Source organism: Drosophila virilis, chromosome 3 (genome assembly GCF_030788295.1).
Source record: "Drosophila virilis strain 15010-1051.87 chromosome 3, Dvir_AGI_RSII-ME, whole genome shotgun sequence".
NCBI lineage: Eukaryota > Metazoa > Arthropoda > Insecta > Diptera > Drosophilidae > Drosophila > Drosophila virilis.
The window spans coordinates 18,523,267-18,587,739 of NC_091545.1; the positions used below are offsets into that span (position 1 = coordinate 18,523,267).

General features: G+C 42.5%; 15 protein-coding genes and 1 non-coding gene across 33 annotated transcripts; 7 read left to right on the forward strand and 9 right to left on the reverse strand.

Annotated features, from left to right (window-relative positions):
• Positions 1–3,899: 3,899 nt before the first annotated feature.
• Positions 3,900–5,354, reverse strand: LOC26530642 (uncharacterized). Of its 5 annotated transcripts, none has more exons than XR_011416523.1 (5): positions 5,340–5,354; positions 5,060–5,168; positions 4,704–4,991; positions 4,546–4,650; positions 3,900–4,478 (listed from the first exon to the last, which is right to left on the reverse strand). It is a non-coding gene; the product is annotated as an uncharacterized protein (transcript). The 5 variants fall into 5 exon arrangements; XR_011416521.1 differs by having other exon boundaries at positions 5,060–5,178; XR_011416522.1 differs by having other exon boundaries at positions 5,060–5,187.
• Positions 5,355–6,276: 922 nt separating this feature from the next.
• Positions 6,277–7,068, forward strand: LOC6624020 (uncharacterized). The gene is made up of 3 exons (XM_002047812.4): positions 6,277–6,492; positions 6,548–6,631; positions 6,695–7,068. Exons 1-3 carry the CDS (start codon positions 6,388–6,390, stop codon positions 6,986–6,988), a joined length of 483 nt encoding a protein of 160 aa, XP_002047848.1. The 5' UTR covers positions 6,277–6,387; the 3' UTR covers positions 6,989–7,068.
• Positions 7,004–7,909, reverse strand: LOC6623908 (uncharacterized). Of its 2 annotated transcripts, XM_070208659.1 has the most exons (4): positions 7,602–7,909; positions 7,434–7,537; positions 7,226–7,376; positions 7,004–7,161 (listed from the first exon to the last, which is right to left on the reverse strand). In XM_070208659.1, exons 1-4 carry the CDS (start codon positions 7,759–7,761, stop codon positions 7,043–7,045), a joined length of 534 nt encoding a protein of 177 aa, XP_070064760.1. In that variant the 5' UTR covers positions 7,762–7,909; the 3' UTR covers positions 7,004–7,042. The 2 variants fall into 2 exon arrangements, with proteins under 2 accessions (XP_070064760.1, XP_032290838.1); XM_032434947.2 differs by lacking the exon at positions 7,004–7,161 and having other exon boundaries at positions 7,176–7,376.
• Positions 7,910–8,500: 591 nt separating this feature from the next.
• Positions 8,501–9,430, reverse strand: LOC6623953 (uncharacterized). Its single transcript, XM_002047814.4, has 4 exons — positions 9,296–9,430; positions 9,160–9,243; positions 8,955–9,102; positions 8,501–8,890 (listed from the first exon to the last, which is right to left on the reverse strand). The coding sequence occupies exons 1-4, from the start codon at positions 9,404–9,406 to the stop codon at positions 8,589–8,591; spliced, it is 645 nt and encodes a 214-aa protein (XP_002047850.2). The 5' UTR covers positions 9,407–9,430; the 3' UTR covers positions 8,501–8,588.
• A 77-nt stretch (positions 9,431–9,507) lies between these two features.
• Positions 9,508–10,378, reverse strand: LOC26530955 (uncharacterized). Its single transcript, XM_015176185.3, has 3 exons — positions 10,102–10,378; positions 9,814–10,045; positions 9,508–9,752 (listed from the first exon to the last, which is right to left on the reverse strand). Exons 1-3 carry the CDS (start codon positions 10,219–10,221, stop codon positions 9,508–9,510), a joined length of 597 nt encoding a protein of 198 aa, XP_015031671.1. The 5' UTR covers positions 10,222–10,378.
• Positions 10,379–10,736: 358 nt separating this feature from the next.
• Positions 10,737–12,157, reverse strand: LOC26531569 (uncharacterized). 6 transcript variants are annotated; one of them, XR_011416518.1, is made up of 6 exons: positions 11,994–12,157; positions 11,853–11,936; positions 11,642–11,789; positions 11,413–11,584; positions 11,034–11,357; positions 10,737–10,947 (listed from the first exon to the last, which is right to left on the reverse strand). XR_011416518.1 is itself a non-coding variant. In XM_015176278.3 (5 exons), the coding sequence occupies exons 1-5, from the start codon at positions 12,147–12,149 to the stop codon at positions 11,192–11,194; spliced, it is 717 nt and encodes a 238-aa protein (XP_015031764.1). In that variant the 5' UTR covers positions 12,150–12,157; the 3' UTR covers positions 10,737–11,191. The 6 variants fall into 6 exon arrangements, 5 of the variants coding, with proteins under 5 accessions (XP_015031764.1, XP_015031763.1, XP_032290168.1 ...); XM_015176278.3 differs by having other exon boundaries at positions 10,737–11,357; positions 12,003–12,157; XM_015176277.3 differs by having other exon boundaries at positions 10,737–11,357; positions 11,648–11,789.
• A 70-nt stretch (positions 12,158–12,227) lies between these two features.
• Positions 12,228–13,437, reverse strand: LOC26530686 (uncharacterized). Of its 3 annotated transcripts, XM_015176151.3 has the most exons (6): positions 13,302–13,422; positions 13,002–13,241; positions 12,859–12,942; positions 12,637–12,784; positions 12,451–12,582; positions 12,228–12,370 (listed from the first exon to the last, which is right to left on the reverse strand). In XM_015176151.3, exons 2-6 carry the CDS (start codon positions 13,170–13,172, stop codon positions 12,315–12,317), a joined length of 591 nt encoding a protein of 196 aa, XP_015031637.1. In that variant the 5' UTR covers positions 13,173–13,241; positions 13,302–13,422; the 3' UTR covers positions 12,228–12,314. The 3 variants fall into 3 exon arrangements, with proteins under 3 accessions (XP_015031637.1, XP_070064759.1, XP_032290169.1); XM_070208658.1 differs by lacking the exon at positions 12,637–12,784 and having other exon boundaries at positions 12,998–13,241; positions 13,302–13,437; XM_032434278.2 differs by lacking the exon at positions 13,302–13,422 and having other exon boundaries at positions 12,998–13,122.
• Positions 13,438–13,519: 82 nt separating this feature from the next.
• LOC138911157 (general transcription and DNA repair factor IIH helicase/translocase subunit XPB-like) lies at positions 13,520–14,978 on the forward strand. The gene is made up of 3 exons (XM_070208660.1): positions 13,520–14,250; positions 14,304–14,363; positions 14,438–14,978. The coding sequence occupies exons 1-2, from the start codon at positions 13,946–13,948 to the stop codon at positions 14,308–14,310; spliced, it is 312 nt and encodes a 103-aa protein (XP_070064761.1). The 5' UTR covers positions 13,520–13,945; the 3' UTR covers positions 14,311–14,363; positions 14,438–14,978.
• Positions 14,979–15,061: 83 nt separating this feature from the next.
• LOC6622186 (chromosome transmission fidelity protein 8 homolog) lies at positions 15,062–18,610 on the forward strand. Its single transcript, XM_002047817.4, has 3 exons — positions 15,062–15,199; positions 18,071–18,194; positions 18,276–18,610. Exons 1-3 carry the CDS (start codon positions 15,180–15,182, stop codon positions 18,579–18,581), a joined length of 450 nt encoding a protein of 149 aa, XP_002047853.2. The 5' UTR covers positions 15,062–15,179; the 3' UTR covers positions 18,582–18,610.
• LOC6624107 (ATP-dependent DNA helicase hay) lies at positions 15,193–17,985 on the forward strand. The gene is made up of 3 exons (XM_002047816.4): positions 15,193–15,442; positions 15,499–17,330; positions 17,397–17,985. Exons 1-3 carry the CDS (start codon positions 15,391–15,393, stop codon positions 17,940–17,942), a joined length of 2,430 nt encoding a protein of 809 aa, XP_002047852.1. The 5' UTR covers positions 15,193–15,390; the 3' UTR covers positions 17,943–17,985.
• Positions 18,583–21,770, reverse strand: E(z) (histone-lysine N-methyltransferase E(z)). Of its 2 annotated transcripts, XM_015175101.3 has the most exons (8): positions 21,583–21,770; positions 20,814–21,512; positions 20,596–20,756; positions 20,417–20,431; positions 20,003–20,100; positions 19,762–19,942; positions 19,122–19,688; positions 18,583–19,062 (listed from the first exon to the last, which is right to left on the reverse strand). In XM_015175101.3, exons 1-8 carry the CDS (start codon positions 21,690–21,692, stop codon positions 18,653–18,655), a joined length of 2,241 nt encoding a protein of 746 aa, XP_015030587.1. In that variant the 5' UTR covers positions 21,693–21,770; the 3' UTR covers positions 18,583–18,652. The 2 variants fall into 2 exon arrangements, with proteins under 2 accessions (XP_015030587.1, XP_002047854.1); XM_002047818.4 differs by lacking the exon at positions 20,417–20,431 and having other exon boundaries at positions 21,583–21,769.
• Positions 21,771–21,891: 121 nt separating this feature from the next.
• On the forward strand, positions 21,892–23,999 carry Cnep1r2 (CTD nuclear envelope phosphatase 1 regulatory subunit 2). 2 transcript variants are annotated; one of them, XM_002047819.4, is made up of 4 exons: positions 21,892–22,122; positions 22,189–22,838; positions 22,915–23,723; positions 23,785–23,999. In XM_002047819.4, exons 1-2 carry the CDS (start codon positions 22,029–22,031, stop codon positions 22,482–22,484), a joined length of 390 nt encoding a protein of 129 aa, XP_002047855.1. In that variant the 5' UTR covers positions 21,892–22,028; the 3' UTR covers positions 22,485–22,838; positions 22,915–23,723; positions 23,785–23,999. The 2 variants fall into 2 exon arrangements, with proteins under 2 accessions (XP_002047855.1, XP_032290171.1); XM_032434280.2 differs by having other exon boundaries at positions 22,919–23,723.
• A 2,510-nt stretch (positions 24,000–26,509) lies between these two features.
• Positions 26,510–43,547, reverse strand: LOC6624065 (CYFIP-related Rac1 interactor B). 4 transcript variants are annotated; one of them, XM_002047821.4, is made up of 5 exons: positions 43,458–43,547; positions 41,883–42,197; positions 30,406–30,669; positions 26,939–27,201; positions 26,510–26,870 (listed from the first exon to the last, which is right to left on the reverse strand). In XM_002047821.4, the coding sequence occupies exons 2-5, from the start codon at positions 42,063–42,065 to the stop codon at positions 26,606–26,608; spliced, it is 975 nt and encodes a 324-aa protein (XP_002047857.1). In that variant the 5' UTR covers positions 42,066–42,197; positions 43,458–43,547; the 3' UTR covers positions 26,510–26,605. The 4 variants fall into 4 exon arrangements, with proteins under 4 accessions (XP_002047857.1, XP_015030586.1, XP_015030585.1 ...); XM_015175100.3 differs by having other exon boundaries at positions 43,308–43,543; XM_015175099.3 differs by having other exon boundaries at positions 43,281–43,543.
• LOC6623101 (uncharacterized) lies at positions 27,647–28,723 on the forward strand. The gene is made up of 2 exons (XM_002047822.4): positions 27,647–27,911; positions 27,994–28,723. The coding sequence occupies exons 1-2, from the start codon at positions 27,855–27,857 to the stop codon at positions 28,663–28,665; spliced, it is 729 nt and encodes a 242-aa protein (XP_002047858.1). The 5' UTR covers positions 27,647–27,854; the 3' UTR covers positions 28,666–28,723.
• Positions 43,548–43,806: 259 nt separating the features above from the next.
• On the forward strand, positions 43,807–45,280 carry LOC6624110 (ankyrin repeat and MYND domain-containing protein 2). Its single transcript, XM_002047823.4, has 3 exons — positions 43,807–44,091; positions 44,155–44,922; positions 44,983–45,280. Exons 1-3 carry the CDS (start codon positions 43,885–43,887, stop codon positions 45,211–45,213), a joined length of 1,206 nt encoding a protein of 401 aa, XP_002047859.1. The 5' UTR covers positions 43,807–43,884; the 3' UTR covers positions 45,214–45,280.
• Positions 45,281–46,920: 1,640 nt separating this feature from the next.
• Positions 46,921–50,218, reverse strand: Doc1 (Dorsocross1). Its single transcript, XM_002047824.4, has 5 exons — positions 49,981–50,218; positions 49,287–49,452; positions 48,053–48,320; positions 47,849–47,986; positions 46,921–47,551 (listed from the first exon to the last, which is right to left on the reverse strand). Exons 1-5 carry the CDS (start codon positions 50,069–50,071, stop codon positions 47,054–47,056), a joined length of 1,161 nt encoding a protein of 386 aa, XP_002047860.1. The 5' UTR covers positions 50,072–50,218; the 3' UTR covers positions 46,921–47,053.
• Positions 50,219–64,473: the final 14,255 nt, after the last annotated feature.

A 64,473-nucleotide genomic window follows, 5' to 3' on the forward strand; every position in this document is an offset into this window, starting at 1 on the left:
AAAACAACAACACTGAAGAGGCAAACATGATGACGAAGACGGAGGCAGTGTGACGTGTTGTTGTGTATGTGTGTGTGTGTGTGTGTGCGAGGGTGTCCGAGGTTGTGTATTAGTATGTGTGTTTGCACTCTGCCGTTGTCCAGTTAGTAAATCCGCAGCACAAAGCGCTGGAGCCTGCAAAAACTGATTACGAATGGAAAGCAACGCAGTGCCACGATGCGAACGATGCCAGCCATGGGCTGACATAGAACAACAGGAGCTGCGCGTAGAGGAAGTGCGCCTTATGCCATGAGCACTAATTACGCCTGGCGCACAAATATCAACGACAAGAGCAACGGCAATAGGAATAAAGCCAGAGGCAGAGGCAGGGGCAGGGGCACTGGCTGAGGTAGAGGTAGAGGCAGAGGTAGAGACGGTCGGAATGGTAACTGTTGCGACATTAACAGCGACTCGAGCCACGGAAGCTACCGCAGACTTGACTTGCCTAACAATGCAACAATGCAGCATCAGCAACAGCAACACGAACAGCTTTGAAAAACAAACTTACACATACACACACACAAACAAATGATTAAAGAATTGCTCGCTGCGATTTTGCTTTTCTTGCCAATTTCTGTGCTGTTCTATAAGCCGGAAACCATAAAAAAGCAATTCGTTATTAAAACTGCAGTGCAGAGAACAGAGCACTGAGGAAGTGTAAATAAGCAAATATATATATATATATATATATCGTAATGCAGAATTGTGTACATTCTTTTAAGCAATATTCCATGCGATTTCTTAGCAAGAATAATCTCTTAAAGTTTTACGCCCATGCCGGCTTCAAAATCGGAAGACAGGCATTTGCGATCTTGATCGTTCTTGATCAGCCTGCATCCATTTACCTTTTCCGTCGGAAAAAGTACCCTTAACTAAATTTTTAATACGAAAATAAATGTGAAAATATCAAAGATTCAGGCATAAAGACCTCCACTAGTTATAAAAATGTATGTATTATTAAAGTAGTTGAATGCTCTCGTCGTTTTTAAACTAGCTAATAACTTATAATTTCCTTTTAAACCAAATCAAGTATCAAACTAATGAGAGTTTTTGATATTATTTATCGTTATTTATGTATACCTTAAGAAACTCAAAGTATCCGTGGGTGAGGTAGTATAACATTGATAAAATATAAAGCCTAGAGCGTTGCCGTACAATGCATATTGGTAATGCACAGAACAGCCATAAGTAACTGGCGTCCTGGCAAACGTGACTGAAGAAACAACCAGCACACACACAATCATACATGCCAACCACACACCAACACATACAAAAAAAGCGAAGGAGCCAAACAAATGACATGCAAATAAATGAGAACAAAAGGATAAACGAATGGCCCGGCTACAGAGCCAGAACCAGTCCCTGTCCCAGTTCCTTTCCTTGGCCATGGGCTGTAGCTACAAACGTGGCAATGGCAAACGAGCCGCATAATTTTTGCTGGCTGCACTTTGCGGCCAAGTCGGTCGCCAGGATGCACGACTCGGACGCCCAGCTCCTGCTTTAATGAACTATGAAGCGGCCAAATGAATGGCATATTAATAAGATGTCGGCTTTCAGTACCATTGCAGCAATGCATTGATATCAGAGGATAAATCAAGGTAGTTGGGCCAATTTGTAAATCGGATGTGAATGCATTTGTGTGTGTCTGTGTGCCTGTTTGTGGAATAATGTGTGCGTGTGCTCTTAAGTAGTCTACACAATGCTTTTTTTTCTGCTGCCCTACATATATACATAATATATATGTCTACAATTAAATGGCTAGACAACAAGCATAAATAACAAAAAAGCTCCTACAACATGCAGAAGAATTCGTTGGACACGTCCAGATGATTTTTTTCTCTCTCTCTCTCTTTCACTCACGCGTCCTGCGCTGATTAACGCTCATTTGTTAACATGAACCGAATATCCACTAATGGAATTCACATGTTGCGACATGACTGATTATGTACACATTAGACGACTGATTTGCAATTCTGGGTGTGTGCCCTCGTATTTACCTGTGTGTGTATGTAAGAGAGTGAGTGTCATGTCCTTCACTTCGTCACCTTAAGCTTCAAGCCGAAATACCAGTTTTCTCCACAGGAATTTTCTAGAAAACAATGTCAGCCTTTTTGCACCCTTGGCAAACCAGCTAAAGGCCTTGTGCATGTGTGTATTGCACGTGTCCTGGGCCACACTGCCAAAGGACTTGGCCTGACTAAGCATATTAGCGAGCCTGCCACATGCCGAGCTGCGCTAATTGCCAGTCGCTTTGTCCTGCTCGACTTGGCAAAGTAATTTTGCGTACTCGATAATTTACTTACGGCAAAAGGATGCGGCCGTAATTATGGTGGCACATTTTTAAATTGTTTAATAGCAATGAAACATAGTTTAAAGCAAAATTAGGCAGCTCAGTATAAAAATACGTGTGCTTTCGAAAAGCTTTGAAAATTTCATTTCCAAAAATCAATCAAAATCAATAAAACAAAATACAATGCTAGTCAATTACCAAACTCTTCTCAAAATACCTATTCATAAGCGGATTGCTGAAGTTTGTTAGACCTAAACAATATTAGTCTGCATCTCAATTTTTCATTTAAACGAGTTTAACAAGAATATAAATTTAAATTTTCTGAGAAAGTAAATACAAAAGATAAAGTGTAAGGCCCTGCGCTATTTTTTGCATAAGCTTTACAGAAACTACACAATTGACAGTCTATATAAACTCTTGAGCATTATACCAAACATATTATATCTATTTTAAGATCAAAAGCAGACACGCAAATTGAAAGCACACTATTTTTCTATTAAATATTTGTATGATGGCTGGCTCTTTGCCATGCCATTCGCACATATGTATATTGGTGTGAGTGTGTGTGTGTGTTCAGCTTAGCGCTAAATTAAAAGCTATACAAAGCGTGACTTTAGTTGGCTCTGGTGTCATTTCTGGCTTAATTGAGCGTGTAACAAGTGAGTCTTGTGCTTTTAGCAGCACACATACGCACCGTATGCCAATGCCAATTACTGAGAGAAAGATATGCAAACATATCCAGATAGCAACCCGGGAAGCTGGCAGCTCTTGCCACGGCTTGCACACATGTTCTGTCACCCGTTGGCTGCATTTGCCAAAAACATGTGCTCTCCGTTATATGTTTTGTCAAAGTTTATGTTGGCTGGGCAGACTTCAACCCACACATAGTACCATAGACAACATTTGGTTGCAAGTGCAACAAAGTGCCCAGCCTCATAAACGGCTAATTGTAAGCCAAAATTATGGACCCATAATGGTGTGAATGTGTCTACTTTAAGCCCTGCAGGATTATTCACTGAGTGGTTACCACAGCTCGCCAGAATCTCGAACGACTCGAGCGAATCGCTAGCGCTGATTCCATTCGTTTCTTTGCTCTTCCCTTTCATTTTTCACTGAGCAGAACGGAAATCAATCAATTTCCTGCGTAGACATTGCAATTTAGATTCTCTTTCGGTGCACCTTTTGTATTGTAAAGAAAATAAAAAAGATGCCGCATAAAGTCCGAACAAAAACAACTGAAAAAGAATCTTAAACTTAAATATTACATCGTGCGGTCAATTAGTCACCGCAAAAAAAGCAATTAATGCCAGCGTAAGTAGTTAATGTTAACTAGACTCGTTAATAAAAATACATTTACAAGTAAGAGTACCGAGTAAACTGATGACTCATGTGGCCTAATAAATGCACACCTGCGGATTACGACATCAGCAATACCTAGAAACAATTAAAATTATCACTCTCAGCCAAAAGCCAATTTTGAGTGTTCAGTTTGGAAATAACCTGTACCTAGGTCTGAAGAATTTTAACTGAAAATCAAGGAGAATTTTCGCTGTTGAAATGAAAGTTAAAATTATTTAGTTATGCCTTTTATTGCTCATTTTAGAAAGGGTATACAAATTATTTAAACAAAAATATATTAGTTATGAATTGTTTACGACGGCTTTTCACGGGTTGACGTATTGACAACATAATTAGATGTCGCACTATTATTAAATTCGCCTTCTAATAGGCCATTTCTCACGCGGCCAGATTATGGGTTGGGTTTTCTTGGTTTCCTCTTCAGTAACGCCGCCAGCTCTGTGTTCAGTTCATTTATTTCTTATACTTTCTGTGGGACCATTTCGACTGCGCCTTCTCGTACCTGAAAAAACATCACGATTGCTACCCCTATCTTCGTGAAGTGCACTGCCAGCTTTTCTATTATCCTGTCTGTGACTATCTCTGCTGATAGATCTAATGCGACTTTCAACACGTTTGCCATTTGTTCGACGTAGCCCATAATTTCTATTATTAACATGATGCGGCCCTTGGAGAACATGTATGGTACTACCTCCACCAGCCGGCCGATGTGACTTCTTAGAAGCATGTCTAGCCTTTAATCCCACTTCTTTGGACTCGGTTTCACTCTTTTTCCTCACATTGCTTTCGCCTGAAAAAAAAGTAAATAATCAAAACCAAAGTCCTAGCATTAATCCTTATACATGCTGTTTGCATACCGATTGAATAAGGAGCAGGCAACATTGCTTTCCCCGCCGCTTGTTTGTCCCCTAAAGCATGTTGGTGTGATACTCCGCTAGACATGTGCTCATCATTATATTGGCCTAAATAATTGGATAATACATCACATCGATACAAAAACACACATTTTACTTGCCATTAGTAGCCAGAACAATGCATGAAATAAACAACAGCGAAAACAGCAACAGTAGACCCATCATGGACGCGTTTCAAATGACTCCCAATCGGAGTGCTCAGCTCTATTTATGGCAACCGATCGATACGGTTTACCATAATAAGATTTATGGCAAACGAATTTCGCCAGCTGCGCGCTCTCTCTAGTAACAATTGTGCACTACGAACTCACCCACACAGCTCCACATGGGAGTATTTACCTTATTTTCATAGAGTACCTCCACAGCAAAATATTCAATCAGTCCAACAACTAGAAGTGAGAGTAATATGTCTTTTAAGTAAAGGAATTCTTCGTGTCGTCAAAAGAGCGATCCTTACAATCTATTTATACCATCGCCAATAATCCAAAAATCAGTCATTGCACGGCTGGATAGTCCGGCGATATAGTCCCAATATAACAAATATTGTTGTGTTCAACGTTCTTCATCTGCGAATGACTAGATCAGCTCAGGAGCAGAAGAAAGTGATTAAAGTTAATTTGTGTTTGGATGTTGGTGAGAATTCAAGGATTTATAAAAACCCAAACGTTGGAAGCACGCATCTTACCTTCATTTCAGCCAGTTTGGATCCTATACACACCCTTTGGTATAGATCTTACCTGTATAGAGCTTAATTTTAACGCAGTCAAGCGTCGAAGTCCACTTTCCCTAGAACATATTTAGCTGCTGGTTCATTTCCCTTGGGACTTTGTTAACGCTGCTATAAAATATTTGTTTATTTTATTTTCGAAATATGTTTCATGGCACATCAAAATCTTAATAAATGCTAAGAAGTCATGATGAGCTGCCCATCCACGGGGCTATCAAAGTCGTTGCTCGAGTTGACAAGCTTCGAGCAGCTAGAAGGAGCTGCCTTTTGCCCGGCATTCCCAATGGATTTTGCAGTTGCTCGTGCGTGTCGACAAGAATTTCAATTTGCAAACAATAAATTTGAACAGCCAGTGGCTCCTTAGAGAGCGGAATGGAGTGGAGTCGAGTCGTTGCCAGTCAAGATGCGGTCCAGGCACTCTTTATTAAAGAATAAATATATTTTTATTTTTGCTTTCCTGCGAGTTGCAAGTGACAGTTTGGCAGCTTGGTAAGCAGTGACAATGCCATTGATTTGAATGTGCCTTGGCACAAGAATTTGATTTGAACTAAGCCGACATTTTAATATTGGATTACCCACTGTTAGCTTTAAGCTGATTTCGTGTCTGCTTCATAAGCGCCAGACCTCGAGCGGAAGTGCTGAGCAAAAAACGGAAATGAATCAATTTCCCCACGGCAGACTATAAAAAACTACAAAGCACTTGAATACGAAACACAACGCAACTATAAAGTTTCCAATTAAAAATGGCGCCGAGTTAACAATTGCAGTAGTTCCTTATTCTTCTAGCTTTTCCTCATAGGAGTCACGAACCTCTAAGACTTCTCTTTTGGCTTCAAGACAATTAGAACAAATAGATATATAATTCTGTCTGCACAGATGAAAATAATTATGCAACCTTAAAATTTGGTTTACTTACGGCAAAGTAGTATTTCAAATAGGTTGTCATCAGCAGGCTGAATATTTGAAAACAATAAAAAAAGTTGTAAAAAATATTATGTGCTTTTTAAGCAATAGTTTATAAAACAACAGTGTTTTCAAGTCGAGCTCGAAAAATTAAAATGTCGGTAATTATAAACTGCGCTGGCTACATGGCGCTTGTTTATGAGGCATCCGCCGCATTCCTTACCATGGTTCAGATGGTAAACTTATCCAAAATCATGAAGGTAAGCAAGTCTAGGCCATAACCAAGCGCTTCTCAATGATCTTTACGCTCAATAGTTCGATATGGTGGATGTTATGATATTGTTTGGGGGCATGTGCAAGATTTTCTGCTTCGGAGTCTTGGCAGTTGGCATCATTAGCGTAAGCAGTTAATTTGGTATACTGATGAAGTTCTTAGTTCTTAAAAAGATCTTCAATAAACAGCGTCACAGATTGATGGTGAAAATCTGGTTACTTATGGCCTATGCCCAGATACAATGGGGAGACGTTGGGAAAATGTTTTACAATATGTACGAATATGTGTTCAGCGATAAATACAAAAGCAAGCAGGAATTTATGCAGGAGATATCTGATGTATATGGTTCACTCATTGGTCAAGTACTGGCTCGTATCGGCATCATATTGATCGTCTATAGATTCTTCAAGTCCCTGGAAGTCCCCATTAAAATTGTCAAGGTACAGCTTGACCCGAAAGCAGCCGAATTGAAGGCCAAGTGATGAATTAAATGTTCGAAGCAAGATTTTTATTGTTTGTAATAAGTATTTGTTAAATTAAAATAAGAAGTATGAAAAGCGCAGCAAGGGATTGCCTTTGATTTCTTGCTCCTTGGGCGAATTTGTTAAATTCCCATAAATATTGTAAATAACGTAAATGAAAGAAAATTCAATTGCTTAAAAAGTCAACAAAAATGGGTTAGATAGAGAGTGGCATGCATGAAGGTGGATGTTACTTGCCCATTGTTAGTAATGAAATCAAAATGTTGGTCAGGGCCTCAATGGCATCGCCTGATAGCAGTTCCACGATCCAAAGACCGACAAAGACCACATCGAATATAAGTCCGCCAAAGCACCAGAGCAGCCAGAACAGCAGCAGCTGCGGCTTATGCTGTGAAAGCCGCTATCAATCGATGCCGCATTATAAACAAGTTTGAGCACTACGCACCAATATAATGCCAGTAACCATGAGCATTGAAACGACTATCCACACATTCAATAGGAGCAGATAAATCCACAGCATCCAAGGGCGTACCCTGTTGCCATAGAGCGCTGGAAATGTTTGAGGAACAGTGAGAAATCGCAGGCCACAACGCGCCTCCCTTAAACCGCGTACTTGCCACATGTCCCCGCTGCTGTTCCTTCGAGTCGTCAGCTGTTGTCCTGCCGCCGTTTCTTCGACACAGCATGTAAATAATCATCAGCTCAAAGAAGATGGCTCCAGTGATGTCCATGCAGCCAATGGCCATGCCGAAGCCGTTCAATGCGCTAACCATTTTCGCTTTGCATAGATTTGTTTAATTTCTTTTGCCTATTGTTCGCTTCACTCTTGACAAGAAAAACTTAAGCTTTAAACTGCTGGAACTGCAAGATTTTGTGCCAGCCAGGGGAGTTATCCATACAGCCTAGCCTGGCTGCGTGCAAAATGAACGCGAAAAAAGAAAATTATATATGACATCAGGGAAGTCACACGTGTGTGTGCGTACGTGTGTACGTGTGTGCTTGTGTGTGCTTACCCACCGCACGTATTTCATCAGCCTGGCATTATAAGTATAAATGTATATGTAAATATGCGCGCATTTTTTGCATAAATAGACAAGAGTTCGCTGACTGCCAAGTCAGCCCCTAGACTTGCGGCAGCTTCGAGTTGTGAGTTTCTGTTTCCGTTTCCGTTCTTTTATTTTATTTTTTTTTTTTTTGTTTTTCGTTTTTGCCACTGTGCAAATTATTTTAAAAGGATTTTGTTTTTAACATTGCCAAGTGGATATGCGAGTGTTGCGTGCGTGTTGTGTGCATATTAAATGGTATAATTTTAAAGTTGCTCGCTGGCTAGTCAAAGCCAAGATGCTAAGTGTTATCCATGCTATCGAAACAGAAATACTTATTTAAGTTGACTTTTAAGCAGATCGTTTATAGGCTGTCCATAAATAGCATTGACTGTCCACGTATGCTTTATTACCGATATTTTAATATCTGTTATTAATTTAATAAAATATGCAATTTATAGAATCGTACTCTATTTTATACTCCCTCTATTTACAATGCACTTGTATAAAAAAATATAACTCAACTCAAAACAATTTAATGGACATTCGCATGCTTTCTATCGCTGGCTGCGCCGTTCGTCTAGCTTGAAAGGCTTATAAACGGCCCGCTTTGGTCCGCAGGTGTAGGGACTATTGTAGTCCCTAGTTTGCAATATGTGGCATCTGTAGGAATGGGAACTTTTGTGGGTCGATGCGGGACAAGGTTGTGGCTCTGGTTTTGGCTTCGGCTTTGGCTTTGGTGATGGTGGTGGCTGTGGGTGCGGACATTCACAAGGAGGCGTTTGCTGAGCACAGGGATTACATTTCGCTACCACCTGATAGAACTGATAGATAATGAACGCAAAAATGGTTTCAACAACTGTAGGACAAAGGCAGGATAAACAGAGAGCCGGCAGAGCATTTCATATATAGATGTTCCTTACATAAACCAAGGCATAGAACCAGACTATTGCTTGCAAGGCCTATCTGAAATGTGCTCTCGCTCAGAAAAGCATAAATGATCAGACAGGTCTCCACAAAAATGCCCCCGCATGAGAAGATAAGCCAATACCGGACCAGATCCGATTTACGCTGCAAAGCAATATATTAATAGGGTCTTGAAATGATGAGAATTTGATATTAACTTACCCTATAGATGCCTGTGAAAAGCAGACCAATCAATGTCAGCCAAAACAGACCAAAGCAGACCGCAAATATGGTTAGCCAGCTCAACTGTTAAGCGAAATCTATAAAATACCCGCATACTATGTCAAATGGGGCTTACATGGGTGAAGAACTTGCAGAGACTGAGCGCAGCAAAGAGAACACCGCAGAGCAGATCGAAAACGGCTATGGCATAGGCACAATATAGGAGCGAGTCTTTCTCCAGCTGCATGACGACATTTGTGAGGCTATCTGAGAATAGAGCACCAAAAATGCTTGGCCTACTTTTCAACGGATTTGACAGAAGGGCATGTTATAGTTGTGGAAGGGTCATTAGACTTGACCCCTACGGAGCTTGCGTTGCAGCTCCTTAAAGGCAGCTTTCTCCTCTCTCTTGTACATCTTCCTAAGACGCTTGCGCTCCCTGCGTTGTGTGTCATTGCTACGGGATGTGTCTTTTTTGTTCTTAGGATTGCAACCGCCTTTAAATCTGGGACTACACAATGGTATCCACTGTTCATGCTCTATCATATCCAAATAGAATATATAGATAATATACACAAAAGTCATTTCCACAGCTGTAACAGGATATAGCTGTATAGCATATAACTTTGAAAAGCGGTTGGAAAACGGTCTCACCCAAGCCTATAAACGGCATTAGGGTAATCCGGACGCCCTCCCAATTTATTGAGACGGCCAGTGTTAATCCATAAAGTAACAGAATCGCATCCAGCATAATGCCGAAGCAGGTGAAGACCAGCCAGTAGCGCACATAGTTCAACTGACGCCGGTAAATGCCCAGTAACAAAATCAAAATAATGCACATCCAAGCAATGGAAAAGATGAGCGCAGCCAGCGACGTCCAGTGACTCTATAGATTGGTGGCACTTACTTGGCTGAGCCCCATACTAAAGCCACATGACTTACGTGTTGTGCATATAGCATACCCGAGATACTCGCAAAGAGCACCGCGGAGATGAGATCCAGTACTGCAATTGTATAGCTGCAAACTACCAAATAGCCATCAGAGGAGCCGTCCATTCTCATCCAGCAAACATTTCAGCTGTAGTTGAAACGTACGGCAAAACTGTGCACTAAATCAAAGCTGTAATGATTATAAGCACGTAGTTTCAATAAGGGGGAAGGCGAGAAGGATTCCATTGCCAACCCTGCTTCTTAATCAATGCCATTTGATTGCCAAGAGCTGAGGATTCGCAACAGTGTAGCTGAGCAACACAGACCAAAAAAAATATATGCTTCTATTCATATCTAACAAATAAATATGTACTCTGAGCTGCAAGCCGCAAAAAAAAGAGAGGTCGTTGGTTCAGTTTTCGATTTGAACTAGCTCACAGTCTTAAGGTACGTTAACCCGGATTTATTCATACTTGATCCCGGCTTTTGATTCAAGCCTTGGTGTCATACATTTTATATATTGTAGAACAATTCCATTTTGCTTCATCCATCCTTTGAGAATGCGCCCTGTTAATTTGTAAAGTGAAACCAACCTTCTTTATATACAACCTTGCAATCACATAATTGTTATATATGAGCTAAGCACATCTTTGAAACAGCATATATATTAATATTTTACATTAAAATTGACATGTTGTTTCATAACGTAAGCCCACTGTGCATTCGCTGCGCTGATTTGTGACGAGTCTTCTGGCCATCATTCATTTACGGCATTTGTTTTGTCAGCCGCTGCCTCATGGCCGTTTTGAGATTAGATTTTGCCTCATTGACAACGTGACTCGTCCAAGTTAAAGTTTCCTGATGGAGCGACCATGGCAAAATAAAAATAAGAAAAAAGACATCTATCAAATTCAATTATTATCTTTGTGCTGGTAGAAACGAACTGATTTTTGCATTGTGTGTAAATGCCAATCGGAATCTATTATCATTATATAGGTACATATATACGTGCATTTGCCTTTTTGCGCAGAGATGTTGGAATTCATGCATTTGTAATATGGCTATAATGAACTTGTTCAGTGTATAAAATATATGTTGAGACTTAGTGTCTAATCCGTTTATCCTTATAAGATTCTTTTTCTAAGCTATCGCGCAGCGTTTGCGGCGTATCGAAATTTGTCTCATCAGTTTTGTCATTATGTTTTAGTAATTCAAAACCTCGACTTCGATTGCTTGAATTTTTAACTATTATTGTCTTGGCACGTTTTCTATTGCACAAGAAAATATTATTCACTATTAAAGGCTGTTTGGCTTACATATTACTTTTTTGGCTTTTGAGTTCTAGAATTTGCAGAGCTTGCCTTTTGATGATTCGAAGGCGCCAGTTCGATCGGGTGATCAGTGTTGGGTTGATCCTGCTTTTCACGATCGGTAGATAGCATAACTATATTTAAACAGTATCTGTAGACAATATAAATGCACAACCATTCAACAACTGTAAAAGTTTAGTTTTTTTTTTTAAGAACCACATTAAAAATAACTCCGTAATCACCTATACCGAGATATAGAAGAGTAAACTGTATTATTTGTGGCCATTGGACATACTCGGAAATTGAAATAGTCCAGACGAAAAAGAATATGTCAACGATAATTCCAATTATCGAAAAAATCAACCAGCAAATTATTAATCGGAGACGCCGCTATAACTCATGAGAAATCTTTCATTGATAGAAAGTTACAAATTTGTTGTCCAACTAACATACCTTCCAGAGGCCCACAATAAGCAGAATTACCATCAAAATCCAAAATATCGATCCCGCGAAGGCAACCATTGTGTAAAGATTTACCTGCGGGTCCAGATAGTTATAAATAGACATTATATACATCATTTCAGTGATACAGACATTCAATACCAATAGGCTGGTGGACTGAGCCAAAAAGTAAATTGACTGAGCAAAATCGAACAAGGCAATAAAATAACAGATTTGCAATAGACTTATTCCAATCGGGGAATCACACTCATCGTCGATTGGTATGTTTTCTGATTGTTGATCTTCCATCTTGAAGGCCTTTAATATGTTAATGTATAAAATAGTACGACATTTTTGTTTTGTATATATTCAAAATATATTTAATGGGCGCAGGCCATTCTGCCTACTAAGATGAACTTAAATTAACAATGTTGTAGGTTTTGACACTTAGAATCTTAAAAAGAATAATTAGTTTTATCTCTTATTTTTCTTTTCTGATTTCTTCTTCTTCTTTTCCTTCTTTTTGCTCTCTATAAATTGTAAATATAGTATGTTTTTTTTTGTTTATATAGAAATTGGGTTATAGAAGAGTTATACGTATTACTCTTACCTTTACAAGCCTTTTTATCAAGCGGCTTCCTTGACTTTTTCTTTCTACCACGTTCGGGCTCATCGACCAATCGACACGGATCCATAATCAAATAGTACCTGTATACCACGTATATACAGGTGATCTCGATAACTAAAATGAAAATATGATAAGATATGTAACACTGTGAAACAGAATCTCACGTACAAATTCCCACAAATATAATGGTAAACTCTTTCAAGTTATCCCAGTCGATTGTTACAGACGACACGATTCCCCAGATCAAAAATCCTATATCCGCGAGAAAGCCAATTATAGAAAAGATAAGCCAGGCTTTAACAAATACAGGACGTCTCTATATGATGTAATTATTATTACAGACTTTGATTATCTGAGTTAAATTTAACCATTGAAGCAATTTCTACGCACCTTCCACAGACCCACAAGAAACAGTACCACCATAAGCACCCAAAATATAGTTCCCAGTAGCGCCAATGTTGAGAACATATTGAACTGATTTTAGGACTGTCTTAAAGGCCTCATAGATTTAACCAAATATCCGACTTACTTACTCTTGTGACCAATGAAATGGTCGCTTGGAGAACAAAAAAAAGCGCATGCGCTAGATCGAATGTGGCAATGGCAAGACATATTTTCCACAAATGTTCATGTAGGAAATGCGCTAGTCTTAAATTTATTTGTCCTTTCTTCGATTTTTTCTTTTTGTTTTTATTTGCGGCCATCCTTCAGGGTCAAATAGTGGAATTTTAGTTATATTTATACAGGTGAGTGCTATCACAAAGCACACGAATCTAGTTGTCAAAAAATAAAACTTTATAAGGTAAAAGACACCACTTATTAATACTTATTACCACTTGTAAGAATTGCATCATTTCATTTCGATTTTTTATAGTATTTGCTTTACAAGAAATTCTTTTCGTGCATATTTCAGAAGGCTAATGTGAGAAAACGGGTGAACGATTAGTCAATATGTTCAATAAAATGAAAATTTGTAAAAGCCGCTAAAATTTCAATTTAACATATGTACGGAATACAGAGCAGTCAACTTAAGTTGACCATCTGTTAATTAGCATGGCTCCAACAGCTGTTTGTTCCACTAATGTGGCAACGCTGGCTATATTAGCAGCTGCGCTGTGTTTAACAACTCTGTACTAATAATGCATATTGTTCGGACCTCCACTAGTGCATACTTAGATTTTTGCGGTGAATTTATAAAAATAAATATTCGTATCACCATCAAAACGTAACTGAGAAAGTTTAAAAATGTAGTTATTACAATTCATACAAAACAACAGCTTATGCAGCAAACCGCGCGAAATATGAGGCGTAGAGCATGCAAGTCGTCCATTATGGGCGGCACCCAGAGCCATTCCAGAAGACATATTAGAATACATCCACCTTTGTACGCAATCGTCCGGCAAAGTGAAGCCCGTGTAAATACTTTATTGAGTCCTAACAACCGGAGGTGCCTCAGAAATTGCTTAAGGATCCGGTCATGCAAAAGTGTTCACTTTCACGCAGGGAGGGCGAGGGCTTTATACAAGGCACCATGAATGGTAAAGCTATTACATTGTCTAGGACCAAGTTGCGGGCTGGGGCTGATGAGCCAGTGGAAGATTCGTCTAGCACCTCAGCAGCAGCAACGGCAGCCGCCGCACTCGCAAAGGGTGCCGCTGCAGCTGTTCGATTCCCCGAGGACATTATTAACTTTTCGAGGAGATTGACAAGGAAGAGGAGGATGAAGAAGAAGCCTATGGTAGAAAAACGCTGCATTGAATACAATCATCTGCTGCTGCCAGAGTATGATTATCGCAATGATTCCAACAATGCTGATATTAATATTAATTAACCAGGAAATGAGCCTGCGCAAAATGTTTGGTAAAAGACGAGCACGCCAAACAAAGCGTGATCTGGTAGGTTTCCCCGTTTAATACATAATTCAAACTGACAAAACTATATACTTATTTTATTCTCTGATTGCTGACAGGTGAACACCCATCTTTGTGTCAAAAGTGGGCTATACTTGTTCTGATTTGCCTGCTCCGAAAGGGCCATTAGGGATGCCATTGCATGAATTTTTATACACAGTCGCCCCCCAGGATACAATGGAGATGCGCTATGCGCTAGATATCTTAAAGGCGTGGACACAGGAACTGACCTAATATACATAACATAAAAAAGGAGACCTAGCCCCTGCAGTTGTTGCTGTCTGTCGGCGATTCAAGCTGCGAGGATGAGGAAGTGGCGCTGGCGGCACAACAAAACGCACGGGACTGAGCTCAATGTCAGGTGGAAATGATGCCCTCTACAAGAGAGTCGTTTAGAGGATAATTGTCTGCTTACAGCTTTATTAAAGTATTTCAGTCTGATAATATTGATTTTCTTATCAGATTAGAATTTTCTTCCCAATATAATGGAAAAATATAAACGCGGCTTGAACTTAAATTTTAACATTTGTGACGCAAATTCAGTAATTCATTTAATGTAACATGGCTGAACAGCTGTGGCAACGTTTACATGGAGGAGCCGAACTGTTATTAACAGCACTGCTCACTGTTAATTAAATGTTGACCGTCTGTAAATTAACATGAATCCAGCAGCTGTTTTTCACTGATGTGGCAACGCTGGCATGCAATAGCAGCCGCGCTGTAGTCAACAGCACTCCACTTGTTGTTCGGACGTCCACTAGTGCAGAGTGATAACTTTTAGTGCGCTTAAAAAAGAAAAATATGCCTATCATTATCAAAACGTAAGTAAAATTGAAAGTGAAGATAACGCAATATGTTTGAATACGGTTTAAACAAAGCTACATAGCTCATGTAGCAAAGTTGCCAGTTTTCGTCAATGTTCGCGCGTTTTTCTTTTCTGCGGTTAACTTTCCAACACTGCAAACAGCTGTTTCATTATTGAAGCAAAGTTTCACCGAAACAATATTTCACAATGGGGCCGCCAAAAAAATCAAAAAAGGACCGTGGTGCGAGCGATAAATTTGGTAAGCACATCACCAGAGTAACCCGATTGCGTGGTAAAACTGAAACGACTTCACAGCTAAGAAGCGTCGCGCGGAGGATGAGGCGTTCACCCAGCTGGTGGAAGACAATGACAGCATGGACAACGCCAGTGAGTCGGACGGAGTGCCCGGCGCCGCATCAAAGAACGCCGAAACCAATGATGAGAACATCAACACAGACGAATACGGTGCAAAAGATTATCGCAGCCAGATGCAACTGCGCCCAGATCACGCCAATCGCCCATTGTGGGTGGCACCCAATGGGCACGTGTTTCTTGAGTCCTTTTCGCCGGTCTACAAGCATGCTCATGACTTTCTCATTGCCATCTCGGAGCCAGTATGTCGGCCGGAACACATTCACGAATACAAACTGACGGCCTATAGCTTGTATGCAGCTGTGTCTGTAGGACTGCAAACACACGACATTGTGGAATATCTGAAGCGCTTGAGCAAGACCACCATTCCAGAAGGCATATTGGAATTCATACGCCTTTGTACGCTCTCGTACGGCAAAGTGAAGCTTGTGCTGAAGCATAACAAATATTTTATTGAGTCCCCACATCCAGAGGTGCTGCAGAAATTGCTTAAGGACCCGGTTATTCAAAAGTGTCGACTGATACGCAGCGAGGGCGAGGGTTTTATACAAGGCACCATGGATGGTAAAGCTATTACCCAGTTCGGCACCAAGTTACCGGCGGGGCCTGATAAGCCAGGGGAAGATTCGGCTAGCACCTCGGCAGCAGCAACGGCGGCCGCCGCACCCGCAGAGGGTGCCGCTGCAACTGTTACAGTACCCGAGGACATTACCGACTTCTACGAGAAGATTGACAAGGAAGAGGAAGATGAGGACGAAGCTAATCTAAAGACAGTATCATTTGAGGTATCGCAAGAAAAAATTGAGTTAATACAAAAACGCTGCATTGAAATCGAGCATCCGCTGTTAGCAGAGTATGATTTTCGCAATGATACCAACAATCCAGATATTAATATTGATCTGAAGCCAGCAGCCGTTCTGCGTCCATACCAGGAAAAGAGCCTGCGCAAAATGTTTGGCAATGGGCGAGCCCGCTCGGGCGTAATTGTACTGCCGTGCGGCGCAGGTAAATCTTTAGTAGGTGTCACTGCTTGTTGTACAGTGCGTAAGCGGGCATTGGTGCTGTGCAACAGTGGCGTGTCAGTGGAACAGTGGAAACAGCAGTTCAAGATGTGGTCCACGGCAGATGATAGCATGATTTGCCGGTTTACATCGGAGGCTAAGGATAAACCTATGGGCTGTGGCATATTAGTTACCACATACTCAATGATTACACACACACAGAAGCGTTCATGGGAGGCGGAACAAACCATGCGCTGGCTGCAGGAGCAGGAATGGGGCATCATGGTGTTGGACGAGGTACACACCATTCCCGCAAAGATGTTCCGCCGTGTTCTCACCATTGTGCAGTCCCACTGCAAACTTGGCTTAACGGCTACGCTACTGCGTGAGGACGACAAAATTGCGGACCTCAATTTTTTAATTGGTCCCAAGCTGTACGAGGCAAACTGGCTAGAGCTCCAAAAGAAGGGCTATATAGCACGCGTGCAGTGTGCCGAGGTATGGTGTCCCATGTCACCGGAGTTCTATCGTGAATATCTAACCACCAAGACGTCTAAGAAAATGCTGCTCTATGTGATGAACCCCTCAAAGTTTCGCAGCTGCCAATTTCTAATAAAATATCATGAAAAACGTGGCGACAAAACTATTGTCTTCTCTGACAATGTGTTTGCCTTAAAACACTATGCCATCAAGATGAACAAGCCGTTCATCTATGGACCCACATCCCAGAATGAACGTATACAAATCCTACAGAATTTCAAGTTTAATGCCAAGGTATGTGAATAATGAATGCATCAGGACAAAACCGTACCCTCATTTTATACTCTGTTTGGTGATTAGGTCAACACCATATTTGTGTCCAAAGTGGCCGATACCAGTTTTGATCTGCCCGAGGCAAATGTGCTCATTCAAATTTCGTCGCATGGCGGCTCACGTCGCCAAGAGGCACAGCGTTTGGGTCGTATTCTACGCGCCAAAAAGGGTGCCATTGCCGAGGAATACAATGCATTTTTTTACACGCTCGTTTCCCAGGATACAATGGAGATGAGCTATTCGCGCAAGCGCCAGCGTTTCCTTGTGAATCAGGGCTATAGCTACAAGGTTATAACACATCTTAAGGGCATGGACACTGAAACCGACCTAATGTACGGAACACAGGAAGAGCAGGGCCAGCTCTTGCAACTGGTGTTGTCTGCCTCCGATTTAGACTGCGAGGATGAAAAAGTGCCAGGCGAACCGGGTTATCGTCCCAGCGGTGCTGGTGGCACGACAAGACGTATGGGCGGCCTCAGCTCAATGTCAGGTGGTGATGATGCCATCTACTATGAGCATCGACGCAAGAACGTCGGCAGCGTGCATCCTTTGTTTAAGAAATTCAGAGGATAATAGACTGTTTACAGCTTAATAAAATTATTTCATTCTGATTGTATAGTGTTTCTTTAAATTCTCAACTTGGAATTCTCTTTTTAACTAAAAACAATCCTATATCGCCTAATTGAAATTCTTCATTTTAGTTCCAGTGCTGGCGCTGGCGAATGGGCCATCATTGAGCTGCAAGGTGATCTAGAGGTGCGCAGCAATCAAAGCATGCACGATCAGTTCATAGGTGATCTGTACTACAACAAATATGGCCAACCTGTAGGTTAAAGTATTTGATATAAGGCCTTTTAAAAGATAATATATGTAAGGATAATTTCATCTTTTTCTGATGATTTTCAGATTCTAATCATAGGTCATCATATACTGCAAGGACGCGAGCAGAAGCTGGACAAACCGTTTGCAGTGCTGGAAAAATCAAAGACTAATGAAGGGCAGCAGCTGCTGAATATAACAAATGCAACGCTGGAAGCAAGCGCTTTAAATGCCACCGCAGGAGCCGAACGTACTCTACTGGATGATACAGTAGCACTCGAGCACAAGAGTCGTCAACGAACCGAATATACGGTGCGTGCCATATGTACAAAGAAGCTAATTTTCAAATCGCGACCCAAACCAATTATAGCCAATGTGGCGAAAACAGTTTAAGCATGGATCAATATATAGATATTTATTTAGTTGGATATATCATTTTGGTGGAATATAAATGTAAGTATATTTTATACGATTTCCATTTCTCGTTCGATGCCAACAAATTTGAGCTGCTCAGTGGGCCCGTATCTGTAGTCAAAGAAGAGTTCTTCTCCTGGCTGTATGGCCCGCTTAGCGAAAATCCCGATACGATGATCGCCAGTGACCATCATGACCTTGGCATAGCAATTGGGATTGATCGAATGATTGGCAAATCGAATCTTGTTGCCTTTGCGTGTGGCATCCACAACAAAGTCGTTGTTCAAATTAAACAAAAATGAACACATGTATTTGTCATACACCTTGCCACGACGATCGGCCTCGTCCTGCGAGATTATCTCGCCGCAGTACTCCGATATGAATTCATTTTTCTGTGCTCCCTCCTTAAGAAAAATGCCCCAGCCGGCAATGTCCGAGGGGGCCATCAGCAAATGTTTATCTGCAAGGACCGAAGTTAAGCAAAACTTGGAATAGTTACTGGGACGACAAGCAACTTACGCAATCCACGCTGCACGCAAACATTCTTGCAAGTGATTTTTGTCAGCTTAAATTGATCGGCACCGCAGGCTTGACACAAATCAGGATCACACTCTCGTACAGCCAAATAACAAGGACATTGCTTGGTGTTGCACTGGGCCTTGCAACGACAGCCTGGGAAACGATTCTGGCAATCGCTGCTGCAGTTGCAGAACTTCTCGCAAAAGTTCTGCGTCTGTATGCAGGAGCAATTCATGTCGCAGGGACCGGCGTGGTCGCAGGGTGTGTAATTGTACACGTGGTTCGATGACGAGTCTTTCTTCAGCTGTATTTTGCGACAATGCAGCGACCATAGGCGCTGCTTTTTCTTCTTCTTCCGCGGTGGAGTAAAGTCCTGACGCAAATCCTCAAAACTAAACTCGGCGGCCTCCTTCTGCGCAAACTCGTACACCTGACGGCAGGTCTTCGTGAGCATATTATGTGCAATTGCACAATAATTTTTTAAATACACCTTGTGCAGCACTCTAAAGAGCGCCTGATCGGCGCCAGTCCATACGCACTGCGTGCTGGTGATGTTCATCATGCCAGCTGGATAAAAAGACATGTTAAAGCAAGCAGAATTCGGAATGAGCATTCGATCTGCAAAATGTATTTTATTTACCCATAATAGAGTTGATCTCCGCGCTATTGACAGCTATGCCATTATCCTTGCCATTCTCGGGGTTGAAATCCTTGTTGCTAAACTGGCTATTGCTATCATTACTGTCCTCGGAGCTGGCCTCGTTGCAGGAATCTATAGGCGGCGTTTTGCTATCAGCTGCTAGCTTCTCCTTCATGCCATCCTGTTAGCATGATAATTATATTTACTTAAATGGTGAACATCATTAAAATGTACAACTCACAATTAACATGTAACAGGAATTGCTGCAGGGCTCCACAAAGGTCTTCAATTCCGGATAGCGACGCTTTTGCAGGTTGGGACCAGCGTGTCCCTGCAAACCTGTGAATCGAAAATCCAAGTTTTAGCACAACTGGAATCAGGTCTTATCTAGAGGACATGACTATGAGACGCTTGGGGTTAGAGCATGAAACAGATACGTTACATAACGAAGGATGCAAAAGCCGCATGAAATGAGGCGAGAAACACCAAGAAAATTTTGATACAAGACATTTTTGCCGATTTCCACAGACATAAATAATATATAAAAATATAGGAAAGATTGATGATGATGTGGAGCAAGGCGACATTTGGGCCTAGGCGGCATGAGTGTGTGTGCGTGTGGTTATCGAAAACAACAACTACAACAACGACTCACCCTGTACATGGTGACCTAAATTGCAGTTATTTTTTTTTTTACAAAATTTTAAGAGGTTGTTTAGACAAAAGAAATGTTTTGCAACAATTTTTGTTTGTTTTCCAAATAAAGAGAAAAAGCAAAACAAAAGGTTATTAAGAGCAACCCAACTGGAGGCGAAGCACAAAGATGCCACTTACGATGCAGGAAACAATCATATTTAAAGCAGCGTCGACAAAACAATGTGTGGAACGAGTGCATAGTCCGCTCGCGTGAAACGCTCTCCGCCTTGGTGCCATCGATGTTAGGCGTGCATTCCTGCGGACGCTCGGGATCCTGATGTTCGGTAAGCTCGATGTATCTGAATGTAAGAGCACGTTTAACATACACACAACAAAGATGTAAGCACACAACACACTTTTCCTTTAGCTCCTGAGGAGTGCCTTTGTCCGGAAAGTTGGCGCTGATTGCCTGAAATATGATAGGTGCTGGAAACGGTAGCTTCTCCTTAACTTTCTCTACTTTGCACTTTGTGTCTGCAATAACTGCAACTGGCACAGCCTCCTTGTCTTCAGTGGCAGACGAAGAAGCTGCTGCCGTTGGCTCTGACGATGTCGTGGTCTCTGTTTTCTCATCTTCCTCCTTTAATTTTGGCGCGGTTGGTGTTTCCGTTTTGGCAGATGGACTCGTCACTGTTTCCTCCAACTCCTTACTATGCGAGCGCATCAAGGCATGTACCAGCTCCACAAATATGGCATCATCCATGAATGATGGATCCTTGTCGCCGTGCACCTTGCCATCGTAGTTCTTGATCAGCTCTTCTATGAACTTGCCATCCTTGTCAAGCACCTCATCACCCATATATGGAATGTTGTGCAGCACAGTCTCATCCTCGACCATAAAATTTTGCTGAGTGGGCGCCCATGTGTACATTGTGGGGATGGGCGTTACGGCGTTGATCACACAAATGGGCACACGCTGCGGGCCACTGTTGGAGCCATTGTAGCTGGTAACCTCAGCTCGCTTCACACAGTCAACGTGCGGTGGATCATACGGTTTTGCCTGCCACACTTTCGATTCGCAGTACAAATCCTGCACATTGTGGTTGTGCTCATCCCTGAATGAAGTAAAGCGCAAGGCAATTAAATAGACGCTAAGCGACACGTTTTGCCGCACAGCTTGTTTACCAGTTTTTAATCCACGCCTCCTTAATTTCATCAGCGCGTTTGTAGCGCTTTTGCTGGCGTATCTTCATGTACTCCAACTTGACCAAGCGTTTCCATTCTTTGCTGCTCATATTTAATCAAGAAATTTTTTCAGCAAATTATTTCTGGCGGACTCGGTTAGTGTTTGTAAACGTATTTGATAGCGAAGTGTTGCGATATGATAAAATGTAGTGTTAGGAAGGAACAAAGAACAGCTGCTAGTTGTTTACCTAGGCGCATTTCAATATTACGTTTAGTATATAGTATTTATTTTTGGGTATTAATATTTGGCATTATTTAAGATCAACCTCAACACAAAAACAAATCAAATGTGAAATCTTATCAAATTAAAGGAAAAAAATTACACAAATAAGCTGGACAATTTCAAACACATCAAAACAGCCACGAGCATCGAGGAAATTGGCGCGATGGAACCATCAGCTTGCGAAGATTTGAAGGCATTCGAACGGCGTCTTACCGAGGTGGTTTCATCGTACAGGCCATCCACGTTCCGCTGGCGTAGTAAGAACAAATCATTCCTTGTCAAACTAAGCGCATTTACCACCTAATGAAAATTACCTCTAATAGTTATACTATCTGCATTATCGGTATGCACGGCTATCAGTGCCTGGTACTGGCTGAGAGATCCTCGCACAACCGTTGTGCCGCTGACGGAATCGCTCTGGATACACCCCATCTTTACCGTGGCCACAGTCACATTGATAGTGCTCTTCATTTTGGGCATACAGAAGCTAGTTGTGGCGCCGTCGATAATCACGTCGCGCACACGAACGGTGCTCACAGATTTTGCCCTCGACCTGGAGCCACACACTGGAAAGTTAATATTAAAGCCTCGTCAATGTAATAACAACGGCAACACATGAAGCTGTATACGGATATTAATTTCATTTTGCCTTGCCCTACTAATACAATGACTATGATGCATACTTCCAAGATGATAGCTTTTTCGCATCCAAAAACTTAGTTTAATTCATACATCAAATTTAATTGTTTAAGTACGCTTCATTTGGTTAAATTATAAAAAAAGAAAAGCTCCATTGTACATATACTTGTTCGAGCTCTTATTTCTTTCTGCAATCAACCAAAACAAAATTAAATATGTATCATTTCGGAACGCCATGGAACGTCTTGAAGAATCAAACGACTGACAAGTTGCAGCTCAACAAATTGACGAAATAAGCCAAAATTGTTAATGACAAATATGTAGGCCCTAGCTGGTGAGTATTGCCTTATTTTATCAAACATATAGTTCAATAATTATTTAATGTTCACTCAAAATCCTTATGGACCTAGACAGTTATCACGATTATCACGATGCAAATGAAAACTGCCGCTTAATGATTCGCCTACATGGGAGGTTGGCGGGGTTAAGCCTTTTACGGCGCGTCTCAGTAATGGGGTCTGCCAGAGCGACCGTAATAGGCAATTTGTTGGCGTTACGGTTTCTGAACAATTTAATTTGATATCCAACTCTTGGACGCCCAAGCACTTGCAGGGATTGGTGTAATTCCACCAAAGGAGAGCATATCATGCGTGTATAGGGCAAGCCTTGCGAAACGTCATCTATGATATTCTACCGCAGAATTTGGCAGCTTAACGACTACGCTGAAGCAGAAGCTAAGGATGTTGGAGTATGGCGCTGGGAGATGAGACTTCAGCTTTAAGAGAAGGTTCTTATTCCGGACCTTATAGAATGCCTGCTCGACTTCCATGGAGCGCCTTAACGGAGTTTTCTTTATGCACAGCCGCCTGCAATCTGTGTTTCAGAGCACGGTCGACCGCTCGATGCAGGGCCGTGTTTCTTTCTTTCGAGAACCAATCGTGTGATACATCAAATCGCAATTGCACATTAGCTCCGGAGCATTAATTATCTTTGCAAATTATTTACCTAATTAAATTTACACTTGTTCAGTTAATGAAAAAGCCGAGTTACTTTTGTGACTTCGTAATTCCAGGTGTTTTAATAATAAAAACCTTATATAAATACAGACCCCCGGGTACTGCAAAGTTACAAAAGCCTCGCAGCCATCATCCAAATCCAATGATGAAGATTTTCTTTCTGATCGTTATCCTCCTGGGTGTTGTTTTCAGCATGTCAGCAGGCAAGATGAAATCAAGCGAATAATTTTTGTAGTTTTTACCATTGAAGTAATCAAATTGTAGCGGAAACTGACATCACTGGGATGCAGACAACCACGATCCCAGAAGGAGCAAGGATCGTGCGCAGCGCCGCCTTTGAAGAAGTCGAACAAGAGCAGAAAAAGGATGAACCAAAAGGTTGTTGCGGCTAAACAGTACCTCATTGGCATGGTGATGGTGTTGCAGGATACATAACATGTCTCGTATTATCAATAAAAAAGCAATATTTTGAAAATCCATATGCATGTACTTTTAATATTCGACAGCAATCCTGGAGTTTGATTTTATGAATATTTTATGAATTCGCATATTTTACTTGAGCTTAAGGTTAGGAGCTTCGGGCTTATCAAAATTGCTTCGTATATTTTTGTATAAGAAGAGGACTCTTATAAGAATATCGTCTATTGCTGATTCTTCTTTTAAGATGCCTGGCAGATAGCATGAATGCTATAGATAATTGCAGCTACTAGAAAAATTCTCCTGTGGATTTATTTTAAGCTACTTGTAACTTGACATTGCATTATTTTTAAAGCGAAAAAGGATTTTCTATACGCGCCTTAACATTGATTTTTGTAATGGAAATTTGTACTGTATGACGCAGGGCCTAGTCTTCCGATAGCCCCACTCCATGAGGAATGCATCCGATATCAAACGAGTTTTGTATAGACATATATCAGATAAATGTATATTCGCATAAACCAGAAAGGATTCCTATACATTTATTCCCTAATAGCAAATGTCAAATCCCACCTAGTACAGGTTTGGAATATGAAAAAAATTACATCTTGATTTGAAACTAAGGAATATATATATCTTCCTTATCATTGAATCAATGTTTTTGAAGACCAACAAATATACAAGACGATACGTTACATAGGAGTCTTTATATGTATGTAGGAAGCGCCTCGAAATCGGCACATAGTATAAACTTTAAACAAGATCTGGATGTTGGAAGGGAACCATATAGTATGATATTATCACAAATTGAATAATTGGGCTAAAATATAAATATATATATATATATACAAACAAGGCTTGCGAACTGAACGTAAAAGCATGGCTTTAGCTTCAACCGGGAAAATCCACCGAAGATTAACACAATTCATTATACTTACATTGCAAGGGCATAAAACAAAACAGAATTTGTCAACTGTTTTGTTAATGAATGCATGTGATTAGTTGCTTATTACTAACGCCAAGTGTTTGTTGGCAAAAGGGCTTATTGGAAAATCGTTATGTAATCGCGGTCAACAAGTATAAATACTTACTCTCGCCCACTGAAAACAACAGAAGTCACTTGACCGTCATCCAAGCTCAATCATGAAGATATTCTTTCTGCTCGTACTCGTCCTGGCTGTTGTTTTCAGCATGTCAGCAGGCAAGTTAAAATTCATCGAATAAGTTTGCAGTTTCCAACCAGTCAACTATTCGAATTTCAGCTGAAACAGCTCCTCCGGCACATCATGGACATCCGAAGTTCGTGCGCAGCGTAGCCGCCGATCCACTCAATCAGGGTGAAAATAAGGACGATGTGAAGGCCTGTTGCGGCTAAGCAGCTTGCCAGCGATGTGGCACGGCTCCTTGGGAATGGGCAGCAAAGCGTTCTCAAAATAAAGAATATTATTTAAAAATCAATATGAACAGACTCTTAAATCAGACATAGCGCATTATGATTCCTAGGCAACACATGAAGACATTTAACTATATTTGAATGAACCAATATGTATCACCAGGTGTCTATGGCTCCGACCTGATATTCCTAGCCCCATAGGAGATGCGACAGTAATGCCAAGCTTGACCCCAGACCAGCAGAGGCTGAAACTGGGCCTCAACTAATTCATTGCCGATCGCAGAACAAGATCTACAGAAATGATTCATAAGCGTCATATCATTAAATAATCAAATTAGAGTTCTATTATATTCAGTGAGGTGAGAAAGCAACTAATATTTCATTTTGCGCAATAACTATTTATTCTAGATACTCATCAACATGTGTTTATTGTTGTGGCATTAACTCCTACCGCACATAAATCGAATTATTTAGTCTGTGTTTTCAGTTTATTTTTTTTTCGCTTGCTTGATTGATTGATTTTGTTCGTTTTAATACAAGCTTTATAAATTTCTTTGTGTAAGTCTTAAAATATTATTGCGCAGCATTCTTTTATAATCATACAAAGGTTCGGTTTAATATGTTTATCAAATCTTTTGTTCAGAGTGAAAATATAAATGCATCTGCGTTCTTAATGTTTGATGGTTCAGTTTTTGTTTAGGCCATTTTAGTTGGTATGTATTGTTTTTGTTTTTGTTTTTAGTTTTATAATTAATTGTAATTTATATCATGTACAAAAAAATATGCTAAAGTTGATTTAAAAATTGTATTTAAATTTATAATCTCTGGTTAGTAGTTGAAATTGGAATTTAGGATATTCATTTCCATCATATTATACTTTGCGCTAATTTGTTTTGTTAATCAATTTGTAATAGGTTTGTTCATTACTTAATATTAGTGCTAGATTATGAACTAAATATTGTTTTGTTTCTGGTTGTTTTTGATATATATTTGCATGTTTACTTCACAAGGAGGCGCCAAACAAGAGAACAAAATATGATTACAAATTAATACGACAAATATTGGAAATGTATAAATAAAACTAAATGCTGCCTGCCTCCTTTCTGCACAACATTCACACAATTTAAACATAATAATTCTATATATATATATACTCGTAGTAGAAGCCTATTAATTACATAAATTAAAAACCGTTTAAATCTTTAAACAAAGTTAACGTTACAAATTTTACACATAAACAAAACGATTTGGCTTGCTCCACGCCGGACTCTGCCATTATGCGGCTAGCATATTGCGTATGTTCTTCGGCGTGTTTTCCTCGTTTAGATGCTTCGTCGTGTAGCGCAGGGCGTTCAGCAGGGGTTCCGCCTTTATCGCCGGCTGTGCCTGCAGTAGCCGCACACAACCCTTCACGTCCACGTGGGCTCCGCGCGCAAACGCTCCCACGGGATGGACATGATCGTAGAGTATGACCAGTCCGACCATAACGCGCAGCACCAGCATTTGCGTCTCCTCCCGTTCGATCTGCTGCAGCAGTTTACTGGAAAGTCAAGTAAGTCTTTGATTAATTGCAATTCTTGTAAATGTTATCATTTGGGAGCCACTCACGGATTCTCCAGCATTCGCAGGCACACTTTGGCCATTGTACCAAGAGTTTCTGTTGTATTTTGCACATCGTCCGCATTGTCGTTCACAAATTTGGATGTCGCCTCGCTGAGCACCTTTAGCATGGGCGTGGCATGCGCATAGAATAGCGACATACGATTCGCCAGCTCCGTGCTGACCAGCATGTTTTCCGTGGAGTCCACGCGCTGTCGACTGACAATGCGCCTGTAGTAGCTGAAGTCGTTCTGTATGGCGGGCGTTTTCATCTAAATGTTGAAATAGAACGAAAACAAGATGTAAGTGTATTCAATTATTTATTTTTAATATGTACTGTGTACTGTATTTCTGAAAGAAAACTAAACAGATCTTCTGTATATTGTCTAGGCAAAGACCATCTCGGAGAAAGCTTGTTCCAAGGCTTGGGATGCATCGATTGTGCCTGTACAGAAATGAGCCCAAGATAACTTCTCTGCGGGAGTTCGGCCCTTGGTAAGTGTGAAGTAGATAAGCAGTGCACTGCTTGGCAGCTTACATTTGCATGTAGAACAGTTTACTGCTTATGCAATCTATTTGAACTGCTTTGCTAGCCACTTTAATAGACGCCACATTTATCTCTAATTGCACTACGTGACATCGCAATTGGACTTAATTTTTTGTAATTTTCAGCCAGGCCCAAAACTTAGCTTTCGAGTCGGATAACGCGAATACATACATTTCAGAGTCTATTTAACTGTCAGGGCTGCACTGGAGTCGTGCGTGAGATACACTTCTGAGAGCTGCCGCCCCAACGGCCGACGAGTGTCTCATCATTTACCTTGAGGGAGCGCTTGAAACATGACAGCGTTTTATATATATTATATGTGAACAAAACTTAATATAAATACGTTATTAGCATAAATCGTTCTAACAGTAAGTAACAATGCGGCAAGCAACACGGATCAGCATCAACAACAGCGGCTTCAGAGGCTTTAAGTGGGTGAGTTTTGTTTTCGTTTCATCTGTTGCTATTATTAAACATCCAGATGATTAATTTGTTGTTATGTAACTTAATATTTCAGTTAGTTGCGTTGTTGTTAGTAGCTTCACACTCAACAGCCGCCCAATATGCGTCATCGGGCTATAACGGTCAGTTTGTTGGCTATAATCAGCAACAGGCCCAGCAGCCTCTATGGAGTGGCTATCCGGACGCACCACTGACCTATACTCGGACTTATCCTGCTGCGGTGCAGTCCGTGTGGTCCGGTGCGCCAATTGTTGTACATGATGGAGCGAATGGCCTGGAGCAGGAGCAGCAGCAGCAGCAACGTCAGTATTTGCCATTTAATTACGACAACAATAGAGATACCTTTGCCAATGTGGAGTCGGACAGGAGGAGCCGCAATTGGTTGAACAGCAACAACATCAATAACGTGCCGCCCACACGCGCTGCCAATCACAATTACAACAATGAACATTTTTACTACACACAACCGCAGATCCAGCCAGAACTGGAGCAACGTGAGCTGCTTGCCGGGGCTGATTCCCGACGCGGGGAGGATCAAATCGTTCGAATCGGCGGCAGTCGCTCTCTGGCCAACAACAACAACAACAACAACTACGGATACTATGAGCCGGCTCAGCCACTTGGTCATCGCGAGTTTAAGGCGAAATATGAAAAACATTACGCGGACTACTTGCGTAAATATCCGCAAAGATTGTTGCCATTTTATAGCACATTTGTTGACAAGTGATTCGCAATTGGGTCAACAAATCGAAATAAATTCCTGTGTCAACTGAATACGTCCCGAATGTGCCAAAAACATGCAATACTTATTTGCTTTCTGGGCGTGTGCCAAGAATCTTTATAATTGCGGCCAGAAAAATACTCTAATATGTATATATAAATGTAAATATTGATCTACATAATCAGCTATCTCACGTAAAAGAAAAACCCTTCCGAGCCGTGTTCGCTTTGCGAGAGGCATCACTGTAGCTGAACAGTCGACGCTTAATCTGTTTAACGAATTCAGTCAATAACATTTGTAGCATACTTTGAGGCACACTCTTAAATGGCGAAATAAACGGGAACACCCCGAGCAACAATAGTGTGCGGACAATGTGGAAATTGCCTAGAAACGGAAGTGCCTTTTACTGTTAGTTGGCAAGGCACGTTTGCATCCTACATATAAGTATATGAAGTGCATGTGCATGTGCATGTGCATGTGCCTGTGCATGTGCATGTGCATGTGCATGTGCATGTGGCTGTGTATGTGCATGTGTATTTCCGAAATGACACTTAAACACACAACGACACCGTCATCATTCTCAATATCATCATCATTATCAACTTCAGCATAAAAGTTGCACACGAGAGAGAATTGCCCTCTGTCAAACTGCAGTGCCGCACAACCACCTTCCCTCCCTACCTGTGATCCACAACAACCGCATTCGATTCGATTTCATAAAAGTTTTACAAAACGGCAACGAGCCATGGAAAAACGCGCATACATAGATTTGCCAGTGCTTCAATCGATTTCTGTTTGGGCCACACAATAAAAGGCTAACATTTATATGTCAATGGAATAAGGGAAAGAGACAGAGCTATCTGATCCTACGAGTTGCAAGTTTGGCCCACATTGAGCCATATTGGTCAATTATTATGTGAAAAGTTCATCATGGATTTGTGCTTGTGTATGTAGCTGGCACAAGGAGGCATCCAATCGATCTAGTTATGCTTTTCAAATAAACATGACGATGCCATTTTAAAGCCATGAACCATTTCAAACAGATCGGGCAATAGTTTAAGGCTAAGAGATGAAACACTTCCGAGGCATAAAGTTACAGACTATGTCCGCATCGGTTACCTTTTTCAGAGCCCTCTTAACTTGTTTTGTCTTATTTTTTATCAGCTTTAATTATTTTCAACATGCTTTACTCCGAGTCTACGTCAAAGGCGATCTATCTAAGGGCTTGAGAGATGTGTTCTCTTCCTCTACACGCTGCCACAGAGTATACTTCGTTCCGCTTTGCGTGCTCACTGAAGCGCCGACAGTTGGCCAGGCCGTTTAAACGAGTGCGTGCAGCCAAATGAGGCTTCACTGTAGAGCGCAAGATATTTCATCAATGGGCAGCAGCACGCGCTCGCCTCAACTGACAGACAGCCAGTTGGACGATTGGACAGATGGACGGATAAGCTGGCAGTCAATTAAAAATGCAACCACGCGCGCAATGAGTTGGCAGCTTGGCTAAGACTTCAACTGGCTGTTGCACCCACATAAGGAAAACCAAATGACAACAAACCAACTGGTTGTCTGGTCTGGTTGGCCTGGTCTTAAAGAAGACATAACTCTGTTGACCCACGCGCCTTGAAACAGCGCCAAGTCCAGTGGGCGTTACTCGTGCCCAAATCAGGCAAAAGTTGTAACAGACACGCACACGTATACAAACACACACACACATAGACACACACACAGACACGTGGGGCTACTCACCTTGTACTCATCGAATTTCAACACAAATTCCAGTATCTCGGCCAGCTGCTTGACCAGCGCCTGCTGTGTCTCCAGGTGCTGCGTCGGATTCAGCTTGCCGCCAACCAATTGGCCCAGCAGCTTGGGCACTATTTTGTCCAGCTCCAGGGAGTGCTCGTAGCAGCGTTTCAGCTTTATGACCAGCGGCAGCACGGCGGACCACGCTTTGCCCTGCACCTCGGGCGAAGGATCGGCGATAGCTTCGCGTATTTCTTTGTTGGCGCCCTGCAAAAGTGAACAACATTTTTTTTTTTTTTTCAATATTTCTCCTTTCATCCAATATGGGTTGCGTCCGTAAAGTTCGGTCCGTAAAATGTTCGCTTGACATGCAAACAATAGGCGAATAGGCGAATAAACGATTTTCCTCGCCTTTTATAGATTTTAGTTTTTATATTCATTCATTCGGGCATTTGTTTTATTACAACAACTGCAGAGCAGCAACAACATAGTTTGGTTTGTTGTTGCTTTTATTTTATTATTCCTACGCCACATGCAACAATGACGGCGCCGTCGCTGCCACCGCTGCGTGCTGCGGCTAGCTCTGCGATTTTTATCGACGCTTTATGATCTAAATTCTGAAAAAAAAAAAAAATAATATAAAACAAACGACTATCATAAGGCCTAACGAACGCTCGGTCATTGCATGTTTTCAAAAGTTGATTTTGCGTCCGCTTTTTGTGTTTCTCCGCCGCATAACATAGGCAATCAGCAAATGGCGTTGATTATATCAATTGTTGCGTTTCAGTTTCTCTAACAATCGACACATGTATTTTGTCCAGTGCCACAAACAGCACTAAATTTGCCATTTAAAATGAACACGTCGACCTGGCTAGTCGCTGGTAAATGAAGCGAGTGAATGACCCTTGTGCTCACACCAAAGTTCAATATTATGAATCAGAGTCCCTTACGATGTTAAGTTTAAGTATTACAAATATTGACTACTCTGTTCATTCTCTTATGGCTTAAGCACTTCATGCGTTATTTCATCTCAGGCCTATATCAAAATATATAGTATATTGTTATGGGATTTAGTCATAAACTATCAACCTGGCCTAGCTCTTTGACAAGAACACAACTACACTCTTAAACACTTGCCTGGTATTCGAGCCCTGATTCTAGATAATATATTGCATTATTTCACAAAAGTCTTCTAATTTCCCTAAACATACATATGTATATATATTTCAAGTAAGCAAACAACTCTTCGTTTTGCAACACTACAAGCTACAAGATAACTCAGTGGCAACCAGTGTGCGAAAGTCTTAAAAGTTTAACGCACAAAACATTCAAACCGCGACTTGCTTAACCCCAAATGCCACGCCCACTAATTGAAACGTTTGCTAAGATTTCTTAAAGCGAACTTGTTATAAATTCTAAAGAATTTGTATAAAAGCAACCCTCAATTCACATTTACCCTACACAATTTACAGATGTAACCCCAGTGTGATGTTATTTTTGATTTTCGCACCTTTCGCCATTTTGTGCTCTAATGAAATAGGCTCAGGTAAGCGCACATGTTGTATGTTTATAATTTAATTGCCACACATATCAACAGCAAGAAGCTGTGGCAGCCACCCTCAGGCGTCCTCAGACTTTTTTGTTTATTTGTTGCAAGCCCATCGACGAGTGCTTGGGCATAATCAAAATACGACTGTCTGCATCTAAATAAACACATGAGGCCAAGTGAAGCGTGAATCTGGAGCTGGTGCTTTGTAGTTGTAGCTACCTTGGTGCACGTCTTTGTGCTCCACAACATTTACACCTGTCCATGAAGGCAACAGCCATGTCCTTGGCCAGCGGCACCAGCAGTTGCTGCTGCACTTGAAGTTTCACAAATGCTTAACGCGTACAAACAAGTCAACAAACAAAGTGAGAGAGAGAGCGAGAGGGAGAGAGTGAACAGAGAGGTGCGCATTCTTTTGACTTTGCCTTTGTATTGTCTCGTTTATGCCAGAGACACTCTAAGGACTTTATAGCTGGCCAACGAACGGAAACTACGCTCCTGCTGCTGCTGTGTGGGCAGACAGATTCGCAGGCTGAGATTGTGCCAGCACTGTGTGCCTTGCATATGTGTGAGTGTGTGTGTGTGGGTGTCTGATTCAGCCGCTTCGCTTATTTTTCAAGCATTTATCTCACATCGCGACATGTGCACGTCGAAAACAAAGAGCCTAGCATAGGTGGAGTTGCTGCTGCTGCTGCTGCTGCTGCTGCTGTTCCAAGGCAGCATCTTGTGTTTTGTCACAGGAAACGGTACTCCCCTCACTCTCTCTCTCACACACACACACACACACACTCCTTCATTCATTCAACATTTGTTGATTCATCGCCTTTTTCTGCAGCATCGCATAAAACGTTACATGCTCCAATAACAAAGCACGTGCTGTGTCTGCTTCATGCATTTTACCAAGAAATCTTCACACTTCGCCCACAACAACAACAACAACAACAACAATAAACTTGAACTTGCATGACTTTAATGCTGCTGCGGTAAAAACAGTATTCGTTTTGTAACTGTTTCTAGTTTTTTTAATTAACACTTAATGAGCCCAACTTAATGCTGCTTGGCGCTCTAGCATAGAAGAGCTCAATTCATCTAACTCAGACGAAAGAGAGTGTGAGAAAGAGAAATAGGTAGAGGGAAAGGGAGAGGGGGTGGGGGTAGGCAGCGTCCGTCGCATAGTTAATTAACTTTGCGATTTGCAGCACTCTGCATAGAAGAAGTAAACGCCTTGTTAATGTTGTGAGGGCCTGCTGCCGTTTTAATTGTAAATTAAATTACACTCAACGCGGAAACGAGTGTTGTTGGCCTTCTGCGGCAGCTTTGATGTCCGCCACGGATGGCACTCGCTGGTGTCGCTGGCCGTTAGCATGCTTAACACTTCAAAATGTATCGATTATTGCACTCGATAATTATGTTTAAGAGCCAATGAGAATGGCGTAATCGACGCAACAAACCGTTTGCTTGACGACTGCTTATCGCCAACTTGGGCTGCTCGCCTGGAATCAGCGTGTGTGACGCTGCTCGAGGCAAAAGAGATGGTAAGTGGCCGACTTTAAATTACCCTGTACTCAACTTCGCGACATAAGGTGAGTTAACCTAAAGGTTAAATATTATTGTCTGCATACAGTGTATAACAGAACATATTGTAGACAGCGCACAAGATCTCTGTAACATATTTTAAGTTAAAATTTATTTATTTATTTGCAGTTACTAGAGGTATGATTTCATAAGAATTGGTAGAATTATCTATACCGGCTAGTTGGTCAACAGTGGCTTGTTTCTGCCGGCTACATACATATGCATAAATTTAATATGCTCTTTCTTATCAGTATGTAATGGGTATAGTGTATAACAACGAAGCAGTTCAACTGAGTGCAGTAACAGGAAAGTGTGGGCATGCAATGCAAAAATATGTATGTATGCATGTATGTATGTACATATGTATGCAATAACTAAGCGTGCATTTGTTGTCTTGCATGCCGCACGTGCTATAAGTTTTAACATGTATGCACATATATAAATATATACATTACTAAGGCGCCGAGATCTTTTAAAATATTTTTATTTATAAAATGCGAAAGCTAATTGAGAGAAAGCAGATATTACTTTGATACTTTGTAGGTATATAAATATAGTTTATTATTTTGTAACATATACAAGCTCAATATAGATATGCATGTGTTGACTAAATAAAGCCTGGGCTTTAGTCTGGCTAAACTTACAGTAGTTAGCTTTGATAATCAGTAGTTACATCTGCTATTTAAGTATTTCCGCAGCAACAGTTGCCACAAGCAAAGCACTTTAATCGTTAATTAAATGTAATGATAAGAGACGGCTTTGCGGTTTTCCAATTATATTTCGCAATCCACAAAGAAGGCCCACAAGAACAATATTAATAATACGACACACTCAAGCAATAAAATGTCGACGACGATGCCAAACAAATCAATGAATTCCACGAAAAATTTAAAGGCCAACAAAATATGTATTTTCTCATATAAATGCCAGCCGACGATGACTATTAAAATCTCATAATTTTGATTTATCAACCAAAAAAAAAAGTCCCAGCAAATGGGAAAGGCCCATTAACATTAGCGGGTGGCAGCACCCACAGACACTCGGCCGCCATCCAGTGACATTCAGATTCAGTGTAGTCCACAATTTCCCATGGTAGACCCCTCAATCCAAAGCAATCCAAGCGCCGCTCGGTGTGACTACTTAATCATAAATATTTCATAACATACTCTCTCTCTCCCTCCCTCTCTGTTTCTCTTTGTTAAATGCCTTCCGCTGACATGGGCTTCTTAATTATTCAATGGACCCACTGAACGTCGCATTGCCTCGATATCAAATACGACAACGGGTACGAGTACAACATATGTTTGCGCATTGCAAAAGTCTCTTTGTGTTGTAGAACTGCTGGCAGCAGGAGCAGCAAAAGCAACAACAACAACAACAACAAAAACAACAATAACAAAAACTTTAGTCATGTGAGTCATAGAAGTTGATCGCCGAGTTCTACAAGCAAACAGCGACTCGACATGTATCAAAGCGGCATTTGGCGCTTTGTTGTGGTTCGAGGTAAATTGCCTTCGATTTTCACAAGAGCAAACGTGAACTATGGACAAATTCTACAGGTGATGCAGGTATTTATAAATAGTTGATGTCGTAATGAGTACAGGGAAAAATTTCATTGAAAAGTGAGATCTCGATATGGGTAGAGAGCGCACATCATACGATTATTATACGCATCATGTAAGAGTATCTAAAACAGCTGCTCAGTGAATCACAAGCATCATTCATCCAATAAGCTGATAATGATGATGATGATGGGGATGGAGATGATGATGATGATGATGGGTCAGTTAGGGGGGCTGACTAACTGGCCCCGCATAGTACACGGTAGGCACACATAATACGCATAATGCTCATGAGGCATGAGAACAAAGGAGCTCTACGGGACCCACTGAACTGAGCAATAAACAGATGCTAATTTAAGTACGGTTTGTATATAAAGCTCGCAAATGATGCGTAAATTTCAGTTAGCACATTTAAAAATAACGACAATGGCCTAATTTCCAGCGCGTTTTTCAAGGGCTTTGGGCCATTAAAAAAAACGAAACAAAAAAAAAGCTATAATGCCGCCAGTTGGATGTCACGAGCGTCGTAATTTATCAAGATAATCGAAATAAGCAGCCAGGCAAGTGCAACAGCAACAACAATGTCATAATGATAAGATAAACAAGCCCATTATCAGTGGCGTGAGCAGAGGTTTCTCGCTGCTAAAGAGAAGTGTACGATATGCCAAATGATTGCATTTAATTATCGACCTTTGCCACTTATCGAATATCAAAACAAGTGATAATCATATTGTCGTATTAGATCAGCCTTTTAGCCTCTTGTTAAATTACAAATGAAATTGGGTCAACGTACAGACAATATTGTACAACAAATAAGAGCACAAAGCAATTAAAAGGAGCCCTCAAATTAATTTAGTTAACAAACCTGAGTACAATGTCAGTGTTTGCCTAAAAGCCGACTCACCTTTGTCTACTTTCTAAAGGCTGGGAATTATCAATAGACTTTACCAGCGAATACAATTAGAAAGAGGTACCTTTAGTTATGTTAGTTTCAGTCAGTTCGTTAGATCATATTAAAATAAGAAATTTTGAATTGTCAAAGCACTTTTGATTTGACTCGGCCAGCAAGAGAAATGCACATATTTCCGATGTTAAACAGACCATGGATTAACACAGCGCAAATCGACAGAGAAATGTTGGCATTTTTATTGACTTTGACGACACACACATGCATACGCAAACAAAGAGAACAGAGGAAAATCCACAAAAAGAAAACGCCAGAAAAATTCCTGAGCCATTTCCCGTTTCAACTGGAGCATTCGCCTGCTGTTGCTGTCTGTTGTCACGAGAAAAAAAAAACAACCTAAAAATGTCAAGGAATATTTTTAAGACGGTTCCATGGAACTTTTCTTGTTTCATGCGTTCGGCTTTAAACTGATTTTCTAAAATATTTTTTGCCGAAATTCATCTACTCGGAAAACTACCCCCCGAAGGCAAAATGAAAACAAAATTACTCTGCTTACCTAAGCCAGAAAATAGAAGGAACTGTGTGAAAAGAACGAAATGCAAATATTTGAAAAGTCAAAAGTTGGTCTTTCAGTTTGCTTTAGTCTATTTATGGATCCGATACGATTTATGAATATAAATCAATCGGTTTAGTTTTAAAGAAAAGCCTGTGCCAGGCAACTCCGGGGGCTTCTTCTGTTACACACTAATACACAGTGCTTGCTTGTATATATATATATATATATATATATATATATATGAATGTGTGTGTGCGAGTGTGTGTGTGTAGAAATTCAGTAAAAAAGTGCAAAAGTGCAGAAAGAATTTGTGACTTGGCATTTGTACGGCACTTGCAGTTTCTAAGCTGCCGTAAGCGGCCAGACACACACACACCCACACACAGAAAACAAGCCAGACATTTGTTAGACACACACACACACACACACACACACATGCATTCTGTCTGAGTTAAATGGTCATTGGCATTTTTAGTGGCACTTGAAAGCCGTTAGCAAAGCAATTACAGCAAAAGACGGCAAGTTCAAGGCAGATGGGGGCGACAGCAGACGAGCCAATAAAAAGCACTTTGCCACCTAATCCAGAGCTACCTGCTACCTGCCACATGTTGCAAGCATTATCCATAACGGGGCCATTGTGCATGCAGCCTTCAGACAGCATCATAATTGAGCTTCTGCATATTCAAAAGGTTGTCGTTTTATTCAATTGAAATGAGTTAAATTCGGTTAAGCCGCAAAATATTGTGGCAGCCGTCTGTGGGGGCGGAGGCCAAATGTTTATATGCAAAGCTTGCGCCTCAATTGCCACCTGAGCGGAGAACATAATGAGGCATCAGCATCAGCGTCAGCGTCAGCTATGCGGTCGAGTGTTTCAAGTGCTCCTTCCTCTTGCTCTTCCACGAGTGGGCGGCAGAAGCGCAAAATGTAATTACAGAAAAACATGATAATAAACTAAAGTATTCTGTCGGTCATTGCTCAGCTAATGAATACCACGTAATCAGTTTTAACTAAACTAAATTCTGAAATGAAGAGCCTATAATATTATCATCAAGATTATGGTTGGGATCCTTAGTTTTCAGACTGATGTGTTCCGGATTTGAGTCTATTTTAATATCTTATGTTAACCGAGATTTAAATCAAACCAATTCCCACAAAACAGCCGAATCAATATCTGAGCTGAACAGTATTTTCTTGGAAAATGCTTTGTCTCTAAAACTCAATCGAACCCGTTAAACCCAACCGTCGACAATTGTTTTCTCGGTTTTCTGTATCTCTGCGTACACACTATCTCTACAGAGAGTATCAACTACAGGGTACAATATAAAAATAAACAATAAATTATGGACCGAATTTAGCACTGGGCTTGTAAATTGTTTAAATTTGTGTTTACTTTACGGTTTATATATCTGGCGTTTTGCCTTTTCTCTTGTGCGCAATTAATGTGCAGCTGATGGCGTCGGAAATACAAATAGGAAAATAGATATATGAACAGATAGATACACACCTATTTGGCCGTACATATGGATATGTCGTGGGTATCTAAGGTAGAAAGTGAAAATGGGTAACTAATAAATCGAATGTCTACTTTAATTTGTCGCTAATTTGGTCTATGAAGTGAAATTGTGGGCAGGTAAATATTCAATAAGGCCAGCTCCAAAGTAATTTGAGAAGCTAAAAAAAATAACATTTTACGATTGTGCAATAAATTCAAATGCCAAACAGCGTGAAAAGGGGGGGTGAGGGTTGGGGGGTCACTGCATTTAACTGCTGTGAGAAATACTCGAAATGCGAAATGCAACAACGGAAATTGAATTGTCACATGGTGGATGGCTTCACCATTTGCTAGAGAGGCTTAGACATGGACAAAGGGTTCCACATGCGAACATTATATTTTATAATACGCAAACACTCGTGTTGAGCACGCACATTATAGCAATTACTTATATTTTGACTAACTGACTGACTGACTGACAGACTGACTGACCAGCTGGTGGAATGACTAACTGGTTAACTGACTGACTGACTGCCCCTCGCCGGAAGTGCGACGACGCGACGCGACGCGACGCTTTTTTTCGCATTGGCCGCACATCATTTAATATTTTCGTGGAACTGGTTAAGCGGGGGCAACAGGAACTGGCAACTGGCAACGTGAATGGGAATGGGCATGGGTATGGGTATGGGCATGGGTCTGGGGATTAGGCAGCCAGTCTCTAATGACTGCTCATTTTGTCATTATTGTGTTTATCGCTGCCGCCTGTCGCTTTCATTCTAAAACTGACATTCAACATTTAAGTGTTCCGTTTATTCATATGCATATGAGGCTGCATTGTCAATTATATGTGGAGCAGCATTTAATAAAAGGGATCGCTTTAAATGTGCAGAGCGTACGCACTGAAAATAACCAAAAAGCGAAGCTTGAATAGAATAGTTTTTAAATAGGCCAGATCATTTTATATTATCTTTTAGCTCTGCAGTATGAATGAGAATTGCCTGGTATATATTTTCATCATCATAGTGAGTAGTTTTTATTATTAACAAGACTTAATTTGTAGCGTGTGCTGAGTTCAGATAGATCCATTCTGTCAGGTGATATCTCAGGTTACAAGGAAGGAGTCACTGCTACTGTTCCAATGTTGCCTCAAATAGTTGCACTCTGTTAATTAATTAAATCGCTGTCAAGCAGAAATGTCGATTGAATTGCCAGTCTTGGCCTTCTCCCAAGTTGCATAGGCTTCTAATGTAAATATTTCATAAATGCTATGATAATTATTACAATGAAATACTCCCTTTGTTTCCATTTTAGCAACTCTTCGCTTCGCCTTCGATTGCCCAAGCAAATGGTTTGCTTAATGCTCGCTTGCATTTGATGACTCAATTTGCGTTTGAACTCATTGAACTCTCCATATGTATGCATATGTAAATGTATATGCACATATGCATGGGCATTGTCGACAGTGTTATAAAACAATTGTAACCACAGCGGCATTTCACACATTTTATTTTCTAACTCGTCACACTGTGCGCCAATCGAGTCCAGTGCCAAGGTTGCCTATTCAGCTAATCCCTGTGCAAATATATAGAACTTCTTCTGATCTTCTGATGATCGTCGCACAACTCAGAACTTGCGAGCTAGGCATTTGAAGAATATGGGAATCCGAGCAGTCAAATACTATATATATATATATAGATTGATATTTTTAAGCCGTCATTTATTGGCTGTATTTCATTGCCCATTACAATTAACCACATTTGAAGGGCAGACTAAAAGCGAGTCATGTGTTAATTGCAATTAGTTCATCAGGTTTCAATGGCTTTTCACATCTTTTGGCATACATTCGCAGTAAATGTTATCTGTGCCGCGTTCTCGTTTCATATTCTACAAGCTGTTAGATTACTTTTATGATTATTATTGTTAGAGGTGTGCGTTGTTGATAGTTATTGTGTTTGTTGCTGCTGTTGTTGTTGTTGCTGTTATCATTGTTGTTGTTAATATTGTTATTGTCGTTGACATCGGTTTCAATGAGCTTGCCTTTTAGTTAAGGTTGTTGTCATTGTTATTGTTATTGCAGGCCTTTATTGACAGCCGCTGTTGTTGCATTTGTTTATTACGCACAAAAGCCGCATTTGTTGATTTAGTTTGCCTGTTTTCGGCCACAAAAGCTGGTTGACAATCGCATAATGTGCACTAACTATGATAGATCCACTTAATAATTGGAAATGGGGTTTTTACAGCAGAGCTGAACACGTTTTCCCGCCCATCAAATTGGAATTGAAAATAACGAAAATATATTACAACAAGCAATGGAAAGTATTCCAATTTGGTCTTGAAGAAGCTTCAAGATCAAAACATTATATTGTCATTCCATATAGCCACAATATTATATGTATATGTCCCCAGGCATACTTTAACTGCAGCACCACCAATTTAAACGCTTTTCTGCTTGTTTGCTTTTCTTTCTTTTGACTAGCTGCAGTTTTCACTTTATTTATAGCTGCAAAACGTGAAGTTTTTCCATTTTTATTTTGCTTCAGTTTGCACCAGGCCAAAGATTTGTGTGTCAGGAATCACAGAGGGGGATTGTGGGCTTGTATAGACAGTGTACACAACCAGTTTAGTGCCTCCGTAACCAGTCCACCACCCAAGCCAGTCACCCACAGTCGGCGGGCGCAAAAAGTCGCGAATGCTTCCACTAAAATTGCAATGAAAATAAATGTGCACCAAAAAAGAATTGAGCGCGTTTCAAGTAGTCCCCAGGGGCGGAAGAGGGGTGTGCTGTGAGCTTTCAAAGGCTTGAAATGGTTACGAGGTCGTCTTTGTTGTGCGTTGGTCACTTTTACCGTTGGGTGACAGGCACACACAGATACACACGCTTTATACAAAGGAAATGAGCTCATTTTGTGGACATTTTCCAGTTCATTTACGTTGATTAACGCTTTGGACAGAAATTTCATTTGGCTTGGCCGAAAGCCAATTAATAATTCGCACCACGACACCCAAATCAAGCTCGAGTTCGAATTCGAATTCGAGTTTAGCAAAGGTCAGCGGCAACAACGAGAATTACATAAACGCTAGACTTCAAAACACAACATGACTAATCCCACCAAAGAAAACGTGTGAAGAGAGAACTGCAAGAACATCGCGCCGAATGTTATTTCGTTACTGACGTCACAAGCATAGCAACGATATGAAGAAAGTCAATTTGACGCCGATCAAGCAACACGTGAGTCAGCCAGCAGAAGTGTGGCCAACTCTTGGCAAGCAAAGTAAAGAGAGAATTATAGTAGTGACCTACTCATTTAGGCAACTGAACAAGGAGGATCCGGCTACGAACCCATGCCTAGTATAGAAAGCAGAAACATTTAATACGAGAGGTTAACAGTTCGTATAACTATAACTTAATATTTAAGGGACAGGATATTTTTCGAAACAATTTAGTAAACACATAATAAAAATAACTCAAAAACTGACGAGCACACTGGTCAGCCACAAGTAAATAATCGGGAGAGCAGAGAGTTTGTAGTCAGAGTGACAGACAGAGAGAGAGAGAGAGAGAGCGATCACATAACTGTTGACGCTGCTAGCAAAGGTTAAATGCTCAATTTGTTGCCTGCCCCCCGTTATATTTCGCACATTGTCATTTGATATTTGCGTGCTCGCTTCAACTTATCAGTTGAAGGGGACAACAAGAGCGCAACTAAATATTTATACGGTTCTTGGGCGAAAGAGCGCCAATTAGTTCGTCAATTCTAGTTAATCATTAACTACTTATTACCCCAACCGGTTGGATATCTCAGCGGGGACTTTACCCTGAAACGTGTTGGTGACGCACTCACCTTATAGATTTGTATCTCCTCTAAAACGATTTCCGATTCCTTGAGCACGCGCTCTACTTCATCGTACACTTCCCGCTCCGTATCCGTGGGCGCGGCGTTCTCAAAGTCTAGGAAAACGTCGTAGGATTTGGCGGCGCAACAATTTGAATCGTCGCGTGACAACAGACTCAGCAGTTTGCCCATTTTCTTAATTAATTTATTACAAATGCGGCTTATTAAATATGTTTGACTTTATATATTATGTTTATATTTGTATTGATTTTTTTTTTTTTAGCACTTTTGGTTGCGTTTCACTATTTCGTACACCTCTTCACTCTGCAACAGAAAGGAGAAAGGGGATTCATTACGCATTAAGCATTAACAGCTGCTGCTGCTGTTGCTGCATTGCTGAAGCGCTGCACCTGTTGTTGGTGCGGCCTGTTAAGGGTTTATAAATTATGGCGGCAACAGCTGCTAGGATTACATACAGAGAGTGGACAGAGTAAACAGTTTTTTTTCAACAGAAATATAGATAGGAGAGCACAAAAAACGGTTCGTAATGTGAATATGTTGAACTCCAGCAAGGCAACAGCGGCGACACTGGCAATGCGGGGGGCGGATATGGACTGAGGCTGTTTGCCATGTGTCTTGCTGTGCATGTGTGCGTTTGTGTGTGTGTGTGCGTGCATGTGTTTGCTCTTTTGAGAGCTGCTTGTGCGCAGGAAATGATGCGAAACTAAAACTTATCGAAATTAGTAAACAACAAGGCGCACACACACAAATACACGCACACACATGCAATCACCGCAAGGCCAATGTTCACACGAAGTGGGAAAAAAGGCAATTTTCCTTGCCACGCAGCCACATGTAAACATTTTAGGCAGCCGCATAGTCCACCCCTTGTTCACTCGTTTAAGTTAATAGCGAAAAACGGACGAAAGTTTGCGCGAGTTTCTTTTATTAATAATTTGTTGAGCTGTACATATGTATGTGTATTACCGTCGACACTCTGTGGCTTTGTTTATCTGCGTCGCCTTATCTGGCTGTCACTTCTCTTTTAAATACCCTGTCACAAATGCACAAAGGGGTAGCTGCTACAAAGAGCAGTCGTTAAATGAAGTATATGCCAGTGGATTATAAGACGGCTAACAAATAGTTACTTTAGTTGATCAACAATTATATATATAGTCAATTAGTTTACAAGTCATACTTTATGTTAACTCAAAATACGGGGTATCTTTAAGTCATGCACTTCCAACTGCAGCTGTTGCTATTTTGCGCGCTTATCTGTTTTGTTATATGCACAGTTTTATTATTGCTCGATGGCTGTTTTAGGGTGGATTCGTGGATTATTCCTGCATTGGAATTTCAGCAAAAACAAGAAATTTCGTCGAATACAAAAAAAGAGGAAAAACATACAGGCAGGGCCAATTGCGCGCTTATCACCTTTTCTTTGCAGAACTTTTTCGTGAACTCGCGTATCGTAGGAGCCGCAATTTTTTAAAATTCGTTTAATGGTCGCGTTTCTTCATTTGCGCCTTTAACATTGCTGGCATTTACACAAGGCTTATGTTTAAAAAAATATAACAAACACACCAAAAACACGCCGCAACACAAACGCAACCACCACTCTCGACGGCAGCTAAAAACGTACTAATTTTGGAGTTCAGAAAACTGGCAGACCATATTATCGAAATGAGTGTTTGACTTAAAATATGGTATGGTGATCAAACGAACTACAAACTTATACCTGTCACTTATACACACATTTCTACAGTCAACTCGTATTTAACTACCAATATGTAGCTTTTTTCTTGACAAATATGACAAATATGGTGAGCTAATTGAATTTGGCGCGCTTCATTTTTGCAGCACAAATTTAAACACCGCCCGAGCCTGCTCATATTCTGTTATCGGTTCAGTGTTGGAAACTCTAGAAACGAAAATGTGATGCCTGTTTTTAGGAGTGCACACACTGGCACACACTTTTCGTTTTCCATTTTACTGACAAAAATAAAAAACCATGAGCGAGGACGGCAAAAAGTCCCAACTAGACGAAGTTCAGCTTATGCTGATCGAACGTTTGTCCAAGAATGACACCAACGGCTTCAAGCAGCTGCTGGGTCAGCTAAAGGGCGGCGTTAACTTTGTGGACGACAGCGGAATGTCAATATTGGCACACGCCAGCTTTAAGGGCAACAAGGAAGCGGTGCAGTTGCTATTGGACATGGTGAGTATATACAAATATTGTGGGCGTGATGCAATAGCTAAGAGTTAATAACTTACTCAACAGGGGGCTGACATCAATCTTAATCAACACGGCGCCGACTATACACCGTTGCACTTTGCCGCCTTGTCGGGCAACACGCACGTGTGCCGGCAACTGCTGGATGCTGGCATCAATCCGAATAGTATAAACAGCGTCTCTCGCACCGCCTCCCAAATGGCCGCCTTTGTGGGCAATCACGCCTGCGTGGAGACCATCAACAATTACGTGATGCGTTCCAGCTTGGAGTATTACACACAGCTGCATGGCCAGCAGACGGAGCCGCACATTCCGCCCGTGCTGCTCAAGGCGTTTCACACCTTTGTCACCGAAATCAATCTGCATCCCGTCAGAATAACGCTGAATGCACAGTCGCTGGGTCTGCTGCGAATTCTGCCCAATCTGCGCAAGGCTTTGGTGCTGATGTGCGAGAAGGAGATGCAAAAGTCCCACGACGTAAACGAACTGCTCGCATTTAAATTCCATTATTTAGGCTGGATTGTTGGCGAGCTGATGCGTTGCGAGGAGCAGTTCAAGGCACAGCACAAGGAAAAGGCCGAGGACGGCGGGGCCAACAAAAATGACTTTATCGAAGTGTTTGTTAAGCGCGTGCTCAAAGAGAACAAGCTGGGGCAGTTGGACTATGTTGAATTTACGGTGCGCGAATGCGCTCGCGAGTTCCCCTTCCGTGAGTGCACGATCTTCCGCCAAATAGCCGCCCAGCTGGGTGCCAAGGATGCGCCGCCAGCTCTGGTCATACTGCGCAATGCCATCAACGGAATGCGCGGTTTTGTGGTGAGTATCAAGTCAATAAATATAAATTCCGATAGTTAAGTGTCCTTTTGCATTTGGCAGGACGAGAGCAGCTACTGCAGTTCCTGTGGCCAGGAGAAGCCCGACAAAAAGTGCTCCAAGTGCAAGGCCGTGCAGTACTGCGATCGCGAGTGCCAGCGTCTGCACTGGTTTATGCATAAGAAGAGTTGTCCACGTCTATTGGCAGCCGTCTTGGCCGGAGCTAAGGAGCAACCGAAGGCGCCGATTGATACCTCCGAGCTGCACGAGGAGCTAGCCAAATTGTCAGCATAATATCGCTTGCACAATGATTACCTGCATTTTAAATAAATTAATTAAGGTTTGTTTAAAAGCATTGAAATCCCTGTATTCCCACGATATTTGTTTCATTCAAATCAGCTGTTAGCGTGCAGTGGCGCCATCTTGTGAGTTATTTAGGCATGCAGTGTTTTACCATCAACGCTATAGCCAAGACCCAAACCTTCAGTGGTCTCTGCTAAAATTCAAATTCCGATAACCAGTTTGCGCCTAATCTCAAAATTAATGAAATATCTCGCTCATTTCTTGCTTTGTTTTGCTTTTTTTTGGATCGTAAAGCCACTTTTATGGCCCAATCATATGCATATATTATATTTGGTAATAAAAAAAAAAACAAACGGCACACACATAAAATCGCAAACACGTATGAACGGCGACACCTTTACAAAAACAATAAAACATCATTATCGGCGGAATTATCAATAACAACAGCTTTGACCGCAAAAACCGGATCGGGAGAGCTGCCTACGCATAAAAATTCATTAAGTATATTAAAACAAGCACAAATTAGAAACGTGAGCGAACGATTTGCATTTTAATCGCATAATCTACGATTTTTGACGCATTTTGCCACTGTTTTTAACAAGAAAACAGCAACATAAATATATGTACATATATTTATAAGTTCAACAAATTAAGGCGCAGCGTTTAAAAACCACTTCCAAAGCGCAGATGCCGACAAGAGCTACACACTTTTTGTTGCTTTGTTGTTGTTGTTTTTTTTTTTTTTGGGAGGGTGAAAACGTGCAAATCCCATAATTTAATTGTTTCAAAATTTAAAAAGCAAATTTATGTGACAAAAACTGAAAAGAAGGTACAAAAAACAAGCCCAAAATTAGCTAAAGCCGCTCTAAAACAATAATTTCCCAACTTTGTGTAGCCAGTGAATTATTTGTCGCGCTGTCTTAAGCTATGCATAGATTTCTGTGAATGAAATTAAACAGCAAAACGAGCTGATTTTGATTTAAACTTTTCCACAATCCAGCTAGAATTTCCAGCTAAAAACTTAATTAAACTTATTAAGCTGGAAGCGCTTGGCGCCACCGTTTTGGCCAGCCTCCAGCATGGACCGCACGCATGCGTCGTGAATGTCGCCCGCCGGCTTATCGCACCAATTATGCAGGCCTAAAAGGCAGCCGCCGGCGGCGCACAGACAGATTTGTCGCATTTGACGCGATAATAATGCCAGGGAAATGGCCACACCACTCGACCCGATCCCGAACCCGATCCCATTCCCGAACCCATGGCTAACGGCCATAAAAGGTGCGATAAAAACGAAAATTTCACGAGCCACATGCCAGCGAGATGCACAGCAGCCGCTTCTGCGTGGCTGCGTCAGCGCTGGAACGGAGGCGACAGTCGGCAAAGACCAAACGCCTTCAAAGCCGTCAAATCGCTGCTCATAATGGATGCCTTATCTGTGAGAATTGTTTTAACTACTACCGGAGTTCGTTTTAGGCCAGCTCGAACGAACATTCGTTCTCTCCGCGCTGGATGGAGCACATTAATTTGCTTCAGGCCCGCCAAAGTTGCTCCGACTTGCAAAACCTGTAAAAACGGAAGCTCCGAAGGTTGCGGGGCCTGAACACGCTTCGAACTGCGTGCGTCCAGCCTCGAATTGTGGCTGCAAAACGATCGATTCGCATTGATCGATAGATGCGATAAGAATCGATAGACCAAGAATTGTTTGTTAAAGTTTGCTTTATTCGAAAGCTGCGCTTAAAATTAATTAACAAATTACAACTTATAGACTATATACTGCACACCGTGATCACAACAAAAGCTTCGAAGTGGACGACAACCGGAAAAGCTGCGTTTAATAGGCCAAAATGGCCGAGATGCTGAAACTGTTGCGTTTCGTAGAAGTCGTCGTGGGCGGTGAACTAGCTGGCGTGCCGGAAGCAGACGATGACGCAGTCGTTGTGGATGCAGTGGACACTGCTGGCTCCGCCGGAGCAGCCGCTGCTAAGCTGGCCGGCAGGGAAGCCATCGGAGGCACTGCAGCAAAGTAAGCCGCCTGCAACAAAGCTGCGCCGGGCGCGTAGCCAAGTGCATGACGGTACGGATGAGCTGTGCTCGCGGCGGCCGCATAGTATGCCGGCGAGAGACTGCGCTGCGAGTCCTGCTCAAAGTCGGTGCGCTGCCGCTTGGCTTGTGGCGAATCGCAGCTGCTCACGCTGGAGCCATCATCTTCGGAGTCGGCATTCGAGTTGGAGCTGCTGTTCAGCTTGCGCTTGCAGCGCGACTGTCCGGTCTCGCGGAAGCCCTTGGCAAATGGATTGTTGTCAATCTTCAGCTTGGTAATACGATCGTTCTGCAAAACACAAGAAGTAAACAGACTTTTGGTTAGTCGACTGCTGTAATCCGAGCTGCCTGGCGTCAGCGAGTAGCCGTAATCGTAGCCGTAGCCGTAGCCGTAGCCGGCGGCAAGCACTTGAGCATTGTGTGAATAGAGCTGGCAATCAGCGACAGTTCACGATCTCTAAATCTGTCTGTCTGTCACAGACGCTCAAGTGGTTTTTGCGCATGCGGGCGACAATTGACCCCCCGCGGCGCCTTTATCTAACTGCTGGCCAGCTTCAATGGCTGGGAGCGAGAAGAAGTTACCCACCTGATAGGCAGTTACGGCGACAAACTCCGTTTCCGGAAAGACAAACGCCTGCTGCGGCGCCCAGGGCAGCTGGGTGAGCTCGCTGCTGCGGATGATATGGAGACGCGGCTGGTACTTGTGCATGCTGGCCAGCACAATCTGTGGATGAAGAGATGAATTTCATTGAGTAACTGCGGAATGCTGTCAAGGGCAAGCAGCACTTACATGTCCGTTGCTGTCGAGTGTGTTGTTCGTCAGCTTGACCTTGTTGAAGAGCAGCGCCTGCGATTGCCAGTGTGCGCCCGTTGCCGGGCTATCCGGATGGAGGTACATGCGCTGCGGACTCTGCGGCTCGGCTCCGCCAGCGGGCACCCACTGCGAGCCGGAGAACTTGTAGCGGCAGTCGCCAATGGGCACCATTTCCAGGAGGACGCAATAGCTGGCCTCCTCCTCCAGGCCGCTCAGCGAAACGCGCATCGAGGGAAACATGCGTCTGCAAGAGAACGACAAGAATATACGTTGATTAAGTGGGCACACATACAACAATGGGCACATGCAGCCATGTGCAACTATAAATCAAGGTATCTTTCTAAGCGCAAAAAAGGCGTTGCCCTGGCATTTTGATTTGTGGCCTGGCCCAACAAGTGTGTAATTATGAACAGCGGGGGAATCGGGATGGCGTTGCATCGATTTAAAACGTAACGAAAACAAATCTCAAAATCCAAAAACCCTGACTCAAAACAATGCAATGCGAGTTAAGTTATGATTAATTGCTGGAAGCGCAGCGCATGGCGCCAAACAATTAGACAAGATCTGTCGGGCATTCAGCTTAACGGCTTCCAAATGTGGCGATACGAGCACTCAATGCAGGGCTAATGAGCCGAGAAAGTGGACACACTGCAACACTGAAACTTCTCCCCACCATCAGCAGCTGGCCAACTCATAATTATGTTAATTTCCAGCGGGCAGTCGCTGCCGCTCGGTAGTCGGTTTCGGGCTCAAAATTCAGCTATCGGAGAATATGCATAAGACGCTCGAGGGGCAACAAAGCGGCCCATTGTATAGCGAACGTGTGAAAACGCAGGTAGAGAACGGCGGACGGGCCCATGCTCAGACAGCTTCTCGGTCTTCTGCAGCATTGTCAAAGCGGCACAATGCGGCCGTTGTCGCTGAGCAGAGATTTTTATGAGCGCGCCGGCGCCAGGACGGCGGTTGCGGCCGCACTTGTTGTTGTCACTGTTGTCCGTGTGCTCGTGTGCCCGGGCAGCGATTGAGCTCCTGCTGCGTTTTGAATTATCGCTAGGCGCCACATTAGGCCACGGTTTTCGAGAGCCGGGTCATGGCAAATATTGACATAGGCCCCGCCGCTGCACTTGACTTTTCAAGTTGTTCGACTACACGAACTCGCATCGCGTCGCTATTTGCATTGGATTTGTGGCACAGTTCTTGGGAAACTTACCTGCCGCTTTTGGTGATGATCATTTCGGTGCCAATCTGATGGAACTGCTGCCACAATTCGTTGTTCTCCAATTTGGCCTCCACGCCCGGCAACATCGGCCGGCTGGGCATCATAATTTGCGGTTGCGGCTGTGCCATATGCAGGGGCAGCATCGCCGGAAAGGGATCTGTGGGTTAGAAGTAGACGCTATGAGCCAGTTGCTTAGAAGTTGTTTGGCTAGTTCGTTAGCTTGCTGCCTCGACCTGTTTCCAGCTGGCATGGCCCAACAATTTATTCAGCTGCTAAATTATGAATGAACCGAAATAGCAACTTCTCCAGAGCCCGACCAAGACAGTTTAATTATGTGAGGCCACTTTTTAAGCCATCTCATGAAGATGGGGGACATGTCCCGTCCTCAATTGATATATTTTTAAAAAGCTAGATCTCAGTCTGGTTGAGGGTTTTCTGCATATCAGACCACAAATCGTATCTAAAAACTTTTGTACACTAGAAATTCAAGCCCGAATCCTCATTGTTAAGTAACCCCAATGTATTAGCCAGCTCTTCTAACGAGAGACTGCATATTGTTAAGATCGTATAGCTCTGACAAAAATCTGTAGATATCTTTGACGCCAAACTGTTATATTTTCCATTTTATTTTAAGCTTTGCCGTCGGCACTTGGACACCTCGTCTGGCTATCAAACGCCCACTTACCTGGTATGCGTTGCATGATCTGTTGACGGTACAGCTCATGGGCCAATTGCTGCTGCATGCGCATATCCATTAAATCGTGCATGGACAACATTGTGAAAAGTTTGATTTGGGGAAGGTCTCAAAAATTTGGTACTCGTAACACTTGTATGACACTTCACTTGGCAACTGTTTATATGTTATTTCTGCGCTACGCTCGAGGTTCTGTTACGCACGACGTTTCGCAACCAACTGATCTTGGGCTGAGCGAGCCAGCCGCTTAGCTGCGCGCGCGTCGTAGCCGGTTACACAGTTCCAGAGCAGAGCCCTGCTCTGCGGCTACCTGTTAAACCAGTTCGCGCGACGGCGCAAGCTGATTGGTCGACGTGCCGAGACGCCTACGCCGACGACGACGGCGACAGCGACAGCGACGACGACGACGACGTCGACTTCGACTATGGCGCACTCGCTCTGACGACGATCGTACGCCATTTTGTGTGAAAATGAGAGGGGAGAAGAACAGAGGCAGCAACAGACTTGGACCGTGCTGGGCAGCTAGTGGCGAAGTTAACGCTTAGCACTGTTGATTTTCATCAGCCGCAGTGTTTTTCTGCGCCACTGACTTTTGCGCTCCCTCTCCATCCGCCTCTGTCCCGCTCTGGTGCACTGTCAGTCAGACTTCAATGTGGCATGCTTTGTAATTCAGAAGTGAGATTTTCCACAGCGCGCCTGTCTGCAACGGCAACGGCAACGGGCAACGGCAACGGGCAACAGACGGCTGGAAAAATGCCCGTTGCTATTTTCATTGCTGTTGCCCCGCGACTTTGGCTTCCGTCGATTTGATCGAGAGGGTCTGGACTGGGACTGAGACTGAGACGGGGACTGGAACTGTGTCTTTTGGGCATTCGCCGTTTTTCGTGGCGTGTAATTAGCCACCATTTTGGCTCTTGCTGGCATTGTCTGGCATTTTGTATTTATGTATTTTATGCAGACAGGTGAAACATAAATTTTGTTGGTTTTGTTAATTGCCCGTTTCAGAGTTTCGAAATTCCTCCGCCATATACAGCCAGTTGCTGTTTATTTGCCAGATTGCTGACCATAGTTTCCCATTTTGGGTCTGCTCGGGTTCTCAACTATTGATTAGTGCTTGTCAGCGCTGAAAATTGCTTCTAATCGCAGTTGGCTCAGTGCATTTCCCGAAAAACTAATCACAAGGCTACAGGAAGTCAGCATGAATGTGAAAATTATCGACTGTACTATCATAGGTAAACGAAGTCAAATCTTACATACAGGTTAAGGATCTGCGTTTCCAGGCCAAATTTAATTTTAAGAAAACGAGACAAAGCATAAATTAAAAGAGTATTTCATGGTCTAAGCAGATGTAAAGCGATTAAGCAGATCCTGTGTTATGTTTTTAATACTATTTTAAATATATTCACGGCAAATATTAAGTTCAGATAATGCCAAAACAATTTGACGTTGACATTGATCTTGAAGGTAAATTGAAATATAGATATTTTTGTATACACTCAAGGCTGCTCATCTGCAGAACCCCCATTTCAAGGCAGTGACACTTTCTTGGGAATGCCCGAATACAATTTGCACTTCTCTTCAAGCGCTACGGCCAAATCGCATTTCATTGCCAAGAAATAATTTCGAGCTTGACTTCACAGCAAACGGACTAGAAAGGATTCCAGCTAAACGCACTGCGAATTTAGCTTGGCGCATTCACAAAATTGCCAATTTGGACACATTAGCACATTTAGTCGGAGTAGACGGCATATTTCCGGTGAACCAGTTCCCAAGCCCAAGCCCAATCCAAAACCCAGACTGGTGACATGACGTCGGGCGCCAGTGCATCGTAAAATATTTGTACAAATAGCAGCAAAACTTTATTTGACAAAAAAAACAAAAGATGACGAACAAAAGATATGAAATTGTAACGCTTCACGCCTGCCTGAAGCCCAGGCCGACAAAGAACTTGGGCAACAAAAGGGCCAGACAGTAGTCGCTGGATGCTGTATGCTGGATGCTGGACAGCAGCTGGGCTGTTGCAGGCACTTTTATGGCTGATGCTAGTCACAGGTGGAAAGATAACCCAGTTGGGTCAGGTGTAATTGCGTCACTAAACGGCGTAATGCGGGCAGGATCGCTGACGCGACAGCGGCGCCGCCCACAATGCGAACTGTAGATCCGAGAGTCTACTGCCATGGTGTGAACTGATCCGTGGGCCAGCAACACAGACGAGAACGCAGCCAAAGTGCTTGCCAATTGAAGTAATAATTTTGTATTGTTTCTACGCGACAAGTGGCTGGCCTCGGGCACTCGCAAGCAGCGCTTGGCGCCAGCACAACAGGTCCTGCGCAGTGCTGGGCAGCGCCTTTGTGCGCCGCTATCTGCCGACTGTGCATCTGTCCCGGGCGGCGCGGCACAGTAGCCAGCAGAGCAGCTCGAAGACATGTGTTTGCCGTTGATAAGAGATTTGATGCAGCTACCGTTAGGCAACTGCCAATTGCCAACTGGCAGGTGAGTAGGGACAGGGACTAGGGCCGAGGCAATCAGAAGCTAGAGAACAACCCACATGGGCCGTGGACAGGCCACGTCAAATGGCTGGGCTAATTAAAATATATAAAATAGCTAACGAAATGACGAGCCAAATGCGTTTATTAAAAGACCATCAACATTGTGGTTATTAGAGCCATAATCGATGGGCAGGCAGGCAGGTTGCATTTATGCTGCCCCTAAGGGCACAACAAATCAATAAATCATGGATAACCCTAATTAACCCATACACCGAGCTGGGCTCAGACTGTGGATTGTCACCTGCACGGGCAGTTTGCTGGGGAATCAAAAGATACAACAAGTTGCACATAATTTATGAAAACATAAAGAACGATCTACAGAAATGGGCATCATAAAATAATATAAATGATATAAACGACACTGTCTGCGCCTAATAAGCAGCATTGCGAGGCGTTGCCCTGCCCCGGATCCTGAGAAAAACACGCATAAAGATGCAAACTATGCGATAAGTCACCCATCCCAGTGCCAGACTTAGTATCTTAGGCGCCTGCAACTAAATGCTAAACGAGTTAACTCGCTGATAGAGATCTTTGGGTCAATACTAAGCTGCGGCCCAAGGTGCTTTGGGCATCATTAGGGCAACGAAAGACAAAAAGAAAAGAAAGACCACGACGATGATTTAATTTTCCAACACGCTTTCTACCACGCTAAAAAAAACAAAAACAAAAACAAAAAAAAAAAAGAATTTAGCCAAAAAAAAAAATGAAGGGAAAATAAGAAAAAAGCCACACCAGCATGGGTTCGAGGCTCGAGTTTGAATGATCGATGGACTGTCGTTGAGATGATCACTTCTCGTGGCTGCCTAGCGGCTACTAGTTGAGATACTTAACGACGCGGGCTCGACCCAGTCCGGGCACAATAATTTGTTAAGATGTTTGTTTCGATCGGTCGCTCGTCGTTGGATTGATCGCTGCAACCTTTGCCCCTTCGCGCTGGCCCCGCCTGTGATTCTTTGCATATTTATATTTCTCACGTTGTGAGGCTCCACTTTAGCTGGCTGCCCCTGGCCGGGTCCACAGCGGACACAGCCTGTCACAAGATCAGTTATCAATAAGTATCTGTTAGGCGCCCACAAGTGCCCAACTGAGAGCCCAGCTGAGAGAGATGAGCTCTGAGGCTACTGATCGCTGTGATCATCTAGACGTCGCCACCGGGGCGCTGTTATCAGCAGCTCGGCATCTGGACACATTACATTGCTACTTAAGATACATTTTCCTGGCTGCGGTATCGATTGCAAGCGTTTCGCCATATCGATTACAACGAAGCGACGAGACGCGACGCGCCGCACCGCGACCCAACGCTGGCGGCGGCTTCTCTTTGCGTTGGCCTAGCGGCAATTGACCCGGGCACAGAAGTCGATCTATGTAATCGATACGAGATCGAGATCTCAATAGCAAGCGCGATCGCGATCTTCGGCCTCGTCTCTTCCTGCTACAACATGTCGGTCGGCTTTGCAGTCTGTGATCTTTGTGTCAGGGCAGGGTGACTGCGATTCGCCTGGCTTTCTCATTGATCAACGATTCCCATTGGCCATTTGCTGCTCATTTTGCATGGCAGTCCAGCTCGACCATGAGCCGATCTCAAATGGGGCACTCACTCATTTGGCATGCCGCTCGCAACTCCATTGCACTAATTAAAATAAATTCTGTCAGACATTCTCGTTTAATTTTTTCGCGCACCTCCATTTGGCTCGTTGCCCATTTCATAACAGCAGCCAGCGACTAAAAAACATGTGAGAACATTAATTTTCCTACAACCGAACAGTAAATACTCTGCAACACACAAAGTAGTTGTTTCCGCTGACGAAAACAAAGTTCTATTTTAAGTCTATTTTTGGTTTATTTATGTTGACGGTAGCTATATAAACTCAGGCCCCTATCCTGCAGCTGAGATGAAAACTAACCTCTTTAGTGTGTTACGCACGTCGTGAACTAATTACGTTGCCCTCTGCAAGGGTATTAGCAAAACACACAAACTACCAAAGTCGAAGCGAGAAAACATGCAATAAATACGTCAGGTAATACGTCAAATGCTCCAATGGAGATCGAGACGAAGGCGCAGACGGTGTCCGCTCGCTGGGGACGATTTAAAATGCACATTATTAATTAGTTGTTATAATTGCATTTAAAAATTCATTAATATTTATAGAATTCATAATAAATAATGAGGCGCAGTCGCCGTTGAGTTTCTCCCGGCCCCCAACACGGCGACAGCGAACGCCTCTAAATGTCAAAACAGTCAACGAGGAGCCACCACATCCACATGGACCTGGACCTGGCGGCACCAACTGCTCCAAGTTTGGCAATTTATGCGGCCAGCAATTTTAGCGAGTTAGGATCGCGCCATGATGTGTGTGTGGCATTTGTATTTGAAACGAGTCGCCACACGAAAATGTGGCTAGTTGCCTTTGACAAATAATTTGGAGTGTGTCCCCATGAATTGTATGTGAGAATTCTTCGAGCGGGGCATTCTCGTTATAGCAACCATTTTGAAACGAAGGCGAATGAAAACAAATCTTCAAAAGTTTGTTATTATATTCTATGCAAGCTTTTGTAGCACATTCGCAGATTAAACAAATTTATAAACCACTTGTTCAAGACAAGATTCTTACTCTTATGGCCAGTTGCGAGCGAGACATTCAATAGTTCCGACTGTACTAGCCAAAATTAATCAATTATTTTATTCAATTAATCACATACAATTATTCAGTTATATATCAACTCTCTAGACTTCATTTCGGCTCAGGCAGCACAAGATTTGCCTCAAACTTTGGTTTGCTATCATTTTCGAATTTTTGTTTAATATGCTTTGCTCTTGGTTTGTTTTGAAGTTCAGTTCATCGAATATAATAAATAAGAGTTTTTGGTATTCACCTCATTCCACCCACGTAAGCGTTCACAAAGGATTATATGTTAGATTATTGCCTACATAAGAAGAAAGCCCTCACAAGTCACAAATCAGACCCTTTCGCCATGAGCCTCCGGCTCCGATCAATGTAGATCCTGTAGCGCATTCGCCGATTCCAGCAGAGCCACAACTGAGATGTTGTTCCTTGAGTTGCCTTTGTGGCGCAGCCTTCATAAATATTTATAACTCGTCATTGAGCCCAATTTTTTATAACGCATATTAAATTGTAAATTAAAAACAAATTTTTGTGGACTTTTCTTCACTCGAAGACAGTGTTTTATTGCATTGATATTTGTTCAGGCATATATACCTATATATATATATAAATATATATACATATATATATGTGTGTTTATGTATGTAAGCATGTGGTCACGCTCACAGTCCAAAACTGAACCCATAATTAAATTTTAACATTTCCACCTTTTTATAGTCTGTTCCAATCCGTTTGCTTGTCTCTGGCTGCGATCGGAGTGCAGCGAATGTCGCCTCCGTCTCGCTTTCAGAGATTCTCAGGCAGGTTCTGCGCTACTCCCGCTGTTCCCACTGGTCACAAGCCGAGTTCCCAATGCCCGGTGCCCGGTGCCCGGTGCCCCGACGTCATATCAGAAAAGGGTGAAATATATCACTGGCGCCAACGTACCGCCCGCTGTGGCCCAAACGTGGTAAATTTTTTATTGCAGCCGTTTAGGCGAGCGTTTGACTGCCAAGGACATCAATCAAAAATTCTGTTGATTCCCTTCTTATTCTGGGTTTAATTTGCGTCGTCGTTTGTTTACTGCATTGACACAAAAAAGTGTGGGCTCCAGTTAATGGTCGAGGGTTGCTCGAACTGAAGCTTTTGGGTTAGAGACGCGTTAATATGATAATATGCACCTCTGTCTAGTTATTGTACCTGTCTTTCTCTCTTTTATGAAATAAGCAATTAAAAATGAATTTGAGCCAGCATCATGCTGGCACTTTAATGACCCCCCCATTTAATTGGATTTCAATGTTTTGTCTTTTATGCGGCCTCAGCTCTAGCTCTCGATTGGGATGCGCGGTGGGTCCTGACCTGTCTCGCAAGCACAATTAAACATCTTTGATGGCACAACTATAATTAAATTAAACATTTATATTGGCAGTTTATGAATCCCAGCCAGGCGTGGGCTCAGCCAAATGCCGTGGGGTTATCATAGTTGTTTATGATCTTATATGAGCTTGTCCAGGGGGCTTGATTGAGTTATGAACGCTGAGATGCGCTGACAGCAGGAATAGGCCAGCTAGGCATATGTAAAGTTTACTAAATAGTCACATCTTGCACCAATCTCTGACACGAAACTGCACTTTGACTGCGACAAGCACACATAACGCCTACTCAAAGTGGATATGTAACTGGAACCTGGCTGTATACAATTGCTACTATTGTTTATGTGTCACATTAGTCAATCCTCAACCAGACCAGCCCATGTGCAACCGAGCAGCTCAATCAAAACCAGAAACTACTAGCTGGCATCCCGCCCACCAAATGTTGTCCCAACTAGGACAAGATCTCAACTCCATGTTCATATAATTCTGTGGACAGTTGACGGCACCGACGACTGTCGCGACGTCTCTCAAACACGCCCCTGTCTCCAGCAGCCGAAAATCGACTGACCCGAACCCAAATGAATCAGTTTCCATAAGTATGTGTGTGCGTGTGTGTGTCTCGTTGCGCGTGTGTGTGTGTGTGTATGCTGCGACCTATAAACTTAACGTGATTCCTCTGACTTTTTGTTTTTTTTTTGTGGCAAGATCCCACAAGACGTCTGGAAATCGGGTTTAATATGTGAATGCGTTGATTGCCTCTGCTTTTTAATAAAATGATAACTTTTATTCCAGCCAAATATTTCATTTCCTTTTCGAGCACGGCGACGACCACGACGGCGACGACGACGACAGCGACAAGACCAGGCCAAAGACAGAAACGTAAAATCATCATCAAGTAAAAGGAAGATAACCAATTCTACAAAAAGACTCAAGACTTGAATACCCTGCATTTAATAATATTAGGACATTAACATTAAGATATTATAGTATTAGAGAGAGAGAGAGGAAAAACAACTCTTATTTAGTTAGACGAACTATCTAGCGAGCTATTAAAAGATTCTCAGCTTTATATATATATAGACTATCAGTTAATGGATTAAGCTAAAGAAATGATTCTTAGCGGGCTTGATAATACAAGCCAAACAAGTAATGGGTATTATCAGATGGTCAACTAAAAACTTTGGATACAGCTTTGGCGCATGAATAATCACCTCCAGCACAAATTGGAGACTGGCCTGAACGTATTTGCACCTCTGAATTCGGTGTGGGCACAGCACCAGCAGCAGCAACAACAACTTGGCCGAAACCCAGACGGCGATAGCGCCAGTCGGCTGTCGGCTGTCGGATGTCGGCTCTCGGTTGCCGCCTGCCCAGCAGCAGCCAAGTCGAGTGAAGGGCCCAAAAGCAAGACCCCATGTCCGGACCCTGGCTAACTGGCTACGCTTCAAGTTCGTAGTTCGTGCGTGTGCCGTGTGCGTATGCCCCGCACGCTGAACCCCCTTTGCCCCTTAGCTGTGTCTGTGTGTGTGGCACGGTGTGGACGGGCGGTGGCAAGATCGTTTAGCAGCGCGACGGCGCACTTCATTGCCTGCCCTGCCCAGCGCCGCATTCCAGCCAAATTTGCTCGCAACATGTAGAAATTGCTGCTTATTTGTTCGTGCTCTCGTTGCAGTTGTCGAGATTATATGAACATGTATGTGGCCAGGCGGCGGCTGCCGCGACTGCTGCGGCTGCTGTGCCCTGATGTTGATGTTGATGCTGCGCCTGGCGCCAGTTTTTGGCTGCTCAAATGTGGCATTTAATGAAATTTTCCCCCCAGCTTTTGTTTTTTCTCTCTTTCTTTATTGTTATTGTTGCTGCTGTTGTTGCCGTGTTCGCTTGTTTGGCTGCACAATGGTTTTGGCAGCCCCTTAGGGTCTCAGGCTGAAGCCATCGTTTAGAGCTCTTGCAAGATTTTTGTTGTTTTTCTGCCTCTTTGGTTTACTTGCTGTCCAATTTATCTCTACTTAGGCAGAGACCTGAATCTTGGAATATATACATTCATAAATTTGGAATGCTCCCTACTTTAGAACTACTCTTAAGCTCTCATTAGACTTTGAAAGTGTATTATACAGTCGGCTGAACCCAACTTTAACATTCTCACGCGCTTCACTTGTAGGAGAACAGGGTGCCTGGAGCTTGAGGACTTTTAAGTGGCGTTTGTAAACATAATTTAATTAAATAGTATGTCGAGTATTGAAATCTCTAGTAATAGCATATGGAATATATTTAAAATTTACAAATTATATTTTTATTCTTGTTTTGCTTGACTATTCGAAGCTATCTGTAGCTCATGGCATGTTCGTTATGACCCTGTCGAAAATAAGAAGGCCGAAAACGAAAATCGGTGCTGTTGGCGTTAACGAGACTTTTGACAGGTTGATTCATGCTCACGTCGCTGACTTGGCTTATTTGACCTAAAGTAGGGGTCTGTGCATATGTATATATATATTATATGTGGCTGGCCCACCAGTCGAGGCAGTCAACTATCCAACGATCGCCTGTCCATTTGTTTGTTTTTCTTATGGCTTATGGGAGTTAACCCACAGCAACAAAAACATTTTTATTAATGACCACCGAACGAGAGAAGCCAAAAACAACAACAACAACAACAACAACAGATGCCACACAATTGCAATGGGCGCCAAAAGGGCCACTTGGTTCAAGCCCAGACGCAGTCCCAGTCCCAGTCCCCGAACCAGACCCAGACCCAGACCCAGTGCCAGTCCCCTGTCTGAGGCACATCCCCAGCCGTTTACATGGGGCTGTAGGGGGCAGGGCCAGCGCCAGTTTTGAGTATGTGTTGAAATGTGGTAATTTGTCTCGCTTAGAGACTTGCCAACGTAGCTGCTGCCCACACCAAACAAACGGAGCTGATGATCAACGTTTCATTAATAAAACATTTGTTCGCCTGAAGAGTCCAAGTCCGAGTCCGAGTCCGAGTCTGAGTCCAAAGCTAAAGCTGAAGCTGGCACAGACCAGCATGAAGTGGCGTCTTCTAAGCGTAGTTACCATTTCCATAATTCATAAATGCCAATGCGAACTGCCAACAACTACTGGTATTGAGTTTTTGTCAATAGTCGGAGATTAGAGACCCGTAACTTTAACTGATGCTGCTGCTGTTGATGCTGTTGATGTGGCTGCTGCTGCTGTTGTTGCCCCCCTATTATGGCTAGACAAACAATAAATTTCACAGCTTAACGCGATCGCATAATGAGCTTGGCCGCATCCACGACTCGGTCATCCAAGTTGCAAACAAGTAAACAAACCGCGCAACAGAAACAGCAGCAGCAACAGATTCAACACTTTTTTTTCCAAGCTACCCGCATTGCACGGCCAATGGATGTGTTTGCCCAGAGCTTCAGTGGCGATCCGTTGGCTGTGCTTGTCTCTGGCCCCGGCTGCCGGCTGCCGGCTGCCGTTTCATGGAACTGAAGCGACTTCAATAGAATTAATTTACGCCTCACGTTTGCTCCACGGTTACGTCTATTGAAATTAGTTGTTGCCGTGGTTTTCCATCTTCCGCTGCAGCTCATCCTTCACTCTCCCCCCACCACCAACACCACCCATTGCAGCTCTTGTGGCATTTATAAAAATTATCAATATTATTGTGAGCAGTTAGATAATATTTGTGCAGCAAGGTGTTAAAATGCATTTGCATAAACACTTGAAGCGTTGTCATGCCTCATTTGGTCTTTTGCAAACGAACGAGTCGCTGGCCAGAGAGCTGGGGCAACATTTCCAGCAGTTCGCTGATCCAAGTCAAGCTCTGTCCAGTCTAAGATACATCTGACTGAAAGCTATTTATGGTTAAAAAATAGATATCGTACTTAAAAAAATTATGAATTCTACAAAAATCTGTTCTTTATGCTGAGATCAACTTTTATATCCATATACAAACTGCTAAAAAATAAAACATAAATGGTTTCCATTTTGCGCAAAAAATGTAAGGCAAAATAAATTGTAAAAAAATATGCGAAGAAACAATAGATCTACGGCAAATCCCATTACACAGCAGTAGCTCCACGCCTCAAAAGAGCAGAAAGCAGACGAGAAATTGGAAGCACCCTAACTAAAAGATGTTACAACTTCACACTAAAGCATTGAGAAAGTGCGGCAGCCCAACGCCAAAGGACCCAGGACATTGGCACCAAACAGCAACCAGGAGACAACAAATAGAGCCCAGCATGAGCCCGAGCCGATGCCCAGGGGCAGCGCGGCAGAACCAAAAGGCTGCCCAATTTGGCTTAAAATTACGCTACACTGATCAAAGGCAGCTGCGCCAGATAGCGAGTGAGTAAATGGCGATGTCGATGGCGGGATGACGAGATGACAGATTGACGGAATGATGAGATGAGACGAGAGCCAAGCGAAAGTGCAGTGACGTGTGTGTGGATGGCTCGGATGATGCGCTCCGAGGCGGTGTCTCGTCAACACAAGCGATAAGCCTCATCCATGTCTTTAGCTGGCTGCTATTGATCTCACCTGAGCGGCAGCAGTACCTGTGATCCATTTTACACGGCAGCGCTCCAGATAACACAGCCGCCTCGACCCCGGCAGAGACCACGGCCTGGCTTGTCAATTGGGCGGACAACGATATTGTTATGCTTATTACACTGGCACAGCTACCGAAATTTTGGAACATGTACCCGGTACCCTCGACCTGGTTCTGGCTCTGGCTCTGGATCTCTCTCGCTCTCTCTCTCTCTGTCTCCGTGTGTTGTAGGAGTTGTAGGAGTATGCGGTGCACTTTGAGTTTAGTTGCCGACCGTCGGGGATTATCTCTTTATCAGCCTTAATCTCAAGTAGTTAATAAAGTGCGATGCTTTGTACTTTAACCGCTTCCATTGTTCGGCTGCTGTCTCTGTCCAGTGCCCAAAGTAGAGGACGATGCCGAGTTTCGATGAGTGTGCTTCGATGCAGATAATCGTTTGTGGTATGCCGAATAGATGTGAATATGCATTACTCGAAAAAAAAACAGAGCGGGCGTGATTATCATGGGTAAAAAGTGCCTGGACTGGGAAAATTTCAACTACCAGCGCCCAGTGTGTGCGAGAATTTTAATTATATTTAAAAATTTTAATGGTCTTTGCTGAAGTCACTCTTTGCTACCAATTGGAGAAGCCTAAATAAACGAGAAGCCTAACCAGAAAACAAACCGAACTACATTTGGGCTCAATAAAATAAGCTTGCATAAAGAAGATCCCAGCCCTCTAATCTCACTTTTTATATCAACTTGTATTTTTTGATTACTTTAAATATTTCTTTCATACCATTTAATATCTAAAAGTATCTCTTATCTAAATATTCAAAATGGAAAGGAAAGGAGACTAAAAATAATCGTCACAAAAAACAATTGCTATATAAATTTAATTTTGATGAAACTTAATCTAAGCTCAATCCTCTTTTACTCAAGACTTTTGTAATAAGAGTTTAATTTAATTAGAACTATTTAACTCTTATGAAAAGCCTTTTAAAATCTTTCATTAAGAATATTTTTCATAAATCGTAAATATCTTTGATATTTCCCAGCATCCCTTATGATATATCAGATCCTTAATCTGAGTAAATGGATGTTATCTCGCTGCTGTTTAGATCGAAATTGGGATCTTTGGCAGCTGTTTTGGGCAGCTCCATTACGAAAGTAAACAGATTGACAAACAGATGACAACATTCCTTTGATTGTCCCCCTCGTTTGAACAATGATCAAAAATTGTCAACAATGGCAAAATGATTGTTATCCTTTAACCAAACCTCTTGTGGTAAACCCAAATCCCATTTGCCACAAACAATTTAAGCGAAAATTGTTTAAGCAGCAGTAAAAATAAATCAAAAGAGACTGCGCACACATGTACCAGAGATCTACAGCCACACAGAAGTTTCAGACAGTTCGAAGGGAGCGCTGAAAGAAAGGCAAATCCTTTGAGCAAATCTTTGTGGAAAACAACAAACGGCATACTCGCATACTTGTATCTCTTGTTGAGAAATGAAAACAAACCCAAAATGGGATCTTAAAGGCTGCGACAAACTGTAAAAACAAATTGCATTTTGTTTCAATTATACAAGGATTACGTGCCCGGCGACATATGTACTTCAGCCTAGAGCCAGGTCCGCCAGTTAGTCTCAAGTGGGTTTTCGGTTTGGCTCGCCAAGCACTTGGACAATTTGCACTTGATTTTTAAGTAGGTGATTTCTATTATGCGAGACATTAGCTGTCATACAAACGCCCTATTCAAACCTAAGGGCGCACAACCGGCCGAAGCACTTGATTAGCATCTGAATACATTTGAATGCTCTTCAATAGACACATACAATGAGGATGCCGCCTGTGCCTGGGCCTCAGCCTGAGCCTGTGCGTGTGCATGGCCATAAAATCTCAAGTACCTTGGCATTGTACGCGTAACGCCGGTGCCATCCGGACAACAGGTAGGATAATAAAACCGCAGACTGCTGCTTTCCATTTGCCTAGCACGGTCTCGGTCTCTTCAATGGCCTGGCCGCTGGGAAATTCGCTGGAATTTCCCTAGCCACCGGTCAGTTGATGTGCCATAAAATTATGGTGGCTCATAAAATGCATTAATCGCTGCTAAATGCGCGTCATTAGTCAACACGCGGCGGCGCAGGCGCTGCACTTTTCCAGGAAGCACTCGCCGCAGGCACCACACCGCGGACGCCTCGGGCTCATCTCTTTCGCTCGCCTGCCCCCTTCCTACCCTATCGGGCTCTAAACCAGCCCAGCAGAGCGACAGGCGCGTCGCGTGAAAATGGTGATTAATGCTCTTAGTACGTGGATTTAATAAGGATCGCGCGCTTGTTGAGCTGCTGCTGCTGCTCCGTCTACAGGTAGCCCGAAACGGAATGGAACTGCGCCTGGAAAGTCCCTAATAAATGCAATTGATAAAGGGCTATCGATGCGCGGGCAGAAGAGACAACATAATTGTCATACATACTAATGCATACTAAGAATTTTAACCAAGCTTGTCAACTCAAGTTAGTATTATTATTTTATGTTTTTTTATTGCAGCGTTCTTTTAATTAGTAAATCTATCCTTATTATATAATATTTGACAAAAATGCGGTTATGCTCAATATAAGATATTTATGAAGATACCTTGGAAAAGGCCTACCAACATCCAACTTAGGCTGAGGCACTCACTTCTTAGTGTTTGTTAATTGAATCTGATTTTCAAAAAGCTTCCTTTAACTTCCTATTTCATTGCAGAAAGAGCTACACATTTTTCTCGGAATGGAAAAAATACCTTTACGATTCTGTAAGGTATATATACTACTGTATATTCAGTTGATATCAACAATCGTCGAAGGATTATCCCTTGTACTGTCCTCCTTCCTATATTCTTAAATATTTGGTAAGATTAACTGGAGTTTTGAGGGAAACGAATATAATAATTAGCAAAGAATCTGTGGAATTCCGTTAAGTAGCTTCTAATTTAATTTTAATAACTTAATATATGCCAGAACTTTCTAAGAAAATTATTATAATAGCAGAAGACAGGCCGAGACACCAAGAGTGGTGTCTACGCACTTCAAACGCGATTCCGTTCAACGCTTCAGCCACACACCGAACAAATAAAGACAGTTTGGGTCGGGGGCAAGCGGGGATACACACACGTACAACACACAGCAGCCACAAAAAAATGTGTCTACTTCATTCATAAGATTTTTTAGTGGCGCCTGGCGCCAACATTTTTCACTTGCGTGCTGCAAGCGGCAGCAGCTTGAGTGTGTGCAAGTGTGTGTGTGTGTGTGGATGCGCTTGGCTGCGCCTCGAAGCACTTGACTTGTAGTGCCAACATTTTCATTAAGTCGAATGTGCCACGTACCTCCCAAAAAGATTTGGTTGTCGATTGTTGCTGCCCCCGGGCGCGGGCAGCGGCTAAATGCATTTCGTTGATTTAGCGT

Excerpts from the sequence above, each read along its gene's own strand:
- LOC6624107 (XM_002047816.4), top strand. The coding sequence starts at position 15,391 with ATGGGGCCGCCAAAAAAATCAAAAAAGGACCGTGGTGCGAGCGATAAA. Across the intron at positions 15,443-15,498 it reads TGGTGCGAGCGATAAATTTG|CTAAGAAGCGTCGCGCGGAG; the intron begins GTAAGCACATCA and ends ACGACTTCACAG. Across the intron at positions 17,331-17,396 it reads ATTTCAAGTTTAATGCCAAG|GTCAACACCATATTTGTGTC; the intron begins GTATGTGAATAA and ends TTTGGTGATTAG.
- LOC6623101 (XM_002047822.4), top strand. The coding sequence starts at position 27,855 with ATGCGGCAAGCAACACGGATCAGCATCAACAACAGCGGCTTCAGAGGC. Across the intron at positions 27,912-27,993 it reads GCTTCAGAGGCTTTAAGTGG|TTAGTTGCGTTGTTGTTAGT; the intron begins GTGAGTTTTGTT and ends TTAATATTTCAG.
- LOC26530955 (XM_015176185.3), bottom strand. The coding sequence starts at position 10,221 with ATGAGAATGGACGGCTCCTCTGATGGCTATTTGGTAGTTTGCAGCTAT. Across the intron at positions 10,046-10,101 it reads GTATGCTATATGCACAACAC|AGTCACTGGACGTCGCTGGC; the intron begins GTAAGTCATGTG and ends ACCAATCTATAG. Across the intron at positions 9,753-9,813 it reads AATGCCGTTTATAGGCTTGG|CTGTGGAAATGACTTTTGTG; the intron begins GTGAGACCGTTT and ends ATCCTGTTACAG.
- LOC26530686 (XM_015176151.3), bottom strand. The coding sequence starts at position 13,172 with ATGGCCGCAAATAAAAACAAAAAGAAAAAATCGAAGAAAGGACAAATA. Across the intron at positions 12,785-12,858 it reads TTCTTGTGGGTCTGTGGAAG|AGACGTCCTGTATTTGTTAA; the intron begins GTGCGTAGAAAT and ends TACATCATATAG. Across the intron at positions 12,371-12,450 it reads TGATAAAAAGGCTTGTAAAG|AGAGCAAAAAGAAGGAAAAG; the intron begins GTAAGAGTAATA and ends TACAATTTATAG.
- LOC6623953 (XM_002047814.4), bottom strand. The coding sequence starts at position 9,406 with ATGCAGCTGGAGAAAGACTCGCTCCTATATTGTGCCTATGCCATAGCC. Across the intron at positions 9,103-9,159 it reads TTTTCACAGGCATCTATAGG|CGTAAATCGGATCTGGTCCG; the intron begins GTAAGTTAATAT and ends ATTGCTTTGCAG. Across the intron at positions 8,891-8,954 it reads GGTTCTATGCCTTGGTTTAT|TTGTTGAAACCATTTTTGCG; the intron begins GTAAGGAACATC and ends TTTGTCCTACAG.
- LOC6624020 (XM_002047812.4), top strand. The coding sequence starts at position 6,388 with ATGTCGGTAATTATAAACTGCGCTGGCTACATGGCGCTTGTTTATGAG. Across the intron at positions 6,493-6,547 it reads ACTTATCCAAAATCATGAAG|TTCGATATGGTGGATGTTAT; the intron begins GTAAGCAAGTCT and ends TACGCTCAATAG. Across the intron at positions 6,632-6,694 it reads TGGCAGTTGGCATCATTAGC|CGTCACAGATTGATGGTGAA; the intron begins GTAAGCAGTTAA and ends TTCAATAAACAG.
- Doc1 (XM_002047824.4), bottom strand. The coding sequence starts at position 50,071 with ATGTTGTCCATGCACGATTTAATGGATATGCGCATGCAGCAGCAATTG. Across the intron at positions 47,987-48,052 it reads CACTCGACAGCAACGGACAT|ATTGTGCTGGCCAGCATGCA; the intron begins GTAAGTGCTGCT and ends CTTCATCCACAG. Across the intron at positions 47,552-47,848 it reads TCGCCGTAACTGCCTATCAG|AACGATCGTATTACCAAGCT; the intron begins GTGGGTAACTTC and ends TGTGTTTTGCAG.
- Cnep1r2 (XM_002047819.4), top strand. The coding sequence starts at position 22,029 with ATGGAACCATCAGCTTGCGAAGATTTGAAGGCATTCGAACGGCGTCTT. Across the intron at positions 22,123-22,188 it reads ATCCACGTTCCGCTGGCGTA|TTATACTATCTGCATTATCG; the intron begins GTAAGAACAAAT and ends TACCTCTAATAG.
- LOC6623908 (XM_070208659.1), bottom strand. The coding sequence starts at position 7,761 with ATGGTTAGCGCATTGAACGGCTTCGGCATGGCCATTGGCTGCATGGAC. Across the intron at positions 7,377-7,433 it reads TGGTTACTGGCATTATATTG|CATAAGCCGCAGCTGCTGCT; the intron begins GTGCGTAGTGCT and ends CGGCTTTCACAG. Across the intron at positions 7,162-7,225 it reads GATTTCATTACTAACAATGG|CAATTGAATTTTCTTTCATT; the intron begins GCAAGTAACATC and ends TGACTTTTTAAG.
- LOC6624110 (XM_002047823.4), top strand. The coding sequence starts at position 43,885 with ATGAGCGAGGACGGCAAAAAGTCCCAACTAGACGAAGTTCAGCTTATG. Across the intron at positions 44,092-44,154 it reads TGCAGTTGCTATTGGACATG|GGGGCTGACATCAATCTTAA; the intron begins GTGAGTATATAC and ends CTTACTCAACAG. Across the intron at positions 44,923-44,982 it reads ACGGAATGCGCGGTTTTGTG|GACGAGAGCAGCTACTGCAG; the intron begins GTGAGTATCAAG and ends TGCATTTGGCAG.
- LOC6622186 (XM_002047817.4), top strand. The coding sequence starts at position 15,180 with ATGCCTATCATTATCAAAAC. Across the intron at positions 15,200-18,070 it reads ATGCCTATCATTATCAAAAC|TTCCAGTGCTGGCGCTGGCG; the intron begins GTAAGTAAAATT and ends TCTTCATTTTAG. Across the intron at positions 18,195-18,275 it reads ACAACAAATATGGCCAACCT|ATTCTAATCATAGGTCATCA; the intron begins GTAGGTTAAAGT and ends GATGATTTTCAG.
- LOC6624065 (XM_002047821.4), bottom strand. The coding sequence starts at position 42,065 with ATGGGCAAACTGCTGAGTCTGTTGTCACGCGACGATTCAAATTGTTGC. Across the intron at positions 30,670-41,882 it reads AGGAGATACAAATCTATAAG|GGCGCCAACAAAGAAATACG; the intron begins GTGAGTGCGTCA and ends TCACTTTTGCAG. Across the intron at positions 27,202-30,405 it reads TGAAATTCGATGAGTACAAG|ATGAAAACGCCCGCCATACA; the intron begins GTGAGTAGCCCC and ends TTCAACATTTAG.
- LOC26531569 (XM_015176276.3), bottom strand. The coding sequence starts at position 12,149 with ATGGAAGATCAACAATCAGAAAACATACCAATCGACGATGAGTGTGAT. Across the intron at positions 11,790-11,852 it reads TTATTGTGGGCCTCTGGAAG|CGGCGTCTCCGATTAATAAT; the intron begins GTATGTTAGTTG and ends CATGAGTTATAG. Across the intron at positions 11,585-11,641 it reads TCTTCTATATCTCGGTATAG|TTGTTGAATGGTTGTGCATT; the intron begins GTGATTACGGAG and ends AAACTTTTACAG.
- LOC138911157 (XM_070208660.1), top strand. The coding sequence starts at position 13,946 with ATGCAAAAGTGTTCACTTTCACGCAGGGAGGGCGAGGGCTTTATACAA.